This window comes from Ruditapes philippinarum, unplaced genomic scaffold (assembly GCF_026571515.1).
Source record: "Ruditapes philippinarum isolate M1 unplaced genomic scaffold, ASM2657151v2 ctg3587_1_1_1_1, whole genome shotgun sequence".
NCBI lineage: Eukaryota > Metazoa > Mollusca > Bivalvia > Venerida > Veneridae > Ruditapes > Ruditapes philippinarum.
This window is the reverse complement of record NW_026865611.1, coordinates 50,931-111,878: the sequence shown is the minus strand read 5'-3', so window position 1 is coordinate 111,878 and position 60,948 is coordinate 50,931. Positions and strand designations below refer to the sequence as shown.

The 60,948-nt window shown below is 32.0% G+C and overlaps 3 protein-coding genes across 4 annotated transcripts; 1 reads left to right on the top strand and 2 right to left on the bottom strand.

The window, feature by feature from the left end:
- Window positions 1-2,683: 2,683 nt before the first annotated feature.
- LOC132729736 (copine-8-like) lies at window positions 2,684-27,417 on the bottom strand. Of its 2 annotated transcripts, XM_060715563.1 has the most exons (21): window positions 27,233-27,417; window positions 25,296-25,383; window positions 22,902-23,005; window positions 22,551-22,590; window positions 21,960-22,033; window positions 21,215-21,246; window positions 20,535-20,563; window positions 19,890-19,993; window positions 18,907-19,011; window positions 18,412-18,453; window positions 17,591-17,666; window positions 16,948-17,004; window positions 16,229-16,290; window positions 14,808-14,963; window positions 12,700-12,772; window positions 9,632-9,759; window positions 8,688-8,790; window positions 7,633-7,690; window positions 6,967-7,040; window positions 5,711-5,912; window positions 3,894-4,022 (listed from the first exon to the last, which is right to left on the bottom strand). In XM_060715563.1, the coding sequence occupies exons 1-20, from the start codon at window positions 27,310-27,312 to the stop codon at window positions 5,733-5,735; spliced, it is 1,665 nt and encodes a 554-aa protein (XP_060571546.1). In that variant the 5' UTR covers window positions 27,313-27,417; the 3' UTR covers window positions 3,894-4,022; window positions 5,711-5,732. The 2 variants fall into 2 exon arrangements, with proteins under 2 accessions (XP_060571545.1, XP_060571546.1); XM_060715562.1 differs by lacking the exon at window positions 5,711-5,912 and having other exon boundaries at window positions 2,684-4,022.
- A 4,629-nt stretch (window positions 27,418-32,046) lies between these two features.
- On the bottom strand, window positions 32,047-52,269 carry LOC132729744 (uncharacterized). The gene is made up of 3 exons (XM_060715573.1): window positions 51,814-52,269; window positions 36,520-38,188; window positions 32,047-35,736 (listed from the first exon to the last, which is right to left on the bottom strand). The coding sequence occupies exons 2-3, from the start codon at window positions 38,152-38,154 to the stop codon at window positions 33,706-33,708; spliced, it is 3,666 nt and encodes a 1,221-aa protein (XP_060571556.1). The 5' UTR covers window positions 38,155-38,188; window positions 51,814-52,269; the 3' UTR covers window positions 32,047-33,705.
- Window positions 41,807-48,805, top strand: LOC132729741 (uncharacterized). The gene is made up of 3 exons (XM_060715569.1): window positions 41,807-42,434; window positions 44,366-44,461; window positions 48,181-48,805. The coding sequence occupies exons 1-3, from the start codon at window positions 42,305-42,307 to the stop codon at window positions 48,378-48,380; spliced, it is 426 nt and encodes a 141-aa protein (XP_060571552.1). The 5' UTR covers window positions 41,807-42,304; the 3' UTR covers window positions 48,381-48,805.
- Window positions 52,270-60,948: the final 8,679 nt, after the last annotated feature.

Below are 60,948 nucleotides of genomic sequence, written 5' to 3'. Positions count from 1 at the left end.
AAAAGGAAAATATTTTACTACAACATATCAATAGTCAGAAAAGAATATGTCTGTTAAATATTGGTTCAGATAAATCAATCTAATTCTGTTCACATCTTTAAATCAATCTCATTTCTTTTAAAAAGTATATTGTTCAAAGTTAATGAAAAATAAATAATAAGAATTAAAAGTGTGTTTATTTGCATACATTTTCTCATTTCATTCATATCTTTAAAAAAAAATTATGAAAAATGTAGAAACAAATTTTTTTTGATTTTAAGTTATTTTAAATGTGTTTTATTTGCTAATTTTTTAAACTTTTTCACTCATATAACATATAAAAAGGAATACATAAGGCCAATATTTTCTAAAATGAATTTAACTATCAAAAATATTCAGATAAATTAAAGTCCAAATGAGAAAGCTATAATAAGAATGATAATTGTTTTGTAGGCAGAATTTACTAAACATAATAGAGCTATACTATGCTCAAATTTGATGTCTGAAAATACTGATAATTGCCACACAGTCACTTTATAAACAAACAAGAGCTGTCCGTAAGACAGCGCGCTCGACTTTTTTATTGCTTGCCAATAAAAAAAGTTTTTGCAGTAAAAGGCAATACAAGAATCTCTGTATTTTTAAAGTGAACAATGGCCATAATTCAAATAAAATCTTTGACAGAATTACCTTCTCCTGGACATGTTTGGGAATCATGATTGTAAACAAGTATTCCAACTTTCAAATTAATATCTCAAACAGTTCAGTCAAAAAGTGGACTGGTACTAAAAACTTAACCAAGATTCTAAGTCGATAAAAGGCCTTAATTTTTAAAACAAATCCTTGACAGAGTTACCTTCTCTTGCGTACAGATGGGGGTAATGATGTGAAATAGCATTAAAAGTTTCAAAGCAATATCTCAAAGGGTTAAGGCAATAAGTGGATTTTACCCATATTCAATGTATTTTCTAAGTCAAAAAGGGGCATAATTCTGTCAAAAACCTTGACAGAGTTATGTCCTCTTGTCTGTTGATGAAGGTCGTGATGGTAAACAAGTATGGTCAGTTTCAAAGCAATACCTCCAATGGTTTTGAAATAAAGTGAGGTGGTACAAAAAACTTAACCAAGCTCAATACACTTTCTAAGTCAAAAAAGGGCCATAATTCTGTCAAAAACCTTGACAGAGTTATGTACTCTTGTCTGTAGATGGAGGTTATGATGGTGAACAAGTATGGTAAGTTTCAAAGCCATACTTGTAATACTTCTGAAATAAAGTGGGGTGGTACGAAAAACTTAACCAAGGTGTGACGCCAACGCTAACGCCGACGCCGACGCCGGGGCGAGTAGGATAGCTCCCCTTTTCATAGAAAAGTCGAGCTAAAAACAAACATGTTTGACTTTACATATTAAAGTAGATATGTTATGTTTTGATCTCTACACGCTTTAGGTTGTCACAGTAAGAACATAATGCGTTATTAAAAAACTGCCAGTTTTTTATAAAAAGACCAACATTACTTGAACTGTGATATGGAAAGGAGTTTTCAATTACTACTTTATTCGTTCTCCCTTTCAAATTAGAATTTCATAGATTTCAATAAATTTCTGTGATAAAAATATTTTACCCGAGGATGAGCATAGTATATCTTTAAAATTACCTATTAACTACTGTAAATTCAATCAAAACCAACCTGGACAAAAACATATTATTGCACAATAAATACATATAGGTATGTAAAAACCAACATTTATATATATAATTTAGTTATATACAAAAAATGAATGATACAATGTTGCCTATATAAGTTATCTATGAATTACAAGTCAGGTTAATATAACATTTATTGTGTATAAAAAGCATATCATATAGAGAAATAACACACAATGTAGAGTCATCCAATCAGAAGAGCACTATCAGATAATTTATCTTTGTACTTATCATGAAATAATCATTGATCATTGTATCAAAAGATGGCAGATTTACACTGAAATAATTGAACTGTCTTACATCAAGTTTGAAACAAAAAGGTATAGTAAATAGAGGATATTAAATTAGTGATGGTTTAATACTCAAAATTTATAGAACCAGTTAAATAAAGTTAGTAATGAAGCCACTTGAATATAATATTCTTTTTATGACATATCTAAAACAGAAGTGTTTACAGTTAAAATGAATCAATTTTTACATTGACGTGTTTATAGTTTGCAAATGACATAACGTCAAAATTATAATTGTTAATCTTAAAGGAAGACAACAGTAAAAATAACACAAAAAATAACTAAATATTTATAAAGATTTATCATGAATTTATAAAAAGTTAAGCACCATTGTTGCGACCCTAAGTTTTACCATTGTGCAAATATATGATGATAAACAGGAGAATTAAAATATATCAGGAATGAAACTAAATGTCTCAGCAGCAGGGTAAATTCTTTTATACTTTTATTGCAGTCTATTATAAAATATATAATGTGCATATCTTTTTAAAAAATTTAAACATATATATCTAGATATCATCTTTTGATGTAACTGTCTTGATATTTTATGATATAGTGTAATTTCTAAACTTTTTGATAAATTCTGACCTTGAAAAACTTGGTTATATAGGTCTCAATGTCATATTTTAATAGGTTAACACATGTGATATGTTCAAGGCCTTATGAAATATACCCCCTCATCTATTGATTAATGAGTAGTATAAAAGCGCAAATGTTGTTATTAAATCACGGTTGAATTATTTAAAACTTGTGAAAAAGAAATGTATGTGCTGAAAGACAGCATTGTAACATGTTGATGTAAATTTATACTTTTTGTACACATATTGAACATATTGTTATCTGAATCAAAAGAATGCAAATGTATGTAAATATGTAGGACCTTTATTACATCAGTAATTAAAACAGCATTTAAGATTTCGTAACAAATAGAACAGTCATCATAATAACTTTGAGCATAAACACGTGTAATAAACAAGAGCTGTCAGATCAAAAACTTACTTGACTATTCTCAACAAAGATCTTGGATAGTTCAGAAATTTTTATATTTTTTAAAGGGGTATTATAATTGAGTGAAAGTCAATGTTCGAGTTCTGGGTCTTTGTAAATAAGGTACAATTTCCACCAAGACGGCAAATGTAAATCTCTATATGACACTCTGCAAGACATACAGTATCTAAGAATTTTCTAATTTTACAAAAAGGTATAACTCAATTAAAAACCATGCTAGAGCATTATTGCATTTTAGAAAGTGACCTCCACTTTAGTAAAAGAAGACATGTTTGAAGAATTAAGTGAATACCCTGTCAGTCCTTCTTATCATAAAAGTTGTGCCTCATAAACACTTAAGCAAGTAAACTCTAATGCCTCATAACTTTAAAAAGCATAACTCTAATGCCAATGCATTATAAACTTTGAATGCATTATGTAAGCAACATATACTGAATATACGTATCAACAGAGTTATAACACAGTCTTTTAAGCAGCATGCCTCCAGATGAGCCAAAATATTTCAGCAAAATCAAGCCTGAGAAAAATGTACTAAGATTTTAGGAAAAGTAAAAGATTGAAGCTTCAAGTAATAATTGACATGCTATGTGTAATTAATGGCTGATTTTTCAGTAATCTGAGAATCTCAAAAATCCCCATCATGTTTTCACTGTATATAAATATTTATATATGTTTTGTAAGACTCCTTTTGATAGAAAAGAATTCTACAATGCTTGATGCAAATTGATACAATTTTAGTTTATCTACAAATAACATTAATATATTACTATATAATGTATGATATTTGTATAAAATAGGTGCACTACTTTGCACAATGTTTTTTATGTATATTACAACTACATTGTTTAAGTGTGTTTTAATTAAGAGTATGGAGGCGGAGCACTAGCAGGTATTGTCTGTCTAGGCTTGATTCCATTCATCTTCATAAAAGACACCAACTGGTCAGGAACCTCTGCTAGAACTTCTTTTGCTAATGCTGCTTGTGAAATCTGGGGATTCTGTGATCCCATACGACTGATAAAATCTCGAAATGGTACAAACTGTAAAAAAAAAGGAACAAGATAAATATTAAACTATGAAAGAAAAGATCAACAGAAAAATGTTAACAAAAACATTCATTTTGATAACCGACATTCTACGAATTATAAAGGGTCTAACACCATTTTTCCCACATTCCTGCCATTAAAAATATCACAATGAGAAGCTGTGTACTTTTGCCATTTTTCACCATTTAAACTTGAATGGTTATATTTACAATTTAATTTAACATTAGACTAGAAATGTGTCATCACGCTACAGATGCCACCGCATGCAGCCAAAGTTTCAGATGTTACAATATTTTGTTCCAAATTTGTTTGCACAAACTATTTTTTTCATTTTAAGTTCAAAGCCCTTAAAACTGTTCAATGCAAACACAAACCATTTTAATACAAAGTTCAAGGTGCTGAAACTATTCAGTGTTAAGTACTGAAACTATTCAGTGTTAACCTTTTGTAAATTGCATATTGCTTATGTGTAGCCAAAATAATGACTATGTACATTTCTACAAAACTATGAGTACTGAAACTAAAAATTCAAATTTTTCCAACATTCAAGAGAGAAAACTTTGCCCCAAATCATTGAACCACAACCAAATTCCATCTTGAACTGCTTATTCCTAAGATGTATGAATATGTCAAATTTGAGTTGAATGTGTACAACCATTGGGGAGATAATGAATGGAAACTGAAAATTTCATATTATTTTCAAAGTGAAAGGCGCATAACTCTGCCTAAAATCATCAAACCATGACAAAATTCGAACATGACCTGAACATTACTTTGACGTATCCATATGTCAAATTTCAGTTGTATGTGTTGTACCGTTGGAAAGATAATGAATGGAAACTGAAAATTTCATATCATTTTCAAAGTGAAAGGGGCACAAATCTGCCAAAAATCATCGAACCATGACCAAATTCGAACTTGACCTGCACATTTCTTTGACGTATCCATATGTCAAATTTGAGTTGAATATGTAATACTAAAGGGGAGATAATGAACGGAAACTAAAAATTTCATTAAGGGGCATTACTCTGTCAAAAATCATCGGTCCATGACCAAATTCGAACTTGAGCTGTATTTTCTCATGATATATCAATATGTCAAATTTGAGTTGAATGTGTGCAACCATTACTAAGATAATGAACGGAAACTGATGATGACGGAATGACGGACGGGTGGAACAGGGTAACACTCTGACCTTCAAGGTAGCGACCCAAATGTTGCGTGCTACATGTCGTCTCAATATGGTGATCATTTCTGTGAAATAGTTGTAAAATCCGACTTCAAATAACAAAGTTATGGGCCGGACACAATTCAGGACGTACGTACTTACGGACAGACTTCCGACTAAATTGAGATAAAGGGCCATTTCTATTGTTATTTTCTTTTGTTTAATAGAGGGCCATGGCCCCTTATTCTATTGTTACAGAATGAATTCTATTGTTCTCCTTTATTCCGTTTATAGTTAGATGGCCATCTATCCCTATTCGGTAGTGCGGCCGGACGGAAGGACGGACAACCCGGCGACTATATGCTCCCCCGAAATTTTTCGGGGAGCAAAAAAATGTCTGGTTTTTTTTCTGAAAAGAATAAATAAGCACAGAGTTTTTTTTATACGAACCATATTTTTTATCAACATATTTTTAAACTAAAGAAAACATAGTAATTTATAAATAATATCTTACATGATTATTTGTGATGTTAACTTTATGACTGGTAAGGTGGGGGAGCTGTGGCAGGTTGACGTTGTTTAGGGAAGATACTGTTTTGTTTCATATAGGCCGTAACCTGGTCCGGCACCTCAGCCAGAACTTCTTTAGCAAGGGCAGCTTGTGCTAACTGAAAGTTTTGTTCATTTCTGTTCACAAAATTTCTCATCGGAACAAACTGAAATCATAAATGTTGTGGATCTTAGTAAGTTATTGTGTGTGATTTGCTGTGATTAGGGATCTAATTGAAATGGTTAAATATGAACAAATATAGGGTAAATAATTTTGTAATACCTTAGTCTTAGTTTACTTGATCCCGAGTCACTTAAGAAGGTGTGTTTCACCATGATCTCATTATTGTAAGGAAATATTAATTTATGGATAGGCTATACTTAATACAGCCTGAATACCTTAAATACTGATAATCCTATGAGAGAAACAAAACAGTATCAAGAAAAGATGTATCATCAGACAAAAACAGGGAATTGGGCTTTACTTATGATAACAAGAGCTGTCGGTAAGACAGCAACTCTCGGCTATTCTTAGTGCTTGATAGTAAAAAAAAAATGCTTGTTACAGTTACCTTCTCCTGTTACAGGTTGGGGTAATGATGGTGAACAAGTGTGCAAAGTTTCAAAGCCATATGTCAATGGACTTTGAAAATATTTGAGGTATTACAAAAACTTTAACATAAATTCTAAGTCAAAAAAGGGGCATAATTCTGTCAAAATGCTTGATAGATTTACCTCCTCTTGTCTACAAGTTGGGGTCATGATAGTGAACAAGTTTGCAAAGTTTCAAAGCCATATGTCAATGGACTTTGAAAATATTTGAGGTATTACAAAAACTTTAACAAAAATTCTAAGTCGAAAAAGGGGCATAATTCTGTCAAAATGCTTGATAGAGTTACCTCCTCCTGTCTACAGGTTGGGGTCATGATGGTGAACAAGTGTGCAAAGTTTCAAAGCCATATGTCAATGGACTTTGAAAATATTTGAACTATTACAAAAACTTCAACATAAGTGGTTACGCAGACGCAGACGCAGACGCCGACGCTCGGGTGACTGCAATAGCTCTACTTATTCTAATCGAATAGTCGAGCTAAAAACTAGTTGAAACAATACGCTGTATGTCTCTCTCAAGAGTTAGCATATTAAAACAATTCATTATACAAATACAGTGTCAGAAGTTAAGCAGATATGAATGTATTAGTGTAAGAATTAAGCAGGTACCTGTACAATATCTCTTTGAGCAACCCTTCCCTGGTATGATAATCTGACCTCATCCCCATCTAGTACATTCATTGCTGTAAGATAACATTTCTTTATTTTCAAAGAGTAAAATGGTTATAAAGACAGAAACACAGGAAAATGTTCACCATGAACCGGTAAATCAGACTTGATAAAACATGAAATACACCTTTAAAGCGCCACAACTCTGTCATGCATTATGGTTGCAGGCGGCTTTAAAAAGGGGAGCTCTGATCTATGGGATATACAAGTTCTGTGCAAGTTTGATTTGAACCAAATTAAAAATGAAGTTTTTGACCAGCAGACAAGACAAAATATGCCTACATTTTTTTGCCCTTTAAAGGACCACAACTCTGTCATTCATGATTTTATCAGGTTTTTTAAAAAAAGAATTGTAATCTACTGGTTATATAACTACTGTGCAAGCTTGTTTAACATTAAATCAAATTTATAGCTGCTACCATGCAGACAAAAAAATGAGGACCAGGGACTTCCTTAGGTCTTAAAAACTCACATATAGCTAAGGTGAGGTACACAAATATTTTTTAAATCCCTGTTCTATTTAAATCAGTTACAATTCATTGTATTCTCAAAATAATGGTAAAACAAAAAAAGTGTTGCTAAGCAACTTGTGTAACAATGATATACCTTCAAAATCAGCATCTCCTACCCCAACAATGATAATTGACATAGGCAGTGTTGAAGCCTGCAATGCAAACATGATAAATGATAGTGAACATAAAACAAACATGATATACGATTGTGAACATTAAACAAACATGATATATGATTGTGAACATAAAACAAACATGATATATGATTGTGAAAATAAAACAAACATGATTTATGATTGTGAACATAAAACAAACATAACAAATGATTGTGAACATAAAACAAAAATGACATATGATTGTGAACATAAAACAAACATGATATATGATTGTGAACATAAAAAAAATATAACAAATGATTGTGAACATAAAACAAACATGATATACGATTGTGAACATTAAACAAACATGATATATGATTGTGAACATAAAACAAACATGATATATGATTGTGAACATAAGGCTATACTGGTGATGAGCATAAACAAACAAAAGTGTTTGTGATCATTTTAAATGGTATGCTGAAACAAATAAATGAATTATGAACGTGAATTTGTATTTGTGAACAGACAAATGTATAAGGATATTTAAAATTGCTCGATAATTAAGCGTGTTACTTGACAGTGTGATTTGTGGTAAATAGTTAATGTTGTCATTATACACCTGTCTCTCGCTTCTTAATTCATCTAGCATTCATACTTTTGCATTTTCTCAGACATTTAGGTTATATAACTTTGTAACCAGTTATAATATTAGTTATAAAGATTGTTGACAGGTTATATGGCCCTTTATAAACAGCTGTTTGTAAATATAACCAGAGCCGCTAGGCGAGGGTTATATTGCAAACAGCAGTTTATATACAGCCATATAGCATGTCAACAATCTTTATAACGAATTTATAATACAGCAAACATCATTTTTTAGAGAAAAAAGTAAGATTTCTTCATGAATCAACAACAGCCGTGTATATAAAACTATATAACTTCATGATTATCCAATGAAAAGCGACGTTAGAAACGTGCAGTATTATAATAGGTCATATAACCTGTCTAGAACCAGTCAAGAATCTGTATAGTTTATAAAATTACTTACATTTACAATAGCCTGCATTGTTTGAGGCATATCTGTTATAACACCATCAGTTATAATCAACAGTACAAAATAACAAGACCCGTCTCTCTTTGATGCTGCAAACCTGATCAATACAATAATTTATATCACCTGATCAATACAATAATTTATATCACCTGATCAATACAATAATTTATATCAATAGACCTGAGGTCATATAACCAATTTTACAATAAAAACAGAACTAGCTTAGTATAAATTTACTGCCTCTGACTCAGAACTGATAACCTCCCTTTAAAGTGTATAAAGCTACATATCTGCAGCAAAAATTATTCATTTTTGAAATGAAATACAGCTGCAATATATGCTAAAAGATCAACTTCATGCTGATCTATCACTGTCCTAATTGCCATGGTCACTGACTTCCAAACCAATTGTACTCATCATCATCTTGCTTTCTTATTTGAATAAGTCAATAAGTAGAAAACCTCACAAATATGTAGCTCTGTCATGCTGTGTACTTTACAAAGCACCTATAGCAGGTTTAGCCCTTTATTCTATGACAGAAGTATGACTAAATACATAAAAAAATGTCACTTTATATATACAAAAGTAGCTTAAAAATTCATTATATAACTACTTTAAACATGCTACTCAGATCAAGAAAAATACAAGACCTTTCCATAAAGTACCAAATTTTGCACTTATAACATCTATTTCTGGGACAACGTTTAATTATATTGTAAAAAAATGTTTTCAAAATAATCTATCATAATTCATGTAAAAGCTCAAATGCACAATCAGAAAGGTTTAACCCACAAATTTTACAGGTCACTTACTCAGAAACTGGTAATTACCAGTTTGTGTTCAAGGACAGCAGGTTAGGTGGGTTGACTGCCGAGATATAAAAAAAAATCTGTAAAATATGTTATATATATGTTATGTAATAGTGTAATATTTAATACCTTGCAACATGGTTTATACACGGAGCAAAATTGGTTGGTCCATATAGCTGTACACTCCTTATAGCATTTTGATATGCCCCTATAATTCCTTGTATACCTTCACAATATGGGTTCTGGGGATTGAAATTCTGAAATAAGTAATAAATAATGTTATGTTATTGTTTCTATAAAGTGAATTGTGCCTTTTTGACAGAAATAAAGCAACTTTATTTTTGGGGCAAAAATTTAAACAAGAGGGCCATGATGGCCCTGAAGTCGCTCACCTGTATATAGGCCCCCGGAGCGGGGCCAATTTAAACCCCAGGGCTTTTATTTGAACAAATTTGGTAGACACCCATTAGAAGATGTTTCATGCTAAACATTTAAGGTCTAGCTCGTTGGGTTTTTTAAAAGAAGATTTTTTAAAATTGTTTTCTTTACAAATATAGTCAAAAACAATGACACACATGGGGCAGGGCCAGTTTTAACCCCAGGGCTTTTATTTTAACAATCTTTGTAGACACTTACTAGAAAATGTTTCATGCTTAATATCTAAACTCTAGCTATTCGGATTTTTTCAAAGAAGATTTTTAAGTTTTTGCTATACACATATAAGGAAAATCAATGACCCCCTGGGCGGGGCCAATTTTGACCCCAGAGCTTTAATTTGAACAAACTTTGTAGACACTCACAAGAAAATGCTTCGTGCTTAATATCGAAACTCTAGCTATTTGAGTTTTTTCAAAGAAGATTTTTAAGTTTTTGCTATACACATATAAGGAAAATGAATAATTCCCTGGGGCGGGGCCAATTTTGACCCCAGGGCTTTTATTTCAACAAACTTTGTAGACACTCACTAGAATATGTTTCATGCTTAGTATCTAAACTCTAGCTATTTGGTTTTTTTTTTCAAAAATAGATTTTTTAAGTTTTTGCTATACACATATAAGGAAAATCAATGTCCCCCAGGGCGGGCCAATTTTGACCCCAGGGCTCTTATTGGAACAAACTTGGTAGACATCCATTAGTACATGTTTCATGCTAACTATCTTAGCTCTAGCTCCTTGGGTTCTTTAAAAGAAGATTTTTTAAAGTTTTTACTACTGTAACATGTATATGCATATAGGGAAAATCAATGACCCCCTGAGGCGGGGCTAATTTTGACCCAAGGGCTTTTATTTGAACAAACTTGGAAAACACCTATTAGAAGATGTTGCATGCTAAATATCTTAGCTAAAAGAAGATTTTTTAAGTTTTTACTATATGCATATAGGGAAAATCAATGCCCCCCTTGAGCGGGGCCAATTTTGACCCCAGGGCTTTTATTTGAACAAGCTTGGTAGACACTCACTAGAAGATGTTTCATGCCAAATATTTAAGCTCTAGCTCTTGGGGCTTTTTAGAAGAAGATATTTAAAGTATTTTCTTTTGGTTGCCACGGCAACCAGAGTTCTGCATGGAATAAAATTCTTTGAACAATTTTCAAAGGTGACCACCAAAGGAACATTCCTGTGAAGTTTGGATGAAATTGGCTTAGTGGTTTATGAGGAGATGTCATTTAAAGTAAAAGTTTACGGACACCAGATGGACGGACGCCGGACGATAAGTGATCACAAAAGCTCACCCTGTCACAAAGTGACAGGTGAGCTAAAAAAAACTTGTCTGAAATTCATGGACAGCCTTTACTTTCAGCATTTTTTAAGCTCTATTTTGGTGAAAACTTATACAAGTAAATTATCTGAAATGTTCTCAAGTCCCCTTCCTGTAAATAACCAGTGCTGGTTTCATATGCGGAAACATGGAAGAAAACCAGTACAGAAAGGATACAGTACCATTTAAAGTTTGGTAATTGATTAGGTGTCCAAACATAAAGCAATAAATTCGTTTTATGCTAGCTGTTACATATGAGTGCTACTGACATTATATATACATTACAAATTTATACTTTTTATTAAAACAAGCTTTATTATTTTTTCTCTTTATGAAAGGGATAACGCTTATGCCAACAGTTATTTATGTCAAAATACAATAACAAATCAGCCATCATGCATTTGAATATATAAAAGCTGTGTGAGTTAGTGCTATTTGCTGAAAATGGCAGATTTTTAATGTAAGGCCTATGAAAAGGGGACATCTGCCAAAAGCAATGAGTTGACATTTGCAAGTTTAGTTTTAATGAATCTGTACATTACAAATAATGTAAAGTCAGGTGAAACAGCACAAATAATATGAAGTCTAACCTGACTATTGTTGACATCACAATTATAATTTTTCTGTCATAAAATATTTAAAAATCATAGTCTTCCACAGTGAACTGCAAACAAATTAGAACAAGAAATGTTGAACGACAAATATGCTCCCCTTCCTAGCCCTTGACTCACATTATTGGTTCTTTTGTTATAGAAACTTACCATAAATGGGTACATGAAGTGTTAAGTTATGGAAAAAAGAAAAATATGAAGACTTTGTGCTAAATAGTTTTCAAGATAATGAGCGGAGACCATTCTGACATTTAAGGGCCCTGTGACCTTGACCTTTGAACTAGTGACCCAAAAACAATATGGGGTCATCTAATAGTTATGACCAATCAATATAAGAAATATGAAAACTTCATGATAAATAGCTTTCAAGATAATGAGCGGACACCATACTAACATTCAAGGACCCTGTGACCTTTGACCTAGTGACCCCAAAATCAACAGGGGTCACTTACTAGTTATTACCAATCAGTATGTGAAATATGAGGACTTTGCGATGCATAGTTTTCAAGATTATAAGAGGAAACCATTTTGACATTTAAGGCCCCGATGACCTTGACCTATGACCTTGTGACCCCAGAATCAATAGGGCTCATCTACTAGTTAGGACCAATCACTATGTGAAATATGAAGACATTGTGATAAATAGTTTTTAAGATAATCAGCTGAAACTATGTGGTCTACCGACGGACAGACGACAGACATTAGCAAAACAATATACCCCCTCTTCTTTGAAGGGAGGCATATAAATTGGAAACAAGATCAAGTACAACACTTCAGCAGGGAAAATGTTATGTAAAGCTGTCATAATTATAAAATCACTAAGCTTACCAAAGAAAATTCATGCTGAACACTATTATCAGGAAATCGTGCACCAAAGCCAAGAGCCGGGAACAATTTGTCACTGAAATAATAACATTGCTGTGCTGGAGAAATAATTTATTCAAATGTTTAATTCTTTCTGTATTTGGTTTAAGTGAAAACAGAATCATGGTCAGAAAGGCTCAGTATATTATTTCACTGCTATTGAATTAAAACATCATTTTTGAAATAAGTAAAATCATCCATACTGTGTTTCATTCAGATGTTTGTGTGATAGAGCAAATATTTTGCACACAAAAATAATAACGAATGAAGTATAATTAAGCATGCATGTAACATAAAGTTATTTTATACTATATTATATTACAAAATTTCCAGGAAAGTCACTAAAATATGATAGTGAACTGTATTTGGAGATTTCACAAAAAAATAATCAAATATCATTTTACTGTTGACAAAAAAAATCTTTAATTCACAACAATAGCATATCTAATAAAAGAATCAAAATTTCTGTAGAAAAACCATTTCATTATTAATTTACAGAAATGTACAGAGTTACTGTCAGAACATAAACCTTTTTGCACAGTTTATGTTAAAATGTAAGAAAAATCGCTTCAACATAAACATTATGACATCAAGATTTGATGACATTATAAAGTAGAACAAACAATATTCCTGCGCAAAAAATCACTGAAAATGAATCAAAAGCATTTAAAATGAATGCAATAAAAGGAAAATTTGTTTATTTTACATGTCAGGGCAAATTATTAGCTACTTACGCCAAATAATAAATTTTCTTATGTTATTTACTTGAAACAACACTCATGAAAATGTTACATCTCCTGTTCAATCGGGGCGAATATATTTTGTGCTCACTCAAAAAAAATCAAAACTTTTTTTATCTAACACTTAAAAAACAAAGAACAAAAAAAAAAACAACCTTAAAGCGTATGTGCAAATAAATATCAGCCCAAAATACTTAGTACCATCCAATTGTAACTTCATATTCAATACATAGTGAGAGACATTTATTTTATGCACCAAATTCTCATTGCTGATATATTTTTAACATGCAAAAGAAGATCTACTGTAAAATCAATTATAACATACTGAAAATCAATCAATTTACATGCATTACACACATCAATCCTAAAATTTTAAAATCGAATTTTAACAGCACTTCATAGCATCATCTCAAGCAGTGATAAAATAGCTAGAATTATTTCTTACTGTCAACCATATCCTTATTTGACAATAATATTTCCTAAACTCAAACTTGAAGCCAACTGGCAGGAAAATTAATTGGAAAAAGCCTTTTTGAGGGTGTATTTTCATTTCACCCCCCCCCCCCCCCCCCTTAAAAAAGAGCTTTCCCAATAAAAGAATAATATTGCAAGTCTTAAATACATCTACAGGACACATTATATAAAACCTATATATGAGATGTTGAAGCAGATACTTACTATAGAAATTATAGCCCATGATTAATAGTCTAATGCTTGGATATATACTTGTATACTTGCAAATACACAAGAATAGTAACAAACACTTCGACTTCATAGAAAAACATTGTATGTTTTTTTTAAAAAATCAGTAATTTGTAAGTTAGTTTTATTTGACTATAGTTAATGAGATGATAAATCTGTCATCTCTAAGTAAACACTCTCAACTCTGGGGCATTAAAATGTTTAATCCCTAAGGCAACACTCTGACTCACCTTTACCTATGAAAAAACAAAATGACTCAATCCTGAGGGAAAATAAAGACTCTAAAGGCTGATTGGGGGGGCGTCCATGGCCGAGTGGTTAAGGTCGTTGACTTTAAACCACTTGCCCCTCACTGCTGTGAGTTCGAATATTGACAGAGACTTTGGATTCTTTCATTTGAGGAAGCTATTCAGCTAGCTTACGGAACGTCGGCGGTTCTACTCAGGTGCCCTTTCGTGCGGAAGGGCACCTGAGGTTTGCCTCCACCAGTAAAGCTGGAACGTCTCCATATGACCTATATTGTGTCAGTGTGACGTAAAACCCAATCTAAACAAACTACCTGATTAGCCTCTATGGCAATACTTAATGATTTACATCAGCAGCAATAGAATAATTCATGAAATGACTCACGTGTCATAATCCTGTATAATATCTCCCACAGACTGTATAGCCATACAATACTGGTTCGGTGTGCCATATGGGTTGATATAATGCAGGGATGATGGTGAGCTAGGGTTACCATTGGAGGCAGTAAAATCTACAGCAACTGTGAAAGCCATCTCTGTTCTAATGTAAACAATAATCACAAACATTAATAAAGACATTTGGACTGTTTAATCTATTCATTTCATTACCTACCGTACATTAAAAGTTCTACAAATTGATTATGACAATACATATCTGATATACTTAGTTATAATGTTGATTGGAAGGTTGATTGTAAAACATTTATTTTAGGGTATCAAAAAGGTGATCAATGTCAATTTAATATTTTTTGTCTAGAATTAAAAAGATATATATTCTTGTGCAAGAGGAGGGAGATAATACCATCTTTACAAGGCCTTGTCTGCAGTTTAAAGCTAGCATCTTCAATAGTTAGTTATACAAAAGTTAAAAAATCTATGTACTCATTAGTTGATATGATAGCAAATAGATAGAACCTTTTTTGAATTAACTACTTATATATTACAGTCTGTGTATATTATATCCAGTTTTGGTGGAAATGAAATACTCTGAATCCCAAGAGAACATTTATCTTCTGTGTATTGTATGTATTATAAAATAATGTATGATATAAATGCCCGTAATATGTTTTTTGTAACATTATAATAAATTGTAAGGTAAAATAGTGGATGGATCCCCGACCCTATTTTACCTATTACGGGGACAATAAAGGGAGTTACCTCTTGGGCTTCAAAAAAAAAAAAAAAAAAAAAAAAAAAAAAAAGATATACTTAGTTATAGTTTCTAAAGTTATTAATGAATGAAGTGAGACTGACAATTTGTACAGAATTCCCATGAACAATGATAATCCATTACACAAAATATACAGTTAGGTAATAAATTAAAATGAAATCTATATTTTTACTTCAAACTGTCAAAAATCAATCAAACTTGAAGGTCAAGAAATATTGATAATCTATCTTACATTACTTTTGACATAGTTAAATATTTTGTGATATAGAGAAAATTGAGTGAGAGTTGGTTCAATGCTGAATTTTTTGAATGACTTGAATAAATTTATATTATGTGGGCCTATGGGGAGCATAATATTATTTTATTCAACAAGTCAAATAAATTCAGTATTGAGCCTGCACTAATATAATATTCTTTTTATCACATACCCAGAATAAAGGCTGTCTGAAGTGAAAAAAAGAATCATTTCCATTGACATGTCTACAATATAAAACTAATATAGTATCTTTACGTTTTGTTTCTGCACGTCAAAACATATGCAAGGCCGTGAAGTACCATTTTTACAAAGTAGCTAAAGTGGAACGGGTATGTTATACATGTATATTTATTTACTTAAATCAATAAACTGAACATACCCTGATGTTATATAATCTAAGAATGAATATTCCATTTCTACTGTACATCTCATTAGTGTAACCTGAAAAAAAAACAAATGTACTTACTATAACATAATCTGTATGCTTCTATTATTATAATAACTTTACTTGATCAACATAATGCCAAGTATCCAAGAAAGGAGAATAATATCACGATGTCAGCAAATTTAATTACTTGTTCTACCTTTTTTCTACATATATTTGACTATTTGTTGTTGTTACAATAAAAAAGACAACAACAAAAAACAAACAAAAAAACAAACAAATTTAATAAAGGATTAGTTTGAAGTAAATACCTGTACTACTTTTGAATGATAAAAATAATCATCAAGACCTACAGTATATACTTTTGTTTAGTTTTACCATAATTAAGTTTTTGAGATTCTAAACTACACTGTTATGTAAGTTAGCAAATGCCATACTGGGTTTCTATAATCATTCATTAAAGTACACAGTACAAGTATTGTTATTCTGGTACATATTCAAACTATCCAAAAAATTGGTTCTGTTTTCCATTGTACATGTATGTATTTATTTGGCAACAAACATAGTATTATGTTGTATGCTTAATACATCTTTGGTTATTGTATAAGTCTGTGTTTGTGTAGACATATTTAAACATCAAAAAATGTAAGTAAGACTAAATAAGACAAGCAATGATGAGTAAAAACTTGGCTGTTAATAGCAGTATTTCTTACCACACCAGAGTTTTTATATTTTCCTTTCTTCTTTGCTTTCTTTTGCTCATTGATTACCTGTAAGTCAGATTAAAAACGTAATTTTTCCCACCTGAAACACAATGATGCTTGCTCACAGATCAGGAAAAAAATACTACTTAGTTTCGATGAGCATACTATGGACTATTTCAAATAAGCTTCAAACTTTTCTTTCACAATTAAGCAAAATAAATTAGTTTTAACTAACATAGTTCAGTGACTATCTTTCGGGTGAAATATTTACACATCTCCCTATTCGATAAAAAAAGCGAAATTCTAGTTACCCAAAGATCTCTACGAAAATATCTGACGTGTATATTTCACTACTCCATAAAACTGGCTGGTGTCAGATTTAATTGTGTAACCTGACGTAATTAGAACACACACTGAAGTGTGGTCATCGTGACACTTGGTATCTAACATAGCTAAAAATAGTGCTTGCTTGTTGTAAGTGTCTTAAATTAGGATCCTGGTAGATATGAATGCAGTGGATGATAAATACATGTACTAGTAACGCAAGCTGATTGAATGTTTATTGTATCACAGCTGCTATTCAATCATAAGGAAGACATATTAACATGCATGACTATTATATGAATTAAAATGTTTAATAAATATATCATACCTCATACACATTATTTTGTCCTGGACCTCTCGTCAACTCTCTAAGATTGGTGGTAAACTGACCTATTATATCTGAACTGAAAATAAAAATATAAAATGATTCAAATAAATGGTTTTTTCAAAACTGTGATATGTATCGTGCATGTAGTAGTTATTCTTAACATTGAATTGAATTGATTGTAAAGAATTATCTTGGCAAACCTTGATAAGAGAGCTCTAAATTTTACATTGAATTTCAGAACCCATGAGTAGTAAATACCATATTTTTGTTTTGATATTCACAGGCATTGTCATCAAAAGCTCTTAAATTCTAAAAACTTACCATAAACACCATGTTCATATATAAATGTTAAGTTCTGATTAAGAATATGCCAGAGTAACATTGACTGAAGCCTGAATTTACCACTGATGTCTAATCAAAAATAGCCTGCAATATTTTCAACTTTGTAGTTCTGAGTGTTCTTAAAAGCTGCCATTTTTTCTATCTTAAATCCAGGGGTCACTGGTGTTAACTTTTAACATGCTCCTTATCTTTAACGGACTTGACAATCTTTCATTCAATATATCATTTTTGGGAAATTTTCCAAACAAGTATTGACTGAATAGCAAACCTGGAATACCATATTCAGCATAGATCTGACAGCTGATTTTGATCTGTATTGGTCACAAGGTTAGTATAAGTTGCTACCATCAGGCTCAAGGTAAATGAACATATAACAGCCCAACCTCTACTGATGCTAGAAAATGTGTTATAATTACAGAGATATGCTGACCAATATGCTGTCTGATGTTAATGCATCAAAATAACACATGGTGACTTACCTGCCATTACTGTTCCAATCCCAGCACTTAATCAATATACTCCTGTAAGAATAATAATACAATAGTCATTACAAGGCCAAAAGTAACCTTCTTAAACATGATAAAGTCATATGAATGTGTAGTTATTTAACACTTTTATCTTATAGGAAATAAGCTAGCCACAATATCACAAGAAGTAACTAGTGGAGAATTTGCAATGTGGTGAACATGACATGAATATATGGATTTCTGGCCCACATCAAGAGCAAATTTTTGTGTCTTTACGCAAGAATACTTACACCCTTGTTTAGGAATGGTTTTATGTGTCAATAAGCTTATAATTTCCTACACATTCAAACTAAAATAATATTACCAAATAGCAACAAAAACTCTTGTGAAAAGGACAAGTCTTAATACAACTAAGAGCAAAAAAAACAACTTTTCACATCTCTTATCTTCAAGATACTTTTATTCAACAAATTATATAGACTAATAAAGTGCGAGAATATTTTTTACCTATCATAGTCTCCGTTACATAATGACCTAGCTGGAACCTTGAATGGTGCCCACGTGGGGTTTAGAGTATTCTTTATAACTTCTGTTCTATGTACCACTGTAAAACTGAAGGTAAAATAAACATGTTTATTATTCATTTAGAAAAACTGTTGTATTGATAGCATTAGCATCTCAATACATCTTTTCAAATTTGATACTGAAACAAAAGATCACTTAAGAGCCTCGTTACCGCCGTAAACAGTCACCCTCGAACTAGATATTCCCGTCTGCACCGACAGCCCGTGTTTGATTCTTTTTCTTGCATATTACATATCAATTATTTTAATAACAGAAACTACGAAAACTGATATTCTCATTACGCACTTTTTTCTTATAGTAGCGTATAGGCATACAACTTCATTCATAACAGTTAAGTGACGTCATCCTAAGAACGCAATTCATTTATAAAATAAGTGCGGCAGTGACGTCATTTAAAGCACGCGACTTGTCTTGCATGGGGGATGTAAGACAGGGTTTTCTAGCACCGGTGTAATCGGTAGATAATCCTGTCTGATATGCAAGAATGAGTGTAGATTCAATACTCAATTTATTGAACAAGTTGAATAAAATCATATTATACGAGACTCTGGCAAGCATAATATTGCTTTATTGCACAAGTTCTATAATTTTAGTATTTAATCTACATAGATTTATATTCTATTTATCACATACCCAAAATAAAGACTGTTTAAAGTGCAAAAGAATCATTTTTCATTGATGTGCCTAACGTTAACATTTAGTACGTCTTTACACTATTTTTGTATTACTCAAATGTCGTCACATTAAAATATACGCACAACCATGCAATACCATTTTTAGGAAGTGGCAAAATCAGCACGGGTATGTGATAAATGACTTTATTACACATGTACGCCTTGATTTATGTGATAAATGTTATTTCAACATGAAAATGCATACAATGTACCACCTCTCTGTTTATCTACCTGTTATCTTCATTAACCCTCATAAACTCCAAGTATGGGTCCGACTTTCCAAAGAAATCTTTCTTGTCTAGATTGTTGGCTTTCATATGCAGGTTTATGACTTCCTATATTAAAGTAAAAACATTACAATAAATATCAACTTGATGCATAACATTAATATAACTTTAAATCTAAATTAAGGCTGTGATTATATAATTCATTTTAAAATATACATTCTTATTTAAAGCTGCATGCCTCCAGATAAGCCAAAATATTTCAAGAAAATTAAACTTATAAAAAAAGTACTCAGATTTTAAGAAATTATAGAAAAAAGATTCAAGAAATTATTAACTCGTTAAGTACAACTAATGATTGATTATGTAGTATTTATCACGATATTTTCACTACTTAAATGGCTACTTTTTGATATTTTAACCTCTTTTTGGTAATTTACATGGACTGTAAGTGCTGATTGCAATAAGTAAATTACTTTCTTTTTTTACTTCAAAATATTTTACTTTAAAAATATTTCAAAATTTTCATGAAAATTAGCATGAATCTGAAAGCTAGCTGCTTTAAAGGATTTAAAAAAGTATATAATTAACATAATATATGTCATCTATGTAATGAAATATTTTTTTTTAAACAAGATTTACAAAATGTTACCTTATTACTCCCCAACTCTTCTGTCCGCACTGAAATATTAAAATTTAAAAAAATCACCACAAATAAAAATCATTGATAGTTTTATTTAAATCAAATTTTTAGTGCATGAATATACATGTACTTTACATGAAATTGGATTTAATATAAAAACATGCCTCTTGTCATTTAAGTATATTCAAGAACAGAAGGGTGCTTTGATATCAGCCTGTGATAGATAATTGTAAAAACTTCCTTTCGTTATTTTCAGGGTTTTCATTTTTTATATGAGGAAACAGATGTGCCAACCAAAGCAACTGATTTTGCCCAGGGTCGAGGGGGGATATTTCAATCTTCAAACTGAAAATACAACCCATTTTTCTTAAAAGCTTTTCAACAGATGATATAGATTGCCACTCTGTTAGTGTTAATAGTGAAAATCCTATATTTTACCTTACTTATAAGTTAACCCTTACCTTAACAAGCTTGTATAATGGTATAGTTTTACCACCTATGCATCTATTGTTAGCATTTATACTTATATCAAAATGCTTGATTTAAGAATAAAACAATATAGACTCTGACTAGATTGTGTAAGCATACAGACATGCTTGACTTTTTTATTGGGTGTCATTAGCATAATTACAATCATCACAACAAGCATTCAAATGTTTTGAAAATAAATATTCATTAGAAATACTTACAAATAATTTTGCCATTGTTTTTAGTTGGCCCTCTGAAAATAAAGTACATTTTATTATGAGAAATTAAGCTAAAAACACTGTTGCAGTAAATGAACAACAATTCTTGACCAAAATAAGACAGAATATAAATTCATACTGTCTACTGAATTGCTATATGAAATGCATCTATACAAGAATCTAGTAACGCATTATGGTCTTGTTTATGATGGTGTCACCCCTGCTGAAAGGGCCAGCCATTTCTGACTTATGACACACCTTGAATATCATGTACCTCCCAACTCCTACCACTATGCCAGGCGCCAGACGGATAGAAATCGGTAACCATTCATTTTAACTACCTTGCGACTCACAAAGTGGCCATTTCAGAACGAGTCCCACAAGAAACATTTATCCTTCAGTTAACACTCCCCATGGGGCTCGAACCTTTGACCTCCCGATTTGAAGGCAGATGTCTTAACCACTAGGCCAACAGTACTGGTAACCGGTGTATGATAAGCGTCATGGCAGGAATAAGACCTCATGCCTCACATTCAAGAGAACAATATAATAGAATCTTGTCGGCAAAAAACTTTCATCAGGCAATTTTATTGAAGACAATTTGTTTAAAGGGAAACTTGTACTAAAGAAAACTTACAAAACAAATAAATATAATTATGTCATTGTCAGTAGTGTTTAGTTAAATCAGGGTCTTTCAAATGAAATTGTAAGACCCTGGTTAAATTATAACCAAGAAAAACAAGCTTACAATAATGGTCGTTCAAAATTCCCACCAGTCGCTACAACTTCACCAAGTGTACATTCCATTCTTCCCAGAAAATCCTGAAAATAAATGACATTCATAACCTATCTTATAAGAATTCATTTTTTATTAATTTCATACCTGAACAATTTTTTCTACATATATCTGATCATTAACAGTCATTTTGATGTGATTTAATTTGATATGAAAAAAAGTAAATAAAAGAAATTAACTTACTATAATGTTACCAGGGAATTCCCTATATTTCCCAATAACCTGGGAAATATTACTATTTCACACTTTGATAAAAGCCAATTCTTTCTGTTCTGATATATTGAGTTATATACATGTCTATTAAAGTACATAAATGTTCCTTGTGCAGTGTTGAAATAAAAAAAATATTTAAGAAATAACGAACTTCATAATTTTAATTTCTTCAGAAGCGCTTTCAATGCCAATTGTGCAACATGAAAATAAATATCTCATATTATCACTACTATATAAAGAATATTTTAATTTCATTTTGGTGTCATATAACTGTATATCACAAAACTGTGTTTGTATCTAAATCTGATTCAAGCAAAAGAAATTACTTACATGGTCTGACAGCCTAGCACTTTTGGAATCCACATCATATCTGAATAGTGAATGAAACCATTACATTTTCTTTTATAAAATAAAAAAAAAAAACTATTTCCTTTTACAATGAACAGTACTGTACAATTAGAAAAGTTTTAAATTAAGAATATTTCTTTTTTTTTATTTCAATAATCATGACTAACAAGTCTGAAAATAAAGTTTCTGTTCTATTCTGTTCTGTTCCTGTCCAGTAATTATCTTTGAAAGTTTCAAATATGTAATTTTGTTTCTTTGCAAGAAAAATGCAGAGTATTTCATTTTACAAATTTCATGTAACAAGCGACTTTTTTCTGTTAATTTCATACTTACATTTCAAATTTTAATTTTTGGCTCTCTTCAAAATAGTAATTAATAACAAATTTCTTCACAAAGTCTGGGTTGAGGTTGTCACTGATCATCTCTGTGCGACCAAACTGTTAAATAATAATGCATCTATATAAATATTTATATTATCATGTACAAAAACATTTGAAATACAAGCATCTTATATATACCTGTTCATATTTGTCTATATTTAATACATGTATCACATGCACAAATATGACCCAACAGTAATAAAGGCTGACTTTTAGCAGACACAGTTATAGAGAACTTCTGGTTATAAGGAACAATTTTTTTTGCCCGAATTTTGCCCTTCTTTATTAAATATAAAAAATATGTTTATAGCAAACATGGTTATAAGGAATTATCGGCTATAAGGAACTAATTTTCTTAATCCTTATTAAGTTAAAAGTACAGAAAATTACACTTTGATAATGAACTCCAAAATATTGACTCTCTGTAAATAGATCCCACATTTTCTACCTTCGTATTTATCGGCTCGGATTTAAAACTCGGCCAAATGTACCGTTTATTGTTGTATGTACTTTAATACATTTGTATAGCAGTATGAAATAACTTTCTATTTAGGATATTTCAGCATGAGATCTTGTTACCAAGATAAAATGATTATTCATTTGATTCCATTATTTCTTTTAACAAGTAAATCAAGAGAAGGAGAAAATACACATCAAACTTGTAACTGGTTTATTCTAGGATCTACCGGTTTCGCTCTTTTAAGACATTCATCGGGATATATTTCAAAGTTAAATGATTATTGAAGTACTAAAAAAAGATGGGACAGAATGTGATGTATGTTACTATAAATAGATATATGAGTTTTTCTGGGCAAAATGCCAAGTTATTTTTCCATATATTAAAATGTTTCAAATGTTGGTTAACCACAGATCATATCTATGTCAATGGCCTTTTTAACAGCATGGTTAAAATATTCATATTCAACTAAAATGATTGTTTTGCACAAATGTAGTTCTAACTTCCAAGTCTTAGGTTGATAATAGTTACTGTGTAGGGATTAGTTAGTTTCAGTATTAACAAACTAAAATTCTTCATTCTTTATGAGTAAATATGTAGATGTTAGTTGATATTTTGTTCTGTACATGTAGTTGTCTCCCCCTTTATGTTATTTTGTCACAAGTGTTTAACTTAAAATCAGGTACCGCCAGTATTTTAGCTGCTGGTTCTTTCAATCTAAAATATTAATGAGTTTTAAAGGGCTTTGGTTAGTTCAAAATATCTATAATCTTATTGAATAGCTGTTTGTCTTTTCAGAAGTGTTAAATTATTATAAAAAGTTATGTCCAAGGTGAATTTCTATAATGGGAACTATTTAAGGCCATATTTCTTTTCTTAAATAGTTTTGCTCAAGGAAAATAATTATTATCATTTACAATTGGTTTTCAACATAATTACTCATGCTATTTCTTGAGTAATATCCATTGAAAAGTACAAAGTATGCTTGATGAAATGAAAAGAAATCAATATCTTTCATATGTTAAAATATATAAAAATGAGTTATTTGACTTAATCAAATGCTCTTCAAAATGGAGGACAATGGTGAACAATCAGTCCATAATATGTAAAACTGTTTGCTATAAAAACTTCTGATACAAGGAACTAATTCGCTATAATAATGTTTACAAGGAACTCAGGATATACATGTATTGATCAGATTTTAAACCTTCCCATGAGTTAGCTATAAGCAGAGTTTCCTGTATTACAATCAAGTGTGACCTGAATACACCACAGTACATTTATACCAAATACATTTAAATCACAGTACATGCATACTAAAAACATACACTAAAATACATTTATACATAATACATTTAAATCACAATACATTCATACTAAAACCATATACTACAATACATTCATACTAAAAACAAATACTACAATAAATTTATACCAAATACATTTAAACCACAATACATTCATACTAAAAACAAATACTACAATAAATTTACACCAAATACCTTTAAATCACAGTACATTCATACTAAAAACAAATACTACAATAAATCTATACCAAATACATTTAAATCACAGTACATTCATACTAAAAACATATACTACAATATATTTATACCAAATACATTTAAATCACAGTACATGCATACTAAAAACATATACTAAAATACCTCTGGGCAGTCTGATCAGGATCCATGCTGTTTGCTATCAGTTTCTCTACTTGTTATACAGTCTGTAAGTGAACAGCATGGATCCTGATCAGACTGCGTGGATGCGCAGGCTGGTCTAGATCCATGCTGGTCGCAAACCCATTATGTTGGTTTTGTCGTGGCGCGGCTCATATAATTACACCACAGTAGATTTTATTTGATATATCAATATAAATATATTTACCTCATAGTACTGTCCAGTCTTTCCATCTTTTGTGAACAACACACATAAAGGATCAGACTTAGAAAATGTGTCCAGATCTCTGAGACCCCTGTAATGTAAAATTTTATTTGTTTAATTGAAATGCTTGTCATCATCAATGTAGATTCTTCAGTCACATAAAAAACATAATATAATAATTTTTAACAACCTTTAGTATTTTCATTAAAAAAACTACCAAACATCACAGCCAAATCTGTATCCCAAATTACATCAATTGCTAAAAACTTCAATTTTTCGTCACATTTTATCTTCTTCAAAACAAACAAAAAAGACGTTAAAAGGCTTGTATATTATATCGTGTAATGGATTAAGTACTAAAAATCCTAAGAAAAATAAAAAACATTATCTTGAATTATAAGTATTGAAATCATGTCAACAAAGATGTTCTAAATATAGTCAGGGATTTACCGGACGCAGGATCCTGCGTCATATACGCATAAAATGCCATCCTCTACGCACAAAAAGTAAATTCTGCGTATACATGGACGCAGAAATTTTTTTCTAAAGTAACTGTCATTTCCATATTTTAAATAAATACTTAGTATCATGACCACACAAAAATTGTTTAGAGTAACTCTCCTTTCCGTATTTTTACGATATCTAAAATGTTTCAATTAGCGGTGAAGGTCATGGGAATCACCAATTGGTATTTATAGTAATGCGTCAGTTTATTGGCTAGTTAATGACTGAATTTAAAATACCGACCAATAAATAGTGAGCACCCACGTGTCCCAGATATTATTATCAGTCGGAGCACTCAGTTGTTACCGTTATCTATGACAGTACTTTCATTTTACAGGCTGACTTAAGAAGTTTTTGGGTGGGGGTGGTCCGAAACAAAAATGAGATGACAATGAGCCTGTCTCGTCGCCTGTAACTGAATGAGTACATCATCTTAACAATCCACAAAACAGAAACATGACACAACATTCCGGTCTGTCTGGTTAGATAGATACAAGTGATTAGAGCTTTGAATGAATGAATGTTTTTAGTCAAAATACTAAAAAGTTGTTTTTTGTTTTGGTTTGAGAAATAAATCTAAAATTGTTTACAATAGTCATTTATATTGCAATCTTAGTGTACTTCTTCTGTGAGCAGTCAGCAATTTCGAAAAATTGTCAGGGAGTGGACCCTCAAAATTTTGTGGTGGGCCCCTGTTTTTATAGATCCTGCGTCCAAATTGGACCCCTAATATAAAAAGGGTTGGTAAATCCCTGTATAGTGCATGTCTCTTTTCTAATCAGTTCCCGTGAATGAAGTCACTGAGGCCTTAAGTAGCTCCTAAATGTCATGGCCAAATGTTGTCGGCGTTATTGATGTTTCACAGTTAAATAGGCAATTGTTAATGATAGTATTCATATTTTGATACTTTAAATGGTATAATACTGTATTAAAATAATTGTTTTATCACAAAATGCACAAGAATTAATTGGGACAAGGGTTTATGTAAATGAATAAAATTAATAAGGTTAAATCATCGTAGATTATTTACTTATTATTAATTTATTTATTGTTAAGATTCGCATCAGGTCTGATCCAAAAATTTAATGCTACATCAAATGAAAAACAAAAATGTCAAAAAGCTCCTTATAAAGTTTTGGAAGCCAGAACTAACAATAAAGGACAATAAAGGAACATACGCCTTTAAGTTATAATAAAAGTATACAGTAGTGGTCTGTACGGCTAAGCCACTTCCTTATTTAGAAGTTTGATGCATTTATCACACAAGTACCAGTATAAACCCTAGGACTCACAAGGAAATAATTCCTGAAAAAAAGAATCAATGAGAGGCAGCTAGGTTTGTATAATTATATCAAAATATTACGTGAAAATGAAAAAAAAATCTCATGAAACTCAAGTTAAATTTAAGAGAATCAAGTAATTGTACACATAAATACCTGCAGGAAACACTAATTTCAACCTGTGTGGCTGGGACAGCTGATGTTCCAGCTTGGAAATGGGATGGAGGGACCGCCATCAGCTATAAAAAGCTTAAATAATAGCAAATTTTTAGAATTTTTTGATCATCTAAAAAAATACATTCGGACGATTGCAAAATACGAAAGCACCTCGTGATCATGATGCATGTAGAAGACAACTAAATATTTGCTCATATAGGTTGAACAACACAAATTAGTTTCCTTATATGAAGATATATTCATTCATTCATTCATTCATTCATTCATTCATTCATTCATTCATTCATTCACTCACTCACTCACTCACTCACTCACTCACTCACTCACCAACTCACTCACTCACTCACTCACTCACCCACTCACGCATTCATTCAGTCATGAAAAAAGAGGGGGGAAACGCAAAAATTACCATACAGTACTTAAAGCACTTTTATTGAGAACTGATCGTAATTTTTTCTGAGGACTAAACAAGTTTTATTTTTAAGATTGTGTTATAAATAAATAAATAAGACTCTTTTGTAGTTTTTATTGGCACTTGGCAGTTGACAGGGAAACATCAAGCCGCGGGATGTAGTCTGAACCCCAATTAAGTGTCTGTGAAGATTTATACAGCATATGTATCACATTGATACATACATATTTTAATTGTTGTATCAATTACTGGCATTATCTACACAATCTTGTGCAATATCAGATGACCTTGCCTTTCGATCATCTTTCTTTAAAGTATACTTACCCAGCAGTGTAATTGGAAAAGAAACTGAAAAGTTTAAAGAAGCTTTAAGAAGCTAGCCGTATGGGCTCATATAGCAAGCAAAACGTTCTACATGTAAATGTTTGCATTGATCGGGAATTTTATATATATAGCTTTCAAATGGAGGATAATAAATAAATAATATTAAACGTTTGTCTAGTCTTTATTAGCATGTACGTATTTTCAGATACTAAAAAAATCTATCTATTTGAACATAGAACCTAGTTTTTTAACATTTATTGGTCATTTCCTTTTCATTGGCAAACGTTTCAATAATTGATTATGTTTAAGTTGTTTTCTCCTTAACCAAGATATCTGTAGGTGCGGAGAGATACATTTAAATGTGGTGCATAGGTTGAAGCTTTTATTAATGATTGCTGACCATGCATATTCAAACATAATCAACGAAAGCCTGCAACATATTCACTTTTCTCTGGACGACCTTCACAAAACTTACTATGTTTTCTTTCATTTCATTCAGCCAAACATAAATAATTTATCATTTAACTCCATAATTAATATCCTACATGGATAAAATATAAAAAAGAAAGACAATGTAGGAGTGGCTACTACAGGTTCACTTTAATTTATTATTATATAAATTTATATACATTCATACATATCGACAGCACTTGAAAAAAATCACTTTAAACTAGTGAGAAGTGTCTCTTCACTTAACAATAATAACATATGCTCATATAAAAGTCCCATGTCGTCGATCCGAACATTCCAAAAATCGTGGTTCCGTGTAATTCCAGTGCGCTGTATGGAATAATGTCTTAATACACACAAATGTGTTACCTCAAAGTCAGAACCACAAAACTCACTCAAACTTAGCATCCATCCTTGCAACGTTATCAAAAGACAACAAAAAATTGTCTACTCTGGAAAAGACAAAACAAAGATTATTTCCATATTAAATAAACATTAATCAATACCGTTGATTAATCTTAACTTTAGTATACATTTTTTTAAAACATTATTGTGACATTACAAAGTCCAGCATGACATATACAATCTTAAGTGTAATCTCAAAACGAGGGTGCGGTGGGTGGGCGTCTGTGTGTAGTGAACCTATAGTACCTCGAATGGTCAAATACCCGTGTACATACACCTTATATATTGACCAGTCTTACGCATCGATACGCTTGGTGAAAATACAGCTGCGCTGTCCACAGTGACCGAAAAATCATATTATATTAAAGACCAATGATAAATAAATTACTTGTCAGTGTCGACCCTTAATTGCGCTAATCAAAATGGCTTTGAAAGACTACACATATAATGTACTGAATTTTACTACATCTGGAAGTATTTTGTGAGGCATTTATAGAACTAGACAGAGCCGATCACTTAATAAGTTAATATCATATATATAGTGTATTCATGTATGTGTATGAAGAAAAAAGAAGACAAAAAGTAATGACAACTCTACAAGAAAGAGAATCTCAAACGCTGCTGTTTTACCAGAATTGTTTTAATTGTTTACTTTGTAGAGTGGTAAAAGTATGTGAATAAAATTATCTGCGGGTGTTTATAATTCAAAATATCACCATTTTCATATACATTTGAGTATGCATAGATGTTGTCCGCTGTAAGGGGGCGTAGACGGTAGTTTGCACCTACCACTAGGCACTGTCAAAGCACCAGCTTAATCAAACCGAATATACAACCTTTTCAGTTTTACAATTGTAGGCGTTCTTTAAGGATTTCATTTTTTACACATCCAAAAGAATGTCAGCGTATATTGTTATGTACCTGGTCGTCCGTACGTTTGTTAGCAATTTCGCGTCAGGTCTGTATCTTTAAAACCGACGAAAGAAAATTAAAGCTTCTTGGCAGAAATGTTAACCAAAATGAGACGATGTGCAGAACGCAGGGTTGACCTTCTTCAGGTTATTGTCAAGGTCACACCAAGTCATTTTGTATGAACTTTAAACCTTCGCGCCCGTTCGGTATGAGAAATCAAGTTTTGGCAGGAATTTAATATAATTTATGAGACAATGTTTGAACACATTTGTGGACTTTCTCAGAGCAAGATTGGTCCCGTCCAGGGGTTTGCTTGAGTTATATAGACTTATTATGAAAAAGTCTTAATATGTCATACTACAATAGCAAGAGCTTTAATATTTAGCATGTAGCGTTGCCTTGTGGACCGATTACAAAACTGATATCAGTCATGCCCCTGGGGTTAATACTGGCCAGCCCGAGATCACTTGATTTATAAAGACTTACATAGGAAAACACATTTAAGTATTATTTTGTGAAATCAAAAATCCGATAGCTAAAATATTTGACATGCAGCATCAATTTGTAGTTTTCTAAAAAAAGTTATATTCATCTTGACCAAAAGGTCAAATGTGGGCGTGCCCCAGGCGTCATTTGCTTTATGTAGACTAATGTTCAGGAAAACACTTCTTACCGTTTTGTGGAAGACTATAATGACAAGAACTTCTATATTTTATTGGGCACATAGTATTGCTTAGTAGACGTCTAAAAATTATGAATCTTGCACCTAAGGTAAAAATGCCCCCACCCTGGAGGTCATTTAGTTTAATAAGGATAATTAAGGTAAAGCATTTTTCATAGTTTCTTGATAAGGTCTATTCCTAATTGAACACTTGCCCCTCACCGCTGTTGGTTCGGATCCCGACAGGAACTTTGGATTCTTTCATGTGATGAAGCTATCCAGCTAGCTAACGGAACGTCGGTGGTTCTACTCAGGAACCCGTTCGTGCCTGAAATAATGCACGGAAGGGCACCTGAGGTCTTCCTTCACCAGTAGAGTTGGAACGTCGCCAAATGACATATACTGCGTCGGTGTGGCAAACAAACAAACAAACTTCCTAATTAAAAGATAAGTTTTGAATATTCAAACAAATTAACATTCGGGCGTACATTGCCCCGCCATTGCTGTGCTCATTTTTACAATTAACATGACCATTTAATATAGGATCGTGCTGGTGCTATACAATGGGCAATATTTAAGATAAACTACAAAACATCTGTATCTTAGTAATTAGTAATTATACAGACCGTTCATTACAAAATTGAATGAAAAAGCTACATATAAACGCTTAGTATATTTTATTTTTGATATGAATTGTGTCAACTTTAATTTGCTAACGTTTACATAATATCATAAACAATTTTTTGCAAAAGTAAAACGAAACAAAAACATAAAAAGGGCAATCATTGCAACAACATCAATTAATAAATTGTTCTTTTTTTAAAAAAACCAAATTAACTGTTTTAAGATATGTACAAGATGTTTCATATGCCTCCATATGTACATGTACTGAGAACAGTTTATTTGTATACATTCATTCTGTCTTCAGTTCATTTCAAATTCAATATACTTATTTTTTTTTATCTTATTCTGATAAAGTGAACATGTTTCTCTTTCATTTGCATTATTTATTTCCATTTGCTTTGGAAGTAAGTAATTTGACGGATTTATATTATTATTGTAATATAAATCCGTGGTAATTTGTACAGGAATTTTCAATCACAAAACTATTGAGTAGTGTGCTTATATTTCTCTTGTTGAATTTGCGACATTGCAAACTTTTTTGTCTACCTTAAACATCATGGCAAAAAAACAAAACAAATGAACATATAAGCTATTCAAAATAATTACATATCTCTCAAAACAATTATTAAATAATGGTTATGAAAACTGTTAATTAGAAAAGAATGACAATGAAAAATTAAAAAAAAAAAACAAAAAAAAAAAAAAACAATCCAAAAAAAAAAAAAAAAAAAACATGAAAAAAAAACTATGCTATATGTCAAGGTTCATAACTGTTCACTATTTATGGGAGATAGTGTGTGAGTGGCCGTATAGCTCAGTCGGTAGAGCCGCGAAACGGTATTCCAAATATCCAGGATTCGAGTCCCTGTCGGGCTGCACATTTTTCTTACCCTTTGACATTAGGCGCCCAACGGGGGTCCGTGACTGTACATAGCTCAGAGTTAAATTCACATTGCTCTGTACCTCAGAGAAATTCGAGGACGAATTTCAATATAGCAGCCATGGTATTCCGAGAGTCCCGGGTTCGAGTCCCGGTCAGGCTGCACATTTTTCTCACCCTGTGACACATAAATACAAAAGTTTTGAGTAAAAAAGAACTATTCAAATTCAATGTAGTTATTAATTTATAAACAGTGAATAATGTTGACCGTACATAATGCAGCAATGAAACCGATGTATAAATGTTTCTTTTTCAAGTACAATGATCATGTATGCTTGTACTTTCATAAAAGTCTCTTTGAGTGGATATATATTAATTTTGTCTAAGAAACATACACATTCTATAAAATCTGAAAGTGTACGAAATGGCAATAGTAATAAATGATGTATGAAAAATAAATGATACGTACATTTAAATGCATCTCGATTACTAACAATACTATTACATATTTTATATATCATACGAAAATTACAGATAGTTTTTGATATCATATCAGTTTTGACGCATTATTGGTGTCTTGTAAATATATTTCAACACATTATTGCTATGTTGAGCTATTTTTCGACACATTACTGGTATGTTGAGCTAGTTTCGACACATAATTGGTATATTGTAGCTAGGTTCGACACATAATTGGTATGTTGTAGCTAGTTTCGACACAGTATTGGTATGTTGTAGCTATAGTTTCGACACATTATTGGTATGTTGTAGCTATAGTTTCGACACATTATTGGTATGTTGTAGCTAGTTTTCGACACATAATTGGTATGTTGAGCTATCTTTTGACACATTATTGGTATGTTGTAGCTTGGGTCGACACATTATTGGTATGTTGTAGCTAATTTTCGACACATCATTGGTATGTTAAGCTAGTTTTCGACACATTAATGGTATGTTGAGCTAGTTTTCGACACATCATTGGTATGTAGTAGCTTGTTTTCGACACATTATTGGCATGTAGTAGCTTGTTGTCGACACATTATTGGCATGGTGTAGCTAATTTTCGATACATTATTGGTATGTTGTAGCTAGTTTTCGGCACTGTTGTCGGTATGATTTAGCTACTTATCGAAAATGCATTTGGTATTATTAATGTTATTTTCGATATTGAACTTCTGCTTATATTTAAGTGCAAAGTATTTGTATCTATTCCAAATGCCTTAGGCTCAGATTTACTTTTCATATTAATTCTTACATATGGCGTAGCAATATAGGAGCTGGTTTTTATCAGATAACATTTAACCTATGATGATGAAATCAGTCAACAGTATTAAGGCAAATAATCACAGTGCTCTATATGATGAGCATCTACATCACAGGTATCGATACTGTTATGTCCATGCTTATTTCACTAGAAATGAAAGAAGTTTTATTTCAGGAAGTCTAAAATGTTTGTCGATAATTTCCACTTATACAATACTTGATCTCGACATAGTAGGACAAAAACACAACACAATATGGAGTCATTTTTTTGTGATAGCGACGTTCAAGTTCTTTTTGTTGTATAATCGTCGTTTCCCTCTCATAAATCATCATTATTATTTTGTATATACGGAACATTTTAAAACATAATTGATTTTTCTTTTCATTAAAAATGCTACATTTAACATGTTTTAATGCCAAAACATAATACCATATAAAGTTATTCCATTTTAACCAGTCCTGCTGGATATTTTCGAAAACATTTCTTACAGTTAAGTACAACCAAGTAAGATATAACTTTTTCAATATGTAGCTTCTGACATTCTTTCAAAATACGGAATTTCAAACTGTTTAGCTTTATAATTCTTTATCCATCTTGGTCCAATGATAACCTTGTCGTGACTGGCATCCTTCCACACTCCCTCTGGAACATAAATGTCTCTTTCCGCTAAATCTTCATCTATATGACACTCACACAAAATTGGCGCCACCAAGATCTTGTCGGCTAAAACGAACTGATCATCGATTAAAAATGTCCTCTTATCATTTGACCGATTCCACCACATGGGTTGAACAACTGGAGAACCTTTGAGAATGTCTTCACCTGCTTTGAATATAGTATTAAGAACGACATCGCTATGAAATTTTGTGAGATTCCTTGAGGCCTCAATAACTTTGGCGTCATACGACCAAGGTTTTACGGTATATCTAACAGCTGGAAGGAATGCCGAAAGCTGCATCCATCGAATATAAAGATCTCTGCTCGGAAGTATAAAATCATCATTGTTTCTGTGTTTGTCATCGATATCAAACCCATCTGATAAGACAAATGGATAGCCCATAAGACCTAAATTAAGTATTTCCGGTATTATATTTTTCAGGCAAAATTTGTCACCTGAAGTGACAACAGAAGATGAAATTCCAACCAGAGTGGACAAATGCTGTGACTGAGATGTGCTTTCAAGAACAACATTCCCCAAAGAAGCCATCAAATCAGAAAACAATAGCTTAACCTTTGTTGGACTTATACCGTCGTTGTGAAATACCGGATTCTTTGGAACCCATGCGGAGGTCCCATACACTAGACGGAACGTATCAATATTGTATTTAGAAGAAATTCTCCTGATCTTACCCACATACCAATCACGAGCCGCAGGATTCGAAACATCTAACATAGCACCAACTCCATGCTCCCATTTTAGAAGAGCAGGGACAGTCCCACCTGCATCCTCCACAAAATATTCTCTATTCATCCCTTCGATAAAATTTACTGAATGGAAGCTAAAGAAAGGGTGAACGTTTAACGATATCTCACAACCTGCATTAGCAACATGAAGAACAAGGTCAGACATGTTTGTAAACAATTTTGGGTTAAAAGTTAGGTCCCCGTATCTGTGTTCCCATTGCCCGTCTAATTCCATAGAACTACAGTTGAGGTTATTGTTTTTTATAGCGTCGGCAACATTGTACACGACCGTATCATTTAGACGAAAATCATCGGAATCTGCTACTGTTGACCAGTGAGGATTCTCTAAGAATTGTCTATCTGGTAAGCTAGTAATTGCAGGATAAAACCTCTCTCTGATCAGCGCATGCGTGGTTTGAATATCTATTCCATTGCAAACTGAGTAGCTAAATGTACGTTTTGCTGTTACTGTTTTGCTGTAGAAATCCCCAGAACGCTTACTTATTGCACAAAAAGAGCCTGGTTTCTTTTTGTTCCAACTAACTTCTAATGGGAAGTTCGAATCGACAACTACCGCCTCGCCCCGTGACGACAACCAATAATATTCCACAGCCGACGAAAACGTGCCACTTCCATGGTGTTTTGACTTACTAACAGTAAAGCTAAAAGGATTTGACTTGATTGGCCATTGTGATTTTGTCATGTTTAAAGGTCCGTACCAGCTTCTACCTCCTATCTCGTAACAGTCATAAGCGGAAGTTCCTGGTAACAGATTCCAAGTTATATTATAGCATTGTGTGTTGTTCTTGATGAAATAAGCAATATCCAACTGACCGTGTTCTTTCCATTTCAAACAAGTTTTATCCATGATCTTCTTGTAATTAGGATAACAATGTATTGGCATCTTCCATGAAGGTATATCTAAACCTAACGACCCTGTCAATGTGTCCCAGTTTTCTGTATCACTAAGCGTTAACGTTTTCAGCTTTGCATCAAAGAAAACCTTTTGAGAAGAGGCCATCTTTTTATGATGCTCGCTGTGGAAATGTAACCCCACTATTACGAAGGAGAAGGTCAGTAGGAATAGTGTAAGAACTAGTAAGTGAAGTTTGTACTTTTCCAAAAGCATTTTACGGTTTTCCCAAAGCTGAAATAGAAGAGAAAGTCAACAAGTTAAAAAATGGTGGATACTTATATGAATACTCAAATGTATTGTTTAAATTATACATTATTATCGGTGTTTTTTTTTCAATTTTTGTCAAAGATATTAGTGACGACAGTATCATTTCCAATATGTTCATGTATAACTGAGATGAACTCAAATTAGTTGCAATGAAATGGAATGGCATCATATACCCCACATTTGCAAGTTATGATAGAACTAACTGGGACTTAAGTAAATAAAAGCCAGCTATAAGTTAACACTGTTTCTTTCTAAATACATTTACTTAACGATTTACTTGCAATGAATTAAATTTTCTCAAATTGTCCTGGTTTCATGAGTACTTGATTTGACTCTTTGTTTGTAAATCAATATTTATACAGACAGACCTTGTTCTGTTCCCATTAGACACTTATCAATGAATAACATCTTTGTTTTGCACTCAAGTTAACATATAAGAGGAGAGGTGGCCTAGCGGTCAAGGTGTCTGCCTCGCAACCAAAGGATCATGGGTTCGAGCCCTAAACGGGTCACGACCATGTTTCTTCATATGACACCAGTACTGGTTTGTTCCAAGAAGCGGACTTGATTAAAATAAGTTGCAAGAACTTGTTTCGCAATCGAGCTTAAATAAATAAGTTTAAACCAAGAGCATGTATTACTTATACACAATTGTCTGACCTATAGACAAGCATTCATCAATTTGACATCTGTATTCATTATATCTTATATACCTTCCATTTAAATGAAGCATAATTGTCAAATTACCTGTTTAATATCGTCTTTTCCAAAGCATTTGAACTTTTCATCATGCTGTTTTATTAACTCTTGCATAGCTATTTCACCATGTTGGTCCATAAACAAGGCAATGGAATCTTTCCTGACTTTGAAGTTTTTGACAGAGATCTCGGAATTCACGGATTCTGCATCTTCAAGTCTCGTTTTTAAAATTGACTTTGGTGGAGATTGGTCGTCGTATGCTGATATACGTCTTCCACTGTAGGAGCCAATCGAACCAGTTGAAACACTTCTATCCATTGTTAAATGATCCACATTCATATGTGGAATGACAGCAGCTTCTTCAAATGTGTATGATTGAGCCGACATTGGTGAAAGACGCCGCCCTCGTTTACTATGAGCCTCACTTTGAAAATTTGTAAATCTTTCATTGGTTGTATCCAGTGATCCGTTAGATTGTACATGTTCATCTTCGTCTCTCACGTACGCTTTGTTATCACAACCACTAGCATAGCCATCCTCACCTTCTTCGCTATTCTCGCTCACACTCTCGTCGTTTCTCGGACTTTCCCTTTCATTTTGAACAAAACCTTCATCATCATCGCTTGTAAAGATGACTTTTGGGATCTTAATTTCAAGCCTAGGACTTTCTTTGATGCTTTCCTCATCAACACCATATTCTGCTTGAGGCTCGGATATTTCTTCTATGATATGTTCTGGTTTTTCCTTCAAAATTGGTTCATCGTTTAATGGCATAATCTTGTTTCCATTAACTAACGCACTTGTATCGAATGAGACCTTTCTTTTTGGCATTTGTTTTGTTGGAAGGGAAAGGCTTTCTTCTATATGACGATGTTCTAGTCTAGCATCGGACGAAATCTTACGTCTTGGTCCAACATAGACAAAATTTGCGTTGTTCGTTTGTCTGGCTTCTGATGAACCTTTTCGGTCTTTGCTATTTGCTGCCGCTGCAGCCGCTAGAGCACTGTTCTTTACCATAAGTCTTTGTACTGGTGATGATACCTTTCTCCGAGTACTTTCAGGACTTTGTTCGTAATGTGTTTGTTTCAACGTTTGCATCTGTTTACTCCTCGGATCAGTATCATGCTTTCGGTGATTTTCTCTTGCATGACTGTCAAGTGCTTCATGATTATAATCGTTACTGTGGTTCCCGATTGTTGGCTCTGATCGCACTGTATTTAGAGCCCGTCTTTTCCTTCTGGTTGGGCTATCATCTGGGGATATAAGAAAATTTATAGTCTCATGTAAAGTATTAGAACTGTGACTTTCTAAGTCTAATTTCTGAGGCCTATTGTGCGAAAGCCTTTTTGGTTTTGTTTCATCGTAAACAATATCCGGAACCTCATTCTTTTTACTGATTATGTCATTTTCAATTTTAGTGGCTGCGTGTTCGTGATTCTCTTGTTTAGCGTCGTTTACTTCTTTAGAATGACTTTCATCATATGAAATTTCGCATGCATTGTCTGTTAAATTATCTTTAAAAACGCAGTCATCTGTTTCGGAATCAGTTGTGTCAGCAACAGGAACATTTTTATCACCGTCGATTGAAATGGACGCAAATTCCGGCGGGCCCTGTGACAAAATCGTTTGTTTCCGGCTTCGACGGCGTTCTCTAGGAGATCCATCTGGCTGTTGGTCGGCCATTTTCTCTTCACCAACTTGTTAGCTTGTTGTGTACCTTAAATGAATAAAGGAGATAAAATTTACATTTGTTTATTTATAATGTTATTTATTATTCTATAGTGTTGCTAGCAATTAGAAAAAGAAAGCAATTAATTATTGTGTACTAGTACGTACAAGTACTGTTATAACTTACAATAAATATGGTGGTAAAGATACCTTATAAAAGATGATAATTGTATGCACTTTGTTTAAGGGATATAACAATGGACATAAGCTTTATATAAATGATTTATAACTCAATATAATTAATTTTTGTTATAGCAACATTACTTTATAGTTTATGCATATACACTTGTTATTATAATCTTAATTGATAACTGCAAGGCTTATTTTTAGTTTATACACATATAAAGTTAAAATTTCTTATTTAGTTTTAAACTACAAAGCTTATAGTTTTTTGATATGCACTTAAAATAAATGTCTTAAGTTATAATTTAACAACTTATAATGTATGGTCATACGCTTAAGACAAATTTATTTAGTTATAACTACATTTAATTATACACTATGATGGCTTTTTAGTTATAGCTACTTGACTTATAGTTTATATCTATAGGTAAAGTGTAAATGTCTTCAGCTATAACTAAAAGGCTTCTTATTTATAGACATACGCTTAATACAAATTGAGTCAGTAATAACTACATTACTTTAAGATTTATGGACATACGCTTTATTTATAACTTCATGTCTGTGTAGTTATATATAAAAACATGTACATAAATATACACTTTATATAACTGTCTAATTTAGTTATAACTACAATTAAAGCTCATAGTTTGTTGACACACGCTTATTATAAATATCCTCAGTTATGACTTACATGCTTATAATCTATAGTATTACGCTTAATATAAATTTATTTTAGTTATTACTATATTTATAGACATATGGCTATAGTTACGAATAGTTACGACTACGAATATAATGATTTATGAACATACATCCGAATGCAAGGCATTATATCATTGGCTCATTAATAATAATAATTATAATTTTAATGATATGTAAGCATAGCTATGTTCACAGTTTCAATATAATGGTATGAAAATAAGCTGTCTAATTTGCATTCATGTCTGTTAATAAGGAAGGGAAGGTTCATCGAGACCAATAAAGAGAAAGTTAAAAGTTAGGAGAATCTTCGCAACATCTGTCCGTTCCGATGGACCATGTTAACATCATACAATTCTCAGTAATATTCTAATTTAAAGTCCATCGCAAAATCCTAAGAATCTCGGGCATGTATCGACAGAAATAATAAAAGTATTCTGGTGTAGATTGTCCTATTTTTTATTGTTTATTTTTTTTTTATTTTAGCAGTAGAAAATACAAAAACATTTTTCAATCGTGTTAGGATCTGTAAGGAAAATGCGAGAAGCAACCAAGAAAACTGTAAAACCTGATTCGAAATAAACTTCTTGTAATTTCTAGCTTGAGATGACTTGTATCGCAAACAATTAATGACAAACAAAATTAATCAATGTTAAAACTTTGATAATCATATTAAGTTATGATCGGATAAATAAGATCTACAATAAAAAGGAACGGTGTAACTTTTGTTTAATATCTTTGTGCCTCATCGGCGAAAATAATACCTAGTATCTAATACTAGTATCTAATAGTATGCTAAGAAATGTACAAGTCAAGCTTGTTCGGACATGTCGAAATAGTGCATTTATACTTGATACCGATGACCTAAGCGGTGGATAGGTTAAACTTCGAAACAGGATACGTTCATAATACAAAATTACACTGGAGGCTAAAAACCAAACTAAATTGTCAGCCTACTACAAATGTGTTTAAATGTGTTTAAAATACACCCATACAGTTATATAAGGGTCACAAGCAGTTTTTGTTAAAGGGCACGAGAGTTCCAAGGTTCCATTACTACTGTTGTATGTCTGGGGGTGTGAACCGTCGCTGTTTGATCACATCTGCGGATGTTTTTAAAATCATTTGTTAAACACCATGTTCATTTTTGTTTTGTTTTAAATTTTGCTGATACCAGTGTCGGGAGTGTCAACCGTCGCTTGCATGAATTATATATATATATAGTCCATGAAAATTCTACTGATGAACACGCTCTGCAATATTCTGAATTTTGTCGTGTGGCTAAATCTATATTTTATCAAAAAGATACATGTTATTAATAAGTATATATAAATGTTCTGTCTGACTATTTAGTCACAGCTTTATAATTGACTTAACTGTTTAATCAAAATGTAGAGAAGATATAAATAAAACTCTTATCCAGTAATCATTAAGAAATTAAAAAAATCTACGGAAACGACAGCAGCATGTTTTTTCTTCTAAATTTAACACGTGTGCCTTTTTTTACGGACTTTTAACGCCGTTGAGCATTCTAAGATTATTATTGTAGTTGTTATTATTATTATTATTATCGCCATTAAAAAAACGAATACACATATTTGAATTGAAATCAAATTCTTCCTTTTTGATATAAACAGTGCAGAGGTTAAACTTCGAAACGGGCACACCCATGTATTTATATAAGGGTCATATGCCGGATTTTATGAAAGGACGCGAAAGCGAGACATTGAAGTTTCCGTCATCAGACTTAATCATTTGTAAAACACTATGTTCATGTTTAAATGTTGAGTTTAGTTGAAACCGGTGATGGGGTGTGTGTGAACGGTCGCTTGCATTTACCACTACCGCCCATGCGCACGCTCAATCAAACAGAGTATGCAATACTTGCTGCGTTGACGGAATTTCCAGGCCTCATCTAATTTATATAAATAACATAAATAGTAAATGTTATCTATAGGAACATAAATGTTCTGTCTCTAATAATAAAATCCCAGCTTTAAATTGTTAAATTAAATGTAGAGAAGATATAATTTTATAAAACTCTAATCCAGTAAACATTGAGAAGTTTACAAAAAATATTTCGTACGCCATTTTTTCACGAGTTTCTAACGCTGTGGAGCATTATTATTGTTATTATTATTATTATCATTATTATTATTTATACTATTATTATTATTATTATTATTATTATTATTATTATATGTTATGTTTCAATAAATATATACAATGTACAAATATTTGAATTCAAATCAACTCAAGTGAATATTAATTCATATTTATAATCGTAATGTTTCTGCCGTGTTGAGATCTTGATTTTGTCACCACCTGGACATTCTAAAACAGGTTTAATAGGTTTTGTAACTTAATATTCAATCATATCTCAAACATGCAACTACATTCATACGCTAATTTTCTTTTTATGATGACGTAAAATGAAAATAAAGCCTGACATGGATTCAACAATACTTTCTTTAAAGATCGATACATAAAGTATTGATCTTGAGCTGTATAATTTATTAATCATGATTGGGTTTTCACACAGAGTGCTATAAATATGTATATATACATGTTTAATGTTCCAGGTTTACGTATATTTACACCTGAAACAGAAGGTTATACGTGTATTAAGTGTTATATAAATCAATTATTATTTTACTTAAGTAAATACAAGGTGCGCGCTATTTCTGTCCTGTTTTGTAATTGGGTCTAATGCATGGCAAATCAATACGGTTATAAAGCTTAAGGCTTTATATTTCTATACGTGAAGAACAGGACGTATATACCGCACGCAATAAATTGTAAATAATATAATCGTTGTATCCTATATTTTGACCACAATTGTGTTTAACTTTGCAATGACTAAGATTCTATTTTGACACATTAACTAATTGTTTATCAACCAGGATCGATTTAAGCGGACTTTAATTTTTGCATGTGTACCGTGTTCATATGAAAAGGATGTATAAAGAATAGACATAAACAAGTGTGAAAGCAAAAGCAAAGCACGCACATGTATTGTTTCAGGAAGTGAATGTATCCTGGTATTTACTAAGATTGTTAGATTCTAGAGATATAGGTATTCTGTACTCGTATCTCAGGACGTAGGATCGTAAAATTTTCAATACCTGTATAGTTCTACATTAATTGCTTGTACCTGTTCATGGCCTTCAGTTGAAAGCGGATTTTATCGCCGGGTATTGATTGTAACTCTTAGCTTATGGAAGTTTAATCGCGTGTTACAAGGGACAATATCGGTATTGAATGTTAAAGTGTAAGTTAGAGAATGGTAAAATGTCTCGGACGTTGGGGAAAACATGATTTCAAGCAAGGATCGGGAGAAACAGAGCTAGTGACAAATGACCCAGCTATAGTAGATGGACAGAAGTGTCAGACGAGAATCATGAACGAGGAAGGTATGTGTTTTATAGAATATTTCATTTAGAATTTGTAGTCATGATACTTTCAATATAAATTTCGACGTGTACATACACAAATGTATTTAATATAATATAAACCATATACATGATGTTTTGTACAGATATTTTCTTAAACATCAAAGTGTATTTATTATTGTCATCAAATGATACCATAAAATGCCCGAAGACTGTAAAACAACTGACCATGTCTTGATTAAAGGAGTTTAACAAATATTTAATGGAGCATAAGAAGGTAAAATATGATATCTTACATACATGAATAGAAATTTTAACGTTATAACATCGAAAGATATTAGTGGACTGATTCCAAAATACGTATGGTTGTCAAAACAAAACAATACGTAAAATGAGCCACGTCACGACAAAACCAACATAATGGGTTTGCGACCAGCATGGATCCAGACCAGCCTGCGCATCCGCGCAGTCTGATCAGGATCCATGCAGTTCGCTTACAAACTCTATAACAAGTAGAAAAACCGATAGCGAACAGCATGGATCCTGATCAGACTGCGCGGACTATGTTGGTTTTGTCGTGACGCGGCTCATAATTTGATTATGTTTGATACAAATACTACAGAATTCTAGGCTATCTTATAAATGTACTTGAAATAAGACAGGATGGGGTCAATTCGTCATTGACGCTCTTCAAGTATAGCATTTATTTTAATTCCTCCAATTCTCTTATCGTTGTAAGCGGCTTATCAATATTGTAATCATTACAAAAACAATGTATATAAATATTATAGTGTGTTTAACAGTTTATAAGAAGAGATCTATCATTTATAAACAATAAAGAACAAAAAGCGAGTGTTTTGTATTAAAATATAACAGGTTTCTACCAGGCTTCAATTAGCTATAATGTAAACAATGAACAGAACACGCGTAAACACGTGTTGTATTAACACATACTTTGTTTCACGCGGAGAACAAATACTTCATTCTAATTAGCTTCCGTTTCATAAATAGAGACTGATTCATGAGTTTTCATTTTTTTATATCTCAGAATAATGTCCCTGTAGACACCATGCAGGAAACAAAAATTAAATTGCATAACAAGTAATGTGTTCATATTGAAACATATTTTATCCTTTTAAATGCGAATTATGGTGTCAATTTTCTTTTTTAGAAACTCTGACAAAGTAAGTTTTGTACACGCAATAATTTGCATCCTTTTTTGCAAAATTAGGTTTATACGGTTAATTATTATTTATTATTTCGGTGATACCAGCGTTTAAATTTAAGAATGTCGAGGGCAGCTAGGATGAGATGTTGCCATTGTTAATTGGAAGATATAAGCAGTTTATATATGACACGAATGAAGCGTTTTCAAAACAATTTTACAATGTTGAAAACTAGCAGCTGGCCTGTGTGAATACAATATATTTCTAACATAATATAATTTCCATGTATTTTGCTATTTATAACAGTGAATTTGATATTTATAACAGTTAATTTGGTATGTATAACAGTTATTTTGGTATGTATATAACAGTTAAATATCCTCTTGTTATAATTATTTGACACGTGGTATATTAGGTATACGTATGCATATTCATATCAATTGTTTATTAATAGATTATCAATATTATACATTGTATATCAATATATCCCACGACGACATCGACAAACATTGTATATTTGAGCCGCGTCACGACAAAACCAACATAATGCGTTTGCGACCAGCATGGATCCAGAGCAGCCTGCGCATCCGCGCATTCTGATCAGGATCCATGCTGTTCGCTAACAAACCCTATAACAAGTAGTGAAACTGATAGCGAACAGCATGGATCCTGATCAGACTGCGCGGATGCGCAGGCTGGTCTGGATCCATGCTGGTCGCAAACGCATTATGTTGGTTTTGTCATGACGCGGCTCAATTATAAACACTGACTTTATTTACATTATAGATGAAGAGGAAGTGGAGGACTTACAGATTTGCTGTTTAAGTGGGTGCTTGACCACAATCGCTGTGGCCATCTTGTTTTTCCTAGCTTTACCCACAGGTATGGTAGACTTAAGTAAAAATTCTATTGAGTTCTATGTAGAGCAACTGCCAGCTAACATACTTTACAACAGTCTTACTTTTCTCAAAAGTAAGACTTCAAATTAGAATTAATATTTTTAGAGCAACACCTCTGGGAAGCGACTGAAATCTTTGCCTCCCGGAAGGTGATTGCTCTACAGAGGTTAAACAACTGTCTTTCTTTACGTTAAAAATAGGTCAGTCAAACATTTATATCTGTCGGCTCTGCTCGTACTTGTAAACATATTACAGTATTATTTATAAAAGATAATTAAAGCTGAACACTCCACGGTAAGTTTTCTTTTGTGTGTGTGTTTTCTTTTTATATTTTGTTTTAAAAACTGTAAATCGATCATGGTTTTAAGCACGTAAGATGCTTGTTACCTTAAAAAAGTAGCATTAAATGTGCAATTAAATGTCATTAAAAAGCAAAATGTAAATAAAGTAGTACTTTGACTTCCATTCAAAGTAATAAATCAACTGTACACTAATTGCAAAAATGTAACAAAAGCAAAATATGATTTAGGTTATATGCCAGTAAAAAAGTTTTAGAACCTTTAACAAGACATCAAAAATAGCATGTTTCCGATAATTATTATTACAAATGAAATAATTTCATGGGCATAATGGGCCTTTAAAGAATGATTTTAGTTACCTTATGTGAGCTTATACTACTTAACATTAGTTCGGAATCAATGAAAAAATAATATGAAAATTGCAGAATCGGCTCGATGAGAGATAATTTATATCAGTGCAACATCTCTCACTAACCCTAGCTGGTTATAAAGTTTAACACTGTTTCGACTACAGCTATCACACTTATATTCTAGAGGAAAGATCATTATGTGATTTTCTGTTTATTTAACTTTTATCAGAATTTCAATTCTTTCATCTTATCACGACTAAAGTAAACAAGTTTGTCCCATGATTTATAAAAAGAATTAAATTAAACAGTTTAGAGAGGGTCAGATAGAAACTGTTTATCTTCAGAGCGGCGTCGCATGTTTCAACTATTTGTAATACTGCACATTTGTAACGTCGCTTTTCATTGGATAATCGTAACGTTTACTATATATAATATATAGTTTAGTTTATATACACGGGTGCTGTAAATTTATGATGAAAACTATTTTTTTTTTTTTGCCTCTAAAAAGATGCTTGATGTTTTATAAATTCGTTATAAATATTTCTGACAGGCTATTTGGCCGTATATAAACGGCTGTGGTGTGGTGGTTTTGGTAGTTTTCACTCCGGATTACGGCTGTAAGCCACATTGAATTTACTATAGCACAGTAAGACACCGCGCCGTTCCTTGGCAAGCTGTCAAGCAGTTTACCAGTACTAGTTGCCTTCACTTTACTTTCGCAAGGAACTGAAACTTCTGTACATGCCAGAGTAGATCATGATCAATCACAACGAAAGTGGCCTGTACCGTCCGGGAATCGAACTCGGGTCACCCTATTCACAGTCCAACAACCTGTTGAGCGACCGCTTATATAGGATCATATAACCTGTCAAAAATCTTTATAAATAATAACGTCGACAGCCAATAGACGTTAAAATTGTTATCAATTGATAAAGATGTCATCGAACATGACAACTTAACAATACAACATTCTTTTATTTCGTCAAGGTTACATTTGTAACAACAGACATTACAATAATCTAGTAAATAAATACATGCGTGGGTATCAATATAGAAAACAATTACATGTTTTACGTCAAGTATGATAGATAATCAAGCGAAAATTAGTACACGTAATACAACAAGAAACATTTTTTTTTAACCTTAAAACTTAATATAAATTTAAGTATGGGGACAGCGATATTTAACTGTCTAATTTCTATAGGAGATAAAGTGGAGCACGTGGAAAGCGTGTAAAACTTATTTACGTCATTCATTAGTGTTACTATGGAATGTCATTGACGGAGTAAAATACTATTTCAAAAAGTAAAAACTAACGTGTAAATGTGTTCATGATGTGCGCTATAAATTATACTAAGATTTTTTAGGATTTCGCTGTTACTACTTTTAAGAAGTTCTTGGTATTTAATGATATTTGGATATCTGTGAAAATAATTTGGGAATAAGCTGCTTTCTTTTTTTCGGTGAAATAATTACAAACCATCAAATAATGGAATTCATCACCTAAGTCATTTTGGCATAGTGGACATTTTCTATTAACATATGGGATATTAGACCAACGGCCAGTTTCAACAGGGAATTTATGATTTGCAGTCCTAAACTTGAGAATAGGTAAGTATAAGTGTTTTGGCAATGATGTTCAAATAGTCTTCACGCTCAAACTGATATTTAAACAAGTTATAGAGTTTGCCTTTATTTGATAGTTGCATTCTACTAAATCAGTCGGTAATAAATTGATCAATCAGTGTTTGTTTAATTAACAAATGAACGTTACATAAGTTCGAAGAATTTTGATTTAGGAATATTTCACTGTGACCGGTTAGATCAAGGGTAGATTTAACATAATCAAGCCATTTGAATGTGTAATCACTATTTAACATAAATTTGTAGATAAAATTTGAGTATTTATATTGATGAACTTGCACTAAATTTTTCCAAAATTTAATAATACGTGTTTTGATAACAATTTCAAGCGGATATCTACCTAATTCGCCATAGAGCATGTACGCAGGAGTACTTTTTCTGCAATTTGTTATTTTACGCAAAAATTCAATATGTACTTTTTCGATGTCTTGAGTATTTTCTATTCCCCATATTTCGCATGAAAATAACAAAATTGGAACAATGGTGTTATCGAATAGTTTGAGTTGTAAATCAAGAGGTAAACAAATTTAAGGTTATTAATTCGTTTGTACAAAAGGTGCATCGCTTTTCTAGCTTGTGTAATTAAATGATCTCTTGCTTTCTTAAATTTCCCATTAGGACTAAACATAACGCCTAAGTATTTATAACTATCGATTATTTGCAGAGCATTTCCGTTAAGCGTAAATGACATATTGCGTACCCCACGTGTATTTGAGCCAAAGAAAATAACTTTGGTTTTGCTAGTATTTATTTTTAATTCCCATCTTTGACAATAATCGTTAAAATCATTTAAACATTTTTGGAATTCTTGCGGGGTTTTTGAAATAAGAACCGTGTCATCTGCAAAAAGTAACACTAATATACTTAAAAAACTATCAATATTCTCAATTTGGCATTCTAAAGAAATTCCGCCATTACATTTAGATTCCAGAAAATCGAGTAAGTCATTAAGAAAAAGTGATCAAGTGCCTAAATTTCATTATCAATTAGTTTGTCATTTGTTTTTATCCGTTTATTTGGATCGTGCTTACCATTGTAAAATGAACAGAAGTTAAAGGCACATCATGCCTCAGGAATGGTTACTTTTGTGATTTAGTAATTTGTATGGAAATCAAATTACGACTTTGTTTACATTTTGCCACAATTAAAATGACAAATAATTTCACATGTTGCGCTAATTTCTTCAGGTAATAAGTATCTAACCTTCTCTAAAACTATTATTTTAACGTTATAAAATTCATGTCTGCTCTTTCTAAAGAGCAAATTTGTACGTTTCTGAGATATATTGTGCCTTTAAAGTCAAAGTCAGAAATAAAAATATTAATAATTTCGCCTTAATAGTTCGCGTGCGAAAAATCATTTCTCGGTGTGTCTCTAAACATTTTTTTTTTCTTCTTTTTCTTTTAAAGGTGTATTATTATGCGTGTATGCAACAGCAAATGACGACCCGGAAGTTCTTGCCGTCGGAATAGTGCTGGCAGTTAGTCCCGTGATCTCATTACCGTTGATTATCATCATATTGTATAACCGCCGGCGGATACGACGACTGAGAAAAAGGAAGGTTGCGACTTCCCCGGAACATCCTGATGCAAATAGGACTCGTTATTGAAATTGAAAAAAAAAAACAGTGTACGACGAAGTTGAATGTGGAAAGCAAACAAAGGCAGAGCTGGTTTTCTGCCCGTTCTAGTTACTGAAGTGCTTTATATTTCTTACCGGACTTTCACACTGAATTTAATAATAATAATCAGCGCTTAATAGCGTATTGTCCTGGTAGCAGACGGCTGTTACATTTTTCCGATGTCAAAACGTTCTGGAAAATGTTGAGTTCTTTGGGTTTACGTCACATAAGAATGGTTTGAATCGATTGATATTTGTGCTATTGGAAGATCAACACGACACGCGTTTATTAACGTCAGTTTTATGACGTCACATGTTTAACTGTGATAAAAACTGATATATCTCCCCTGACAGATTAGATTATATTAATGAATGTTCGGGTTAGCATATAGACAGAAAATTTACTGATGAAAATGATTTGTTATCATACATTTCACATATACACAGGAAACAAAATGTTGTATGTGATTAAAAAAACATTTTTAACATGTCTAGTATCATATACAATTAAAAGTGAAGTATAAAACTATCTACACACAATTAATTGAATCATAAAACATGCATAATTCATAACTAAAACTTTCTTTTTACTATTCTAAATATAATATCTATGCTTGTGTGATTGTGAAAAATATTGCATTTTATTTTTGTCTTAGATATTTGCTATGGCATATATTTTGTAAAAAAAGTATTTTTGATATTTTGCAGGGTTTTAATGCAGTGTATATCTTTTTATTCTACGTTTTAAAAGTTTTAAGAATTTTACAGCCAGAGACTATTTAGAATCTACCCCATTATTTGTTGTTTTCAACATGATAATATGTTATAACGTTGATACTTCCTTGTGAGACCTGTAATTATTCTTTTTCTTTTCCTGCTTTGATTATACTTTTTTCCAGATAATAACATGCTTTCATACATAGCTTAGCAGTTAACTAGTAAAATCCGGATATCTGGCGTAGAGTCTTCTTGGGGCGTACTTATGAAGGGAAGTAACCGCTGCGAGGAGTTTGGCGATAAGATAATAATTTACGTCCCTTTAACCGCATTTCATTTATCCTGTTTTACCAAAATGTTGTTCTGTTTCTAATCTAATTTTGTTTTGATTACTGTTATCTATGCATCCTTGAAGCGGGTCTTCTACAGTTATATGCATAATATAAAATGTTTTGTTTTCTTGTTAATCCTATTGCAATAAAGATTGATAAATAATTAAATGATATTGTTTTTTTATGGACAAAATGTTTTATAAATATTTCATCTATAGCAAAGGTAGTGTTATAGACCGAATATGGATAAATAAGTGCATAATTGTGTAAAATAGCATTATTTTGTAGATTGTAAGATGGTCTTGAATGTCTTTTGTAACTGAAGTATTTTTTGGGGGTTGAATAAATCTTAACAAGTACATTTCTTGTTTTACAGTTGGGTCCATAAAAGCTGTCATTTTTCTTCTTTATTTTTCAACGAATACGAATACAAAATTTTATTCAGCATAAAACATTTTGACATTGCTTAAATACTAAAATAAATAACAAAACAATGTTAACAGATACAATATTTCAACTTCTCTAATTATAAAACAAACGGATATCCTGAAAAACCTACTTTACTTTCCCAACAATATGTCATTTTGTATGTCACAAATTTGACAGTGCTGGGGAAAATGAATGAATGCAGTTACTGTACCTACTTTACCCATAAAGCAGGCGAAATTGTCAACCTAGGTCAACGAATTGTAAACCTGTCAACCGCTTCTTGCGCGACATTTGTAAAGATTCGGTCTCTTTATAAATTACATATTTATCTCTTCTAAATAAATAATTTATTCATCATCTTTATTTCACATGTATTTATTATTTACAAGGTGTTACTCAAAGGTTAAACTTATTTATGTACTTTTCCGTGACACCACGTGACACTGATTGAATAGATGCGGCTTATATAAAACTTTTTTCTACGAAATTAATATTAATCACAATATTAAGTAACTTGTAATGCCGTCAACAAACAAATCGTGAAAAAAAAAAGAAAAGAAAAACAATTTACATTTGTACACGGGAGTAAATGATGTTTATTTTTATTACCTGTTTCGCCTATAACTTTTGTAACAATTTTAAGATCAATATTTAGAAAAGTACAAAAATATTAGTTCTTACCACGTTTAATATCATAAATGAACTTGACTATCTTTCAATCTAGAGACACCCGTTAATCATTTTAAGGGTAAAGTCTGACTGAAGAGTTCCATGATCAGACGGCACGCCACGGATGTGCTGGCTGACCTTGGTAAGCACCGGTTGCATGTGTAGACTTTGTTACCGCCAGCAAGCTAAAGGTTAAAAACTGATTTATGTTCTATATAATAAAAACAAGGGTTAATTTTATTTAATGCCCAGAATACAGCCCATAGTATATTATGTAATTTTGATTTTTAGAATATGCCGTAATATCTTAAGCACTGTTTAGATATTTCGGTCTGTCATGTTAACCAATTCGACAAAATGTTAATTTTATTATGTACCTATTATTGTATGAGAATAGTGCTTGTACTTGTGACAATTGGCGTTTTTTTTTAAACAAAACCTTCAGTAAAAATCAAGTAAACTGCTGTCAAGTTATCAACACAAATGACTTTATTTAAGCGAATAAAGAGAGCTGAGTGGGTGGATAAATGGCGGGGAAGGAGGATAAATAGAGGTGACAGAGGGTAAATTGCGGGGAAGGGGTGGGGATAGATGTCGTTGATGAAGGGTAAATGGTTAGGAAAGAGGATATATGTCGGCGACGGAGGGTAAATTTAAAAGACGGCGGTAAATGTGTGTAACGGAGGGAAAATGGCGTGTTACGGAGGGTAAATGGCGTGTTACAGTGGGTAAATGGCGAACATGGAGGATAGATGTCGGTGACGGAGGCTAAATGGCTGAGATGGAGGATAATTGGCGTGTAATGGAGGATAAATGGGGGTGACGGATTGTAAATGGCGGAGGAGATATATTTATATTACCGTATTTATGGTGAATTTACAGTGTAGAAAATTCCAACCAAAATAAAACCATTTTCTTATACTTATGTAATGCAGTATCATGTGTTCACTCTATACGATACTTTTAAGTAATAATTGATTATTATATGTCACATCAATATTATCTATTATATCTATTATATACATCACGTGATAAGCAACGAGAGATATATAATAAAATTCAAATAATCTGGGTTTTTTTGTGTTAATTTAACCTTTTGATGTTTATTGCCGTATTACTATAATAATAAATATATTAAATAGTTTTGTTTTATTTACTTAAAAAATGTTTGGATATAATAATAATATTTTAAGAATGTTCCTGCTATGACATATTACAGTTGTATGTTCAAGACAAAACAAAAATAAAGTATCAAAATACAAAGTTGTATCTTACCTTATATGAAAACGTTCCGCTAACAAAGTGTCCAATTAAGTTAAAAATTAATCTGCTCTTGTTTTACGGTAACATCTCAAAAAACAACATGACCTATTTCCGTTAAGTGTATTTCACAATTTAAGACATTAGAAATTACTTTCACCATGCAAATGTTACGTAATTAATCGCTTTACATCTCCAAATTTGCATTTAAGCATGTATTTAAAGCCCTATTAATAGTCTTCCTATTGCAACCTGGTCGGTCCAAATGTAGTCTTAAGTAGAAGCTTTTTCATTTACAGTATTTTTTTTTGTTAACTATTTTTTTTGTTTTTATTTTTTTGGCACATAGATCAACATGTTTGTTCACTTTTCAAATCCATTTTGCGACAAAGAAAGGCAAACTTGCTGGTAATCCGTCATTACGTAACGACGATCAAACGTAAAACGTTCTCTTTACGTGCATAATTTTGCACGTTAAGTTATCTTATGTCTGTTTTAGTATGAAGGGCTGTCACAAAGATAAAACATTAACAGACCAGATGGACATATTGTCAGGTTTTAGGACAATAGTTTCTTTTATATGATTGGTTATTGTTAAGAATATTGCGTTTTGTTGCACTTATATCACCGATTACATACGATGCACATGTACATAAAGGTGGCTTTATACAAATGCCAAACAGCAAAAACAAAACAATAACAACAACAACAACAACAGCAGCCAAACAACAACATACATATATATATTTAAAATAGACAATTTGCAAAAGTTGAAATTATGTATGACACAACAGATAAGGAGAAAAACTTTGGCTGCTGTAATGTTACTTCTTTTACCATTTCTGGATATTAGCATAATAATAATATGGCCCGAGAAGACGACCAGTTAGAAATATATACTTGTTCATAATAATGCCTTTCGATGAGACCAAATAAATTATAATTTAAGGTATAATTTACGACAACAAAGCACAACGACAGCATTTTTACCTTCAAAATCACACGTTTATTTACAATGTGTGATTATTCATAATAGTAAAAGATGCCAAACGTTTTGTTTTTAACCATAATTATTAAGATTGTTAAAAAGAATGTCAGCGATTCGTTAAAAACATTTTTTTAAGAAATGGGATATGTATGCACGTTCATTTTTATTTCTGAAGTGACTGTACGGTGTAACTGCCTCCGTGGCTCAGTGGTTAAGGTCGCTTTCTTCAAACCACCTGCCCCTACAACCGTTGTGAGTGCTAATCCCGACTCTGGACTTGATATTCTTTCATGTGAAGAAGATAATTATCTAGTAAGCTTAGAGAAGGTGGTGACTTTATTGAGATGCCCCGCGCATGCATTAAATAGCACACGAAGGGTTATTGGCGGTCTTCCGCCATCAGTAAAGCTGAAATGTTGTCGTCCAAATTTTACAGTGTCGATATGACACATCTCCCAAACAAACACACCGAAAGAACGAACGGACGAACGGGCAGAAGAACAAAGCTAACGCCTTAAAAATATGAGATTCAAAAACAACCAACTAAATATGTAGGTAAAGATATCGTGTTTATTTTCTTTTCAACAAAGCTTAAACTTGAAACTTGCTGTGTGTATTTTAAAATGTATTAAAACATAACATTCTGTAATTTAATATTTTTAATTAAGAACGCATACAATGTGTATATATTTTATCAATATATAATATTCAAAACTTTTTTTAAAAATCGTCAAGGTAACATTTGTAACAACAGACATTACAATAATCATGTAAAAAAGTACATATGTGGGATAGACACATGGAGATAGAGTTACATTCTTTACTTTAAGTATAGGCTAGATAATGAAAGACAACTATAAACAAAATGTTTTTATTTTTGACCAAAACTTTCTTTTTTTAAGATAAAGATCATACTTTCCGTATACAATTAGGCAATTCTGAAATAAAATATTCAAACAATGGATCTGGACAAACACTTTTCTGTCCTTCATTGTAAAACTGGGAGATTTCAGTTCTATTTAAATATGTATACTTCCATTACTTAAAGCCATGCAAAGGGAGGTAATTTAAGCACGCGTCTTCATGATCAAGGGAAATAATACCAGTAAAATAAGTGGCATTGTTGCGTATTAGTATATTATTGAAATATAAAATGCCAATTATGCTATTATATTCTAGTTTGTTTCAAATTCATAATAGAAAACATTTGAAGAAGTTATTACGACTGTTTGGTCGACCCTTAAAGTGTATTATATATATCAGCCTGCGGGCAGAACGTTAAACAACAAGGTCTGTCACTCAGAAACTTACCTTCATAATCAACCACCATAATACAGCGGACATTTTATGTTAAAGGAATATCTTATACACCGCTTGTCATCACATACATCATAATTTATTCTCATTCGCTGTGGCTTGCTGTAAATGAAAAAGGAAGAAATAAGAACACGTAGATTTAGAGCTTAAATGAGATAACTATATATGAGCCGCGTCACGACAAAACCAACATAGTGCGTTTGCGACCAGCATGGATCCAGCTTACAAACCCTATAACAAATAGAGAAACTGATAGCGAACAGCATGGATCCTGATCAGACTGCGCGGATGCGCAGGCTGGTCTGGATCCATGCTGGTCGCAAACCCATTATGTTGGTTTTGTCGTGACGCGGCTCATATGGCAAATATACCACAAACAATTAATAACATAACGATATCATGTCTATATGAACGATGGGCGTAGTAATTAAAATGTTCATTTAATTATCTATCATAAATTTTGTGTTGTGTTGTTTTGAAATCTACTGTTACGAAATAAAGTTTGAAAATTACACGTAACTTTTTATATGAGATTTATATAAGTTGAGAAACAACTTGCAGCGAGTTGGTTTTATTTTTCATTATTTCATCCAGTGTCGTAACTAGTGATCGAACTCTCGCGTACCATTATGGAATCTCTTACACCGAGCTATGCTTGTACAGCGTGGTTTCTTCTTCTTTCACATCACATGATGAACATGGCGATCCTTCATCTAGTGCAAGACAGTCAATACATAAAATACAAGATATGTATCTCATCAATTCCGAGTACTTTATAACTTACATTTGTATCAAAGTCATAACAAATAATTTATAAGATGCACACGAAATCTTAGTTAGGTGGAAAACACACACAAACCAGTTTTCCGTGTGTAAAAACAAACTTTTGTATTCACTGTCCGCAATAATATTATAACTGTCAGTTTAAAATATTATCATTTATAAATGGACTATTTATATGGTAAAAAGCTAAATCTTATATCATATTTTTTATAAAATTTAAAAATAGTAAAATTATGTTATTTCTTGATTGTCAAAAGAATTGTAACATAAAATGAGCCGCGTCACGACAAAACCAACGTAACGGGTTTGCGACCAGCATGGATCCAGACCAGCCTGCGCATCTGCGCAGTCTGATCAGGATCCATGCTGTTCGCTTACCAACCCTATAAGAAGTATAGGAACTGATAGCGAACAGCATGTATCCTGATCAGACTGCGCGGATGCGCAGGCTGGTCTGGATCCATGCTGGTCGCAAAACCATTATGTTGGTTTTGTCGTGACACGGCTCAAATGTTTCGGTTTTTAAAAATATATATGAAACGTGTACATAAAAGAATAAAATATTGCAGAATAAAATATTATGTTGCTTTTTTAAATGATTTTTTTAATTTTTCATCTTTAGTTTAATGCATGTGAGGAAATATACCAGCATATTTCTCTTTTACCAATAATTTGGAATGGTTCTTATTCAAAATACAAGCAAAAAAGAGGCTCGCATAATATAATTTTATTCAACTCGTGCAATAAATTCAGTATTGAACTTACACTCATTCAATATCCTCTATGTAGATTTGTAAATACAATTCAAAACAATATTAATATATATCACATATTTGAACTTTTATTTACAAAACCTCATGATTGAGTCCAATAATGCCATATTACATGGTCAAGTATCCACTTGTCAATTATACACATGTCTGGACGAGTGACTTCCCTTGCATTTTGTTGCGTAGGTTTTCAAAAATACATGTATTTTTATTTTGTCCCCATTTTTATGGGTTTTTTATTTTTCTATTTTTTTTTACGCACAAGTTTGTTAACCTGCGCCTTTTTTCATGTGTAAAATAATGTAAAAAATCATTGCCACTGACTGATTGGAGAATAGGGTGAACATTAATCATCATTTAAACTTCAGACTTGCTGTGTACAGGTGTTCATAATCGAAATAAAATATGTGCTACTGTGATATTTGTTGATCTGTCTTTTAAATGCTAGTAATTAATCAGTTACGCTAAAACCTTCGTGAATTATAACGCAAAGTTGTATCATAATTACATTTGTATGTCTCATTCCAAATAAAAATATAAGTACATGTAGTTAAATTTCAAGTATCTCTTAAGGGAATCACACTGGAAATTTGATCACATAACTGCCTGTCTGAAACGATCTTTCATACTTACACCATTCTGTCTTAATTGTCTTATATATATTATTGTTGTTGTCAGAATAGAAAGAATAACGCATATTTATGAAAAAAATTGAGAAGTTAGAATAAACTCTTTTAATTATATTTTCATTAATGTGTGAGCGATATAAATACAAATGTGTTTGTTCCAGTCTTACGCTGCAGGCTTAGAGTTTGATAATAAGAAATTGGAGAACTTCGTTACAGATGTCTAGTTTTTAATATGTATTCCGGAAGATAAAATAATACGTTTGAGCAGTCATATTGATATCGGTCTATTATAAAATACACATTTTAGAAATGCAATGGCTAAAATATGTCTCTCTGCTCATAAAATTACGTAATATTGATGTCGGCTGCCATTACAATATACAGCGTCATGAACGAATATGTACACTCTGTAGCTTAATATCCAGGTATTATTATACCCACACAAATATTATTATAAGTAAATTTCATTCATGTAAAGCAGTAATAAGAAAATTTTAAAAAATGGCTCTGTATTGTTTCAAGGCTTTCAAATTAAGGGATTCACTATTGTAATGATATTAATATCGTCCTCAATCAGTATTTATTTTATTTATTTTTCCCCATGTAACTTGTGTGTATATATTGTTTGTTTGTTACATTCTCACGCAATATAATTATGGTAAGGAAATATTTCATAGATTATATTTATTTTCTTCCATGCGTACCAATTATATGTATAAATGCTTTTTCTTTCCTTGTTTAATGACCATGCGCTTGTATTTGCTTATATGTTCTGTTCTGTATAATAAAATATGTGTACATGCAAAATTTGTTGCCACATAGTGGTGCAGCACTGAAATTCTCTCTACTTTTTCACCAATCAGTCTTATTTGTCTGTCTTTACGATAGATACATCCAATGAATAACAATTCATTTGAAACTTTAATAAAGTAGATTTGATTGAGCGTAGTCAATTGACTTTACATGAACTGCGTTTAGGGATTTGAAGGGTTAAATACGCACGAACAATATAGTTTTGGCTGGTTACCCTTTATACTTCTAATTGATATTCTAATTAAAATCGTTTCTCTGGAGAAGAGAAAACTTATTAAAATAACGTATGTATATAATAGATTAAAGCCTATAGTCATACGTCCACATCACAATGATATAATAAAGTTAATGAATAAATTTTATGATTTTTTCTTGTTGAAATTTATGGCTGTGAAGAAATATGGTCTCTTAAGTAGGGAAGTATATTTCTCGGATGTGTGAATAAAACAAAAATGTAACTATAAGGCAATACCACGTATCACTAATAGACCTTGTTACACACATTGCAATTATAAAACTAACACATTATATACAATTAATTGGTTTTCAAACTTTTATCAAGGGGAACAACTCAGAGAGCCTGATAGATCCAAGATTATATAAGTAAGTTCCCTTTACTAACACATGAGGACTACTACGCATTATCGTATCCGTTATCGCCATTTCACACATTCTTGTATTTGTTATGGCGAGTATCTCCTTCCATAATAAAGAAGTTTTTGTTTTTATATGATAACAGGAGATCACGATGTTATTTTCTTAGTCTGACCCAAGATTATACAACCGTTTTGTTGTTGGAAACGCAAACAAATCGTATATGAAAACTTCCACACCAACAACGCATGATTATGAATAAAGTAGTTTGTTTATAGCCCGAAAAGATAGAACAAAAATTGTTGAACATAAAACCTTTTTAATGACATTATATGATGTAATGCCGTTTTTTGCTTTAAGCGTCAGCGTCTAGACAGGGGAGGAGTGGATGTTAAAATTCTTGTTACTTTCCTTTTTTGGGAGAATAATTTCACACTGACATTTTATAAAAAAATTCGTAATAAGTAGCATTGTCGTTACTTCTCTTAATGGGAGGTCATTTCAGCTTTAAGCGTTATGGGAATTACTTGTTCTCCGCGTTACGTCGTACCAAGGAGAATTACAGTCCAACTGTAAACCGGTTTTGATGTCTGTGTATCCGTGTTTATGTATATACCAGCGGCGTAGTGTGAAATCTTTTTTCTAACGAGATCACCAGCTTTCAAGTTCAGTATTAAATGCATTTAATAGACTATGTTATGATTACCTCATGATTATACATATGCAAAATGTTGTTTTTCTTAAGAGAATAATTACAATTTGGTTGTGGCATTTTTTTTGGTTGATACAGGTTCATTTCAAATCAACAGAGAACAAATTGATTATTTTACCTGTATGTATATTTGATATGTCCTGTATGTATATTTGTATGTTAGCATGCCTGAGCACGGCCCATTGCTCTATATTCCAACGAATAGTCTGAGGAGGCTGACTGAAGTGTTTCTTCCGTGCATGTTCACAGAAACTACTGCCCCCTTACTTTTAAAAAAGTAAAACGGGGTTTTGAGCAGGCGGCTCGTATTCCTAAGACGAATATACGATCGAACCTGTAAGAAAGTTATCATTTTCTTCATGTTTAACTTTAAAATATCTTGGACATTGTATGACAGTTTTGATCGTGATATGCTGTATATATTTATATGTTTTATTGTAATAAATCCCCATGAATATCGCTACAATGCACAATATAGTTGGTTAGAGTAAGACTCATATTATAGAAGGATATCTTTATGTCGCTTGGATCAGTTACCTGCAACCATATTTTAATTTGGTATTAAACATGATCAAACCTTTCATATCAATTCCTGAGTCGCCACTCGCTATGAGATCTATTCTAGTCACCGATTAATATGCATTTGCAGAAACACCTTATCTTTTTAACATAAATCAGAGCATGAATTTTATAATATTGTTTAGTAATTCCAGATTAAAATGCTATTTATATCGGTTTTCAGATCTAACTTAATCGGACTTCTTTCCTGCAAATCATCATTTATGATTCAAGAGCACGATTTATAATAGCATTAAACAATTTTATCTTTTGTATTTTTTGTCACTGATCATAATCGCATCAACAGAAGGCACGATGTTATCTGAGATCATAAATCTCAATATCAAAGTTTAATATTCATAAGCACGGCATATTAGCAAATCTAATCTAAATCTTAATATTATCAAATTTGCTTCAAGTTTGATTTTATTATCACCTAACGTTGCTCATAGTTCGTATACCTCTCTACCGTGACAAATTTAAATGTCAATAACAACGCAAAAAGAAGAATAACAAGATTAACAAAAACTATGTTTTGTAGTTATATATACATTAAGCATTAAAAAATATTACTTCAAAATAAGGGTTGAATGGAAGGAAAATTCATCTCCTAATTAACTTTTATACAGTAATTAGGTATTGCAATATATTTAACCGTAGTTATCAATAAAAGATCCTGTAACACAATTTTTTCATGGTTTTATTTCATAAATGTGATGCTCAAATTAAGATTTGTTAATATTGTAAGTTCCAATAAGCATTATTTATAAAGATATTACCCTATTTAACATTTCATGTAAATAAAGGGAGGTAATTATCTATAACTTCTAAGTCAAATTTCCGATAAGAAATGAATGCATGAAATTTATTGATTTAATATAATGTGCACAAATATTTGCAGTACATATTTTACATATTATTCGATGTTTAAAAATTGTTTTATTTGCATAATTATATACATATATATTTTTTTGCAAGTGTGGTATAGACACAGTAACAATATCAATCACAAAACATACAGGATCTTTAAACTTTTACAAGGTTTTCGTCATATAACATATCATATGTAATACAAACATACAGGCACATAACAATGGTATATATAGAAAATAGTGTGTAACAAAGAACACAAACAACACACACACACACGCACGCACGTACACACACGGTAACAATAACATTTGTCACGCGAAGAAAAAAAGCCTTTATCCATTTATACCTTACCTACATTAAGTAAAGTACATAATGCGAATAACAATAATTATTTTGAATATTGAATCATCCGCAGATGTGGTCATATGGCGGTTATCATGGAACCTTCAATGAGACAAGTAAGTACCATTTCATGTAAAGCGGCACATGGTCTCCAAGTAAAAGAATGCGTGTGCCCTAATCGTGAAAACAATGGGAGAACTAAATAAAATGGAATTTTGACAGGAAATCAGAGGTTATGAAGCCTGAATATCACAGAAAAGACGTCAAAAGACAATTTTAAAAAGCAGGCCACATATCCTAAAGGTGATTCAACAGTATTTAAGTGAGGAATACTGGAACCACCCTACAAGAAAAAAGCCAAATAGAAAGAACTAAATTACCACAAGCACAACAATAATGTCGCGCTGAACGATCTTTAAGGATAAAAAATGTAACATCTCTGATTGAATGCACGGGGCGCCTTTCTACAGCCTCCACACGGCACAAACAACGCTGATGTGGCGATACAATAGAAAGAATAAGAATCCCTAAAGAAAGCCCGAAACGGCAAAATTGAAAATGTTATAGGCTATGTTTGATTGAGCCTGTTCATTGCCGGTACTGTCAAGTGCAAACTACCGTCCACGCCCCCTAGCACCGGCTTAAGCAGAATTCAACATTAAACATTAAGTGGTACAATTTTGAATTTTGAAACATTCAATGTTTTAATCCCTTTCCTGTCGTCTAATTTAAAGTAAACGAGCCTGCGTAATTAGCAACACTACCTAAGTA

Bases quoted from the DNA above. Each gene is read 5' to 3' on its own strand.
- LOC132729736 (XM_060715562.1), bottom strand. From the start codon at position 27,312: ATGGCGGTCCCTCCATCCCATTTCCAAGCTGGAACATCAGCTGTCCCA. The intron at 23,006-25,295 runs GTAAATATATTT...ATTATTTAACAG, and splicing joins AGACTGGACAGTACTATGAG to TTTGGTCGCACAGAGATGAT. The intron at 19,994-20,534 runs GTAACATTTTGT...ACTTTAATATAG, and splicing joins AAGAGTTGGGGAGTAATAAG to GAAGTCATAAACCTGCATAT.
- LOC132729741 (XM_060715569.1), top strand. From the start codon at position 42,305: ATGGTAAAATGTCTCGGACGTTGGGGAAAACATGATTTCAAGCAAGGA. The intron at 42,435-44,365 runs GTATGTGTTTTA...TTTACATTATAG, and splicing joins GAGAATCATGAACGAGGAAG to ATGAAGAGGAAGTGGAGGAC. The intron at 44,462-48,180 runs GTATGGTAGACT...TTTCTTTTAAAG, and splicing joins TTTCCTAGCTTTACCCACAG to GTGTATTATTATGCGTGTAT.
- LOC132729744 (XM_060715573.1), bottom strand. From the start codon at position 38,154: ATGGCCGACCAACAGCCAGATGGATCTCCTAGAGAACGCCGTCGAAGC. The intron at 35,737-36,519 runs GTAATTTGACAA...CTTCTATTTCAG, and splicing joins GAAAAGACGATATTAAACAG to CTTTGGGAAAACCGTAAAAT.